We start from the raw sequence: 72,089 nt of genomic DNA on the forward strand, positions 1-72,089 counted from the left end.
ATTCCAACCTGCTGGCCACTTGCAAATAGAACTGTTTAAGAGCCAGTTGATCCCTTTCTGCTGCTCTCTGGGAGAGAGTGTTCCCAGAGGCTCAAGCTGCTGCCAAAAGAGGCCTTATGCCACTAATGCAAGGAACAAAACTAATTTTTTTTTAACTCCAGTATTACACTAAAAAATTAAATTTAATTAAAATTAAAAAGGGGGCTTTGTGTGGATAGAATAGAATATGAATAGGCAACAAAAAAATTTGCCATGTTGAGAAAACATTTCAAGAGATTTTATAAAAAACAAATAATTAGAAAGATGCTTCTATTCAGACTGGTCAGCACCCTTAACATTTTTTTGTTGTGTAATACCTTGCATATAAACTGCTTTAGAATTGCCCAATATTTATTATTTGTCTCATCCAGCTAAGCTTTCCAGATCCTCCAATGGGCTTGGGATCTGGCTACCACTGAGTAAATGCTGGTAGAAAAAAAAAATAATGATAAATAAATAAATAAATTGCTAATGGTAAGTTTATGATTGACTACAGCAGTTTTGCTATATCTTGCTTCTAATGCTCCATATTTTACACTGAAAATGTAGTTTATTTATTTGGGATTAGAGTATCCTTATGACTCTTTTGAATTCCCTTGGTTGCCTAGAGATTGGTTCCAGGAGCTCCCTGGAGGAAAACAAAAAAATCTGAAGATGCTTAAGTCCCTCACATAAAATGGCTAGGATGGTGGGTCCTCCATATCTGTGGGATCTACATTCACAGATACAGAGGATTGACTGTAATTTGTGTTTCCTCTTTCCTTAAAGTGCTTAATGAATTGTTTCAGGAGAGGGGATGATTTTGAATCTCTGAGTACTTTTGGCAGCCTATGGAAATTTATGCTTACCAAGACTTGGGAGTAGGGGAGAACAGTTACTGGAGTTTAATAGTTCAAATTTCCCCAGTGGCTCAGTGGTAACGAATCTTCCTGCCAATGAAGAAGACATGGGTTCGATCCCTGGGTCAGGAAGATTCCCTGGAGAAGGAAAATGCAATCCACTCCAATATACTTGCCTGGAGGATGCCATGCACAGAGAAGCCTGGCAGGTGACAGTTCATGGGGTCGCAAAAGAGTCAGACACAACTTAGTGATTAAATCAAAAAGACAATAATGGGTTAAACAGCTTCAGTTCAGTTCAGTCGCTCAGCCATGACCAACTCTTTGCGACTCCATGGACTGCAGCATGCCAGGCCTCCCTGTCCATCACCAACCCCCGGAGTTTGCTCAAACTCATGTCCTGTGAGTCAGTGATGCCATCCAACCATCTTTTCCTCTATCATCCCCTTCTCCTCCTGCCTTCAATCTTTCCCAGGATCAGGGTTTTTTCCAATGAGTCAGTTCCTTGCATCAGGTGGTGAAAGTATTGGCCATTAAACATCTTATCATACACAAAAGAAGAATTATCTGGCTCAAAACATTATAGTGTTGAGGTTGAAAAAACATGCTCAAAAAAAAAAAACAAAAAACAAACAAACCTGTTCTCCTCTAGAGGTTGGGCTGTCTTGGGGGTTTTTCCCCAAGCTGAAGCTGTGATGTCTACAGACTCTGAGCCACATGATGAACACTTTTCCTTCTCTTCCCTGTTACCCTCTGTGACTGTTAACACATCTTCAGGTACTTACCTGTAGCCAAAATCAATAAAGTTGCAACTTGGAGCAAATAAGTACATAGATCAAAGTTGTTCCCATTCATTTTCTAGACTTCATCCTAAGGAGAAATTGTGTCTTGAGGAAAGGACTGCTGAGGTCCCATCACTTTTTTCTCTTTACTTAGGGCAAAGCTTTCTCTTTTTATTATTTTAAAAATAACTTATTAAAATGCAAAGTTACCTCAATAGAGTCCTGGATCTCCACCTATAAATACATCTGTGAGCACATACACCCACCTACCCTATACACATCTAATCTTTTTTGTTCTTGCTCTGGAAAATCTAAAATCAAAATCTATAATGCACGATGCATGTGGGCATTTCCTTCTGGACATTTTTTGGACTTCAACTTCAGTGATAAATTAGAAACATAATGTGGGGAAAGTAAAAAATTAGCTAACTTCCTCTGCCTAATATTTTGCTGTAAGTGATCTAAGGTAGACAAAGTGAATTGGCTCTTGGAATCAGAATTGAGTATAGATTAGTACCTTTTTGTTCTATCGTATGTGTGATTATTAAAAACTAAAGAAAATTTAAAAATAAAATCATAAAAACACAGTAATAAGTAACTTTATGTTTCTTTGATACTTCTCCCTGAACAACACACTTGTAAATTAGAATAGCTTAGGTTCCAAGGCTATAGAGATGTGCTGAACTTTATTATTTTCTCTGTTTTACAATCTTTTCCTTGATGGCTTTGTCTTTGATTTCTGTAGGCTAGAAGCTAACCATAAGTCCATTCTAGTCCCTGATTTTATTCTTATCTTGAGAGCATGAGGCCAGTTGTTAAACGTTGACCTTTCTTCAGTTTGCTGTCATTTAACCCAAGCCTTATATCAGCACTTCCCACTATTAAAAAAAAAAAGCAAGAACCAGCCACCAGTCTAAGTTGGCTGCATTAACTGTTTCTCAAATATCTACCTTGCTTGAATTAATCACATGTCTCTTAGTCACATCTTTATGCTTTTAACCTCACCTTCACATTCTGAGTCTAGTAATAGAAGCAATAACTCATTTCTTAATTACAGTTAGTACCTCTGCTTAAAATTCTAAGTACATTCACAAAACATTTATTTGGTTGTGGGGGAGGGGTTTCTCTATGAACGAGTTTCCCTGGTGGCTCAGACTGTAAAGAATTCACCTGCAGTATAGAAAACCTGGGTTCAATCCTTGGGTCCGGAAGATCCCCTGAAGAAGGGACTAACTTCACTCTAGTATTCTTGCCTGGAGAATACCATGGACATAGTCTGGTGAGCTACAGTCCATGGGGTCTCATAGAGTTGGACACAACTGAATGACTAACACTTTCACTATCACTTTCTCTATGAATAAGTGTCTACCAAGTAAGTGACTGATAAACAAGGTTTTGATAAAATGAGGAGCAAGAACATTAATAGAACAAATTTTACTCCTAAATACATAAAACAAGACCATAATGGAGGAAGAGTCATAAAGTTGGATCAAGCCAAGTATACGGGCTCATGAAGCAGAAATTCCACATTTAACGTTTGAACTAAAGGACTTGATACTGTACATGGGGAACAGTAGATGGGAAAACATGGAAACAATGATCTTCCTGGGCTCCAAAATCACTGCAGATGGTGACTGCAGCCATGAAATTAAAAGATGTTCATTCCTTGGAAGAAAAGCTATACAAACCTAGACAGTATATTAAAAAGCAGAGACGTTATTTTGCCAACAAAGGTCCGTCTAGTCAAGGCTATGGTTTTTCCAGTGATCATGTGTGGATGTGAGAGTTGGACTATAAAGAAAGCTGAGAGCCGAAGAGTTGATACTTTTGAACTGTGGTGCTGGAGAAGACTCTTGAGAGTCCCTTAGACTGCAAGGAGATCCAACCAGTCCATCCTGAAGGAAATCACTCCTAAATATTCATTGGAAGGACTGATGCTGAAGCTCCAATACTTTGGCCAGTTGATGTGAAGAACTGACTCATTGGAAAAGAAACTGATGCTGGGAAAGATTGAAGGCAGGAGGAGAAGGGGATGACAGAGGATGGGATGGTTGGATGGCATCACTGACTTGATGCATGTAAGTTTGAGCAAGCTTCAGGAGTTGGTGATAGACAGGGAAGCCTGGTGTGCTGCAGTACATGGGGTTGCAAAGAGTCAGACATGACCGAGTGACTGAACTGAATTGAAAGGAGTTGATAAAAGCTCTAACAGTTTGGTTGTTTACCTGGAACACGAACCAAAAAGTGGCCTATAGCCAGCGAGCTGGAAATGACAGGACTGTTTTGGTTTAATATAATGTACAGGATTGAAAGGAATAAGGAGTTTGAAATGTCAGAGAGGATTTGTCATTTAAGACCTATCAACCTAACTGAAGGATTCCTAGATGGCTCAGTGGTATATTCAGCTGCCTATGCAGGATACGCAGGAGACAGGGGTTCAGTCCGTGGGGCGAAGATTCCCTGGAGGAGAAAATGGCAAACCACTTCAGTGTTCTCGCCTGGAAAATCCCATGGACAGAAGAGCATGTCTTTTTACCAGTGTATCTATACATTTGAAGAAAGGACATAATTGGAATTTCAGGGACTTATAGGACACTCACTCTGAACTGAGGAGACCCAAAATGACATTATGTTTCACCAGCCAAAGTAGGGGCTTATGCAGACCATGTAATCAACAGGATTTTAGTTCAGATTATCTCACAGTGGGGTCAGTGGTTCCATGAACCCACACTGTGGTTATTTATCCTGTCCTGAAAATAGAAACTTACTCGGTAGCTATAGCATTGGTTATATGACCTGTTAGAAAGAGGGCTATTATTGTAACAAAGGCCAAATGCCCAGGAAAATTGTAAACCAAATGCAATACCACTTCCCTGGAGTGATTGTAGCAATTATTGCCACTATGAAGGACTTGGAAGCTGCAGAAGAAGTGATTCCAATCTCATCCACATTCAACTCTCCTATTTGATCTGTGCAGAAGATACATAGGTCTTATAGAATGGCCATGGGTCATCATAAGCTTAACTGGGTGGTGGTTATGATTGCAGCTGCAGTACCAGATGTGATTTCATTGCTTAAGCACCACTGATCTGGCAAATTCCTTTTTCTCCTTCCCTGTCAATAAGGACTACCAAAAGCAGTTTGCCTGCATCTAGAAAGGCCAGTAATATGCTTTCACTGTCCTACTCAGGGGTATAAAGATTTCCAACCCTATTTCATAATTTAGTTCATAGGAATCTTGGTCACTTTTTAGACAAGAGACCATACTGGTCCATTACACTGGTAACATTTTATCGATTGGATTTAGTGAGCAAGAAGCAGCACCTACTACTCTAGACTTATTGATAAGACATTTGTGTGTCAGAGGGTAGGAAATATATTCTGACTAAAATTCAAAGACTTTCTACCTCAGTGACACATCAAGATATCCCTTCTAAAGTGAAGAATAAGTTATTGATTCTGGCCCCTCCTAAAACTAAAAAATATGCACAGCATCCAATGGGTCTCCTTGGATTCAGAAAACAGCATATTTCTCATCTGTGGTGTTACTTTAGCCTGTTTACCAAATATCCTGAAAAGCTGCCAGTTCTAAGAGGGTAGAGAATAAGACAAGGCTCTGGAATAGGTCCAACCTTCTGCGCTAGCTGCTCTGTCTCTTGGATCATATGATCCAGCAGATCCAATGGTGGTTGAAATGGCAGAGGCAGTCAGAGATGCTGTTTAGAGCCTTTGGTGGTGAACTGAAGTGTAGGTACTTAGGATTTAAGAGCAGCTGGCCCTTACATGCAGTCCTTTGGACTGCAAGGAGATCCAACCAGCTATCCTAAAGGAAATCAATCCTGAAGAGTCATCAGAAGGACTGATGCTGAAGCTGAAACTCCAATACTTTGGCCACCTGATGCAAAGAACTGACTCACTGGAAAAGACCCTGATGCTGGGAAAGATTGAAGGTAGGAGGAGAAGGGACGACAGAGGATGAGATGGTTCGATGGCATCACTGACGCAATGGACATGAATTTGAGTAAGCTCCAGGAGTTGGCGATGGACAGGGTAGCCTTGCATTCTGCAGTCCATGGGGTTGCAAAGAGTCAGACACAACTGAGCGACAGAACTGAACTGAAGCCCTTACATTCTCTTCAAATAACTACTCCCTTTTTGAGAAGTAGATCTTGGCCTGCTAGAAACTGAATATTTAATCATGGGTCACCAAGTTACCACGTGATCTGAGCTGCCCATCACGGCCTGGGTGTTATCTAACCCATCAAGTGATAATGTCAGGCATGCACAGCAGCACTTCAAAATCAAAGAGGTACAAAAGTGATCAGGCCCTGAAGGCACAGGTAAGTTACAGGAAAAGGTAGCTCAAATGTTCATGGTTTCCACTCCTGCTACAAGCCTTCTCTCTCTCAGAGTATACCTCTGGACACTTGTGGGAGATTCCTGTGATCACCGTATAGAGAAAGAAAAAACTTAGAACTCTTCATGGACAGTTCCTCCCTTTATGGTGGGACCACTTAAAAGTGGACAACTATAGCATATGGGGCTTCCCATGTGGCTTAGTCATAGAGCCCACCTTCCCATGCAGGAGGCACAAGAGATGGGGGTTCAATCCCTGGGTCAGGGAAATCCCCTTGATCTTCCTGGAGAAAATGCCAAACCCACTCCAGTATTCTTGACTGAAAAATCCCATGGGCCCAGAAACCTGGTGTGTCACAGTTGCAAAGAGTCAGACATGACTGAGCATGCACGCACAGCATACAGCCCCTTTCTGGGATGTTCCTGGAGGACAGTGGAGAAGAAAAGTCCTCCTTGTTGGCAGAATTTCAAGCAGTGCACCTGGTTGTTCACTTAATCTAGAAGAATTAATGACTGAATATGTGACTATTCAGTGACTCATGGACTGTGGGATGGTTTGATTGGATGGTCAGGAACTTTGAAGCAATAAGACTAGAAAATTAATGGCAAGGAAATTTGGGGAAAAGGTATATCGGTAGACTTCTGAATAGGGAAAAAAATGTAAAAAAATATTTGTGTCCTATTTGAATGACCACTAAATAATGACCTCAGCAGAGGAGGATTTTAATATTCAATGGATTGGATTAGATAACCCATTTTATGGATACCTGTCAGCCTTTTACATAGTCACTCCTACCATCCCCCAACACGTCCAACAATAAAGTGATCATGGTGGTCCACCATGGAGTTGTGCATGAGCTCATCACAGTCTTCCACTCACTGAGGCTGACTTGGTCATGTCCATTGCTAAGTGTCCAGTCTTCCAGTTGCAGAGGCCAACAATGAGTCCTCAATTTGATATCATTCTCTGGAGTTACCAATCCAGTTGGCAGGCAATAGACATCTTTTATCATGGAAGTGTCAGCATTTTGCATTTACTCTGGATAAGGGTTTACTTTCTCTACACACAATATTTCTATAAACAGATAGAACAATGGTAGGCTCTTTGGACTCCTAATGCCTCTGAATCAACAGGAAAAGAAATCTGTTACTGTGTTGGATGGGATGATTGATCCCCACTACCACGGGCAAATTGAACTGCTAGTCTGCAATTTTATTAATGTATCTGGAATACAGGAAGATTAGAGTGTCTCAATATTACCAAACCCTGTAATTAAAGTCAATGTAAAACTATAGCAACCCAATCAAGGCAGGAGTAGTACAAATGACCAGGATTGTCAGGAATTAGGATTTGAGTCATATAATCAGGTAAAGACCTGTGGTCAGCTGAAATATCTGCTGAAAGCAAAAGGCACTGGAGAAAGTAGTTATAAATACCAACTGTAATCATGACTAGTTACAAACAGGTGGATGGATTGTCATAGCTATGTCATACTTCCTCTGCATTATGTACGGGCATGTTTCTGTATGACTGTGTATGTATATGTAATTAATACTCCTCTTTCTCTCTTACTCCCTCATCAAATAAGATATGTTGACAACATCATAGAACTTAAGCTTCAGGATATCAAATAAAGAGTAAATATCAGTCAAGAACTTTACCTTGTCTTCTGAGGAAGGGTTTAGTGCATTTTCAGTTGCTTGCGGGAGAGCTCTTCCATGTTAGGTAGAATTGTGTGTGAGTGCTCAGTGTCCCAGTCCTGTCTGACTCTTTGTGATTCCATGGACTGTAGCCAGCCAGGCTTCTATGCCCTTGGGATTTCCCAGACAAGAATACTAAAGTGGATTGCCTCTTCCTCCTCCAGGGGATCTTCCTGACCCAGGACAGGTGGATCCTTTACCACTGGACCACCTGGTAGAATTAGGACCTTGTCATTCTCTTTATTTGGAGATTGATTATGATTTAAGGAGATGCTTAAGGCCAGAACACTGACAAGAGGTCTTTTTGCAATTGTTAATTTTCTGTGTTACCTGGGTAATGGAAGTGCCCAGATATTTGGTAAAACATTATTCTGGGTGTTCTGTGAGGGTGGTTTTGGAGGAGATTAATATCTGAACTGGTAGACTGAATAAAGAAGATTGCTTTCTATAATATGGTGGATCTTATTCAATAAATTGAAGACCCAAAGGGAACATAATGTCTGATCTTCCTGAGAGGAAGAAAGAACTCCTTTTCCTGACAGCTTGAACTGAGACTTTTTTTTTTCCTATTCTCATACTCAGACTAAAACATTGGCTCTCCTTGGGTCTAAGCCTGCTGGCTTACACTGGAAATAACCATCAGCTGTATGTGTCTCCATCTAGCCAAATGCAGATTTGGGGACTTAACTTCCTTTATCCTCCATCTTCCATGAGCTTGGAAGATACTGACAAAAAGAACATGATGCCCGTCCTCCTCGTACTGGAGGACTGAGGACTTCATAGTTGCCCAGTCCTGCATGTAACATAACTATTTCTGACACTAGTTTTAACATCCCCTTCTATGCTGATTTTAGAGCCTATTTTTCCATTCTTCATTTTGTGTTTACACTTTCTTTTTCTCCCCCTACTTTTCTGTTTATGTCTTCCTTTTTATCTGCTTCTGAATGTCCTTATTGAGACCCTATGACGGCAAACACATAGGGCCTAGGACCCTGCTGGTTACAAGATGAAGAAGGTTCCCTCAATGAATTCAAAACCTGCTGAGGGATGTGATGAGTGGCAATGAGTGTATGTGGAGAGAAGTCATTCTAGGAAAGGAGGATGCTTGAGGGACAGCTCAAGAAGAGAGATAGTTGAGATAATCCTTTCATAAGAAGCAAGGCAAATAGATTTAACACCCTACTGGACTGATGGCTGTGATTGAGCAAAAATTTCAGAATAACCTCCCCCAAATTAATGAAGATGAAATTGTGTGATTCCATGGTGGGTCTGTGGTAAAGGATCTGTCTACAATGCAGGAGATGCAGGAGACTTGGGTTCAATTCCTGGGTTGGGAAGATCCCCTGGAGGATGGAATGGCAACCCACTCCAGTATTCTCGACTGGAGAATCCCATGAACTAAAAAGCCTGGAGGGCTATAGACCATGGAGTCACAAAGAGTTGAATACAACTGAAGCGATTGAACATGCTGCATGTGATTAGGCTAGGATCACTACTTTGAAGAAAAGACAAAAATGCTTGTCCAGGAAGAGCCTGAAATAATGTCCTGAGAAAACTTAGAGATGGTATTTCTTATCTCTTTAAAATATACCATAAATAAATGTAGATATGTAAATACTGGAGCTATAAATTATTTATAGAAATACTATTGCAAAATGGAAAATCTAAACCAGTTTTCAGGTCCTGTTTATTCCCTGATGGATTTGGGTTTTTATTAACTATAGAAAGAAAGCATTGTCATACTGTGTTTATTATGGAAAATCTCTCTGTCCTGGTTAAATAATTTTGGTTTTCAACAACTTCAGATGACAGATTGTAGTTTTGCTTTTTCAAGCCAACTTTCATTGTCTTTACTTAAGGAAAATCACCTAGATTTGTCAAGCCTGATTCAAATTATTTCTCAATGTGCTTCTTACCTTAGTGTGAGATTCATAATTGATGATTTATTTACCTAGCATTTTCAATTAAAATGTTTTCAGGGTATATTGCAGAAGGTGGATCAATTAATCAGACTCCATGGGAAATTGCCATCTTTAGAAATGCTTTCCATAGATATTGATGAACTTTTTTTCCCTTCTTTGGAGGACAAGTATTGAAAGCTCCTTCCAATGATAGAAATGTTTTAGGGCATCTTAGATGATTGTGGAGGAGGTGAAGGGGACAAAAATGGATGGTTGGATGGCATCACCGACTCAATGGACATGAATTTGAGTAAACTCTGGGAGTTGGTGATGGACAGGGAAGCCTGGTGTGCTGCAGTCCATGCAGTCAGAAAGTCGGACACAGCCGAGTGACTGAACTGAACTGAACTGACTGAGATGATTGTGGAATTTGGAAAATTTACAATTTCTAATGAAAACTTTAGTACTCTGAATTACAACATAGAAGGTACCGTATTAGTGCTTTTTCATGACTTTGCAACTAAGCCAACTGTAAAAATTAGGTTACTTGACTAGACTACCTCTATATTCCCTTCCATTTCTAAGTTTCTATTATCTGGTGTTTCCAAAATGGTAAGTTCTTTATAAAAATTCTTGAAACCCATTAACATAAATGAGCATAGAAAACCATATATAGGTTTCTTCCCATATCTGTGATCTTACTTTTAGTCTTTGAAGTGAAAGTGTTAGTCATTCAGTCACACCTGCCTAACTTTTTGTGACCCCCATGGACTGTAAACCTGCCAGTCTCTTTTGTGATGGAGTTCCCCAAGCAAGCAGACCAGAGCTGGTTGCCATGCCTTCCTCCAGGGGATCTTCCTGACCCAGGAATCAAAACTGGGTCTCCTGTATTGTAGGCAGATTCTCTACCATCTGAGCCACCAGAGAAGCCCCTTTAGTTTTTACATTAGGTTTTAAAATAGATTTTTGTCCCACAGAATTCCAAGGACATATTTTATTAAAGATAATTTTCTCTGAAATTATTCAAAGCAAGTAAAAGTACTAAAAAGTAGTGGTTAAAAAAAAATGTGTCTTGGGGTCTGATATCCACTTTGTAGCTGTGCATGCAAGCTCAGTTGCTCAGTCATGTCTGACTCTTTGCAACCCACCAAGGTCCTCTGTCCATGGGATTTTTCAGACAAGAATACTGGAATGGGTTGCCATTTCCTCCAGGTTTGTAACAGTACTCACTTTTATTAACAAGATATGTAATCTTTGGTATGTTACATACCCTCTTCATTTGTCAGTTTTCTGAACTAGAAGATAGAGATAAAAATAGTGTCTTCCTTGCATTGTTTAATGAATTAAATATGATAACTAATTCAGAGCACTTAATAAAATGTGTGGCATACAGTCCATGACCTATAAATTTTAGCCATCATACTTAATAAAAATTAAACAAAAAACTAAAAACTTTGAGATAAATCTATGACATTTTTTGATATTTGCAAAACTAATACAATTATGTAAAGTTTAAAAATAAAATAAAATTAAAAAAATAAAATAAAATAAAATTTTAGATGAAAAAAAAATAAACCAAAGGATATTTTATTTGTCTGCAATGTGCTATTTCTACACATTTATTTTGTGCATGAAAAGGATTTCATGACTTCATATGTGTATCTGTAACAAGCTTTTTATTCTACTTTCAGTTTTGGAATTCAATTTATGATAAATTCTGCTTCCTTTACTCATTTAGTATTTGTCTATAAACGTGTTTCCACTATCATATCTCCCCATCTTTCTTAGGCTATTTTATGCCCACTTCAAAACATCACTGCAAATGATTTGATACTCCTTCCCTCTCTTAAACCTGAAGGCTTGTAACTACTTCAATCAAAAGATTGCAGAAGTGATGCTAAGTGATCTTTAAAACTCAACCAAAAGTATACAGAGCTCCTACCTTGTTCTCTAGAACAGTTTATCTTGACTTTGTGAATCTCCAGGTAAGAATCCCATGTAACCTGATGTCACCATGCTGGTGTTTGCTCAAGGATTTCAGGTGAGGGCCACTATGCCATGATCTTCATCCAGGTGACAGATATACAAATAAAGAGCGACCAAGTCCATTCACAAATAAGATAAAACCAAGTAACCACTGTCAGTTTTATAAGGAGTAGAAGAATTAGACAGCTGATTCCTAGGAAATTCCTGAACCACACAGTTATAATATTCAATAAATGGCATTGCTGAAGATTCTAATTTGGGATCGTTTGTAACGCATCTGCAATGGATGACTCGAATGAGTACTTTCTTGGAGTATGCTCTTTCACATTCACCATTTTGACACTCAGATCTTTTGCACTTGTCAAACGAATGCTGAAATTAGTAGACCTCATAATGAGGTACTTGCACATATAATTTTAATGTCCCATCATTTCAAGGAACAGACTGTTGGGTGGTATCACTGACTCGATGGGCATGAGATTGAGCAAGCTCCAGGAGTTGGTGATGGACAGGGAAGCCAGGAGTGCTGCAGTCCATGGAGTTGCAAAGAGTCAGACACACTGAGAGACTGAACTGAGCTGACTGAACATAGCTATTACTTAGAAAACCCACTACGGTTGCAATTACCTGCAGGCTATTTTCTGCACCTATGGATAATTGTAAGCAAAAGATTTGAATGGGAAATTGAATAGCTACTAGGGCCTCTTTAAAAAGGCATTTCTGGATTACTCTGTACATATTTCTGGTGACCTGTGACCACTGATATCATAAGACGTTACTCAGAGTGGAAATCTTGCTCCTGCTCTACTAAGTTAAAATTATGACAGTAAGTCATTTTTGCCTGAAATTCTTCACATTCTCATGTTTTATTTTTTTATCTTAGCTGTGAAAGTAAAAGTGAAAATCACTCAGCTGTGTCCGATTCTTTGCAACCCTATGCACTGTACAGTCCCTGGAATTCTCCAGGCCAGAATACTGGAGTGGGTAGTCTTTCCCTTCTCCAGGGAGTTTTCTCAACCCAGAGATTGAACCCAGGTCTCCCTCATTGCAGGTGGATTCTTTACCAGCTGACCCACAAGGGAAGCTGTGGTATGCTATTCACATGCTCTTTCAGCCTTTTGAAGGTGTCCAGTTATGACAACACCATTATATTGCTTAATGAAAAAACACTGACCTATTCATAGCATTGTAGAGGAAAGAAAGAATATTGTGAGCTACATTCTTTTTAATGTATGAAAAACTGAACCTGAAAAATCAAAGTGTTAGTTGCTCTGTCATGTCTGACTCTTTGTGACCCCGATGGACTATAATCTGCGAGGCTCCTCTATCCATGAGATTTTCCAGGCAAGAATACCGGAGTGGGTTTCCATACTTTTCTCCAGAGAATCTTCCCAATTCAGGGATCACACCTGAGTCCCTCACAATGCAGCCAGATTCTTTACCAACTGAGCCACCAGGAATTATTACATGTAACTTACTAACTAATACAGCCTGAAAAAATAATGATTTAAATTCCAATAACCCACAACCAAGACAAAATAAATATATATTTGTACAACTTATGAAAATATGTGTATGTGTAATATATTACATAATGATTCACTTCCATATGTTGTCTGTAAGTTTCTCTATTTACACAACAATATTTTATTGTCAGAAATGCAGACTAACCAAAGATGTTTGTTGACATTTTTAACCTTTGCTGCTACTGCTAAGTCACTTCAGTCGTGTCCGACTCTGTGCGACCCCATAGACAGCAGCCCACCAGGCTTCCCCATCCGTGGGATTCTCCAGGCAAGAACATTGGAGTGGGTTGCCATTTCCTTCTCCATTTTAACCTTTACATGTTATATTATTCCTTAACTTACTTGACTTATTATTATTATACATTTATACCATTGTCAGTTTTTCACTAAAAAAACATATTGAATAACATCATATATATCTTTGGGCATTATTCCAGTTTTTTTAAGGATATGTTTCTAGAAAGTGAGAGTCATAGGTCAAATTTTATCATGTATTTATTAAGAAATGACTCTTGCCACATGAATACTGAGGATAGTTCTTTACATGATCAATATGAAAAGTAAAAGAAAAATATCATGTGTGACTTAAGAGACAAAAATAATCAGTACACTTATTAAAAGGCAGTTTCCTCATTTAATGAAATTTTGTGTGAAGTTGTTGAATTGAACATTCTGGTTCATTATGCATAGTGGTCTAATTTGGAAATGAAAAAATAGCAGCACAGTCAGCAGTACTGAGAGGTCATGGAGTAAAAGGATGTTGGGACTGGCACCACTCATCTTTGGGTTTCTGGTGATAATTATTAGAATTTCACTGTGAGTAGATTTTGTAAATGATTGTTGAAGTCACATAAACAAATAATAATTTGCAGATTATTGGGCGTGTAAAAATGGTGAGCTAGACAATGCGGGGGCATTTACTGTGGGCGTAGGAGGGCCAGAGGAGCTATCCCACACTGATGGTCAGGAAGGGTGGCGGTGAGGAGATACCCCTCATCCAAGGTAAGGAGCAATGGCTGTGCTTTGCTAGAGCAGCCGTGAAGAGATACCCCATGCCCAAGGTAAGAGAAACCAAGTAAGACAGTAGGTGTTGCAAGAGGGCATCACAGGGCAAACACACTGAAACCATACTCACAGAAAACTAGTCCATCTAATCACACTAGGACCACAGCCTTGTCTAACTCAATGAAACTAAGCCATGCCCATGGGGCAACCCAAGACGGGTGGGTCATTGTGGAGAGATTTGACAAAATGTGGTCCACTGGAGAAGGGAATGGCAAACAACTTCAGTATTCTTGCCTTGAGAAACCCATGAACAGTATGAAAAGGCAAAATGATAGGATACTGAAAAAGAAACTCAGCAGGTCAGTAGGTAACCCAATATGCTACTGGAGATCAGTGGAGAAATAACTCCAGAAAGAATTAAGGGATGGAGCCAAAGCAAAAACAATACCCAGCTGTGGATGTGACTGGTGATAGAAGCAAGGTCCGATGCTGTAAAGAGCAATATTGCATAGGAACCTGGAATGTCAGGTCCATGAATCAAGACAATTGGAAGTGGTCAAACAAGAGATGGCAAGAGTGAATGTCGCCATTCTAGGAATCAGCGAACTGAAATGGACTGGGGGTGAATTTAACTCAGATGACCATTATATCTACTACTGCGGGCAGGAATCCCTCAGAAGACATGGAGTGGCCATCATGGTCAACAAAAGAGTCCAAAATGCAGTACTTGGATGCAATCTCAAAAATGACTGAATGATCTCTGTTCGTTTCCAAGGCAAACCATTCAATATCACAGTAATCCAAGTCTATGCCCCAATCAGTAATGCTGAAGAAGCTGAAGTTGAACAGTTCTATGAAGACCTACAAGACCTTTTAGAACTAACACCCAAAAAAGATCTCCTTTTCATTATAGGGGACTGGAATGCAAAAGTAGGAAGTCAAGAAACACCTGGAGTAACAGGCAAATTTGGCCTTGGAATACAGAATGAAGCAGGGCAAAGGCTAATAGAGTTTTGCCAAGAAAATGCACTGGTCATAGCGAACATGCTCTAGAAGACTCTATACATGGACATCACCAGATGGTCAACACCGAAATCAGATTGATTATATTCTTTGCAGCCAAAGATGGAGAAGCTCTATACAGTCAGCAAAAACAAGACCAGGAGCTGACTGTGGCTCAGACCATGAACTCCTTATTGCCAAATTCAGACTTAAATTGAAGAACGCAGGGAACACCATTAGACCATTTGGGTATGACCTAAATCAAATCCCTTACGATTATACAGTGGAAGTGAGAAATTGAGAAATAGATTTAAGGGCCTAGATCTGATAGATAGAGTGCCTGATAAACTATGGAATGAGGTTCATGACATTGTACAGGAGACAGGGATCAAGACCATTCCCATAGAAAAGAAATGCAAAAAAGCAAAATGGCTGTCTGGGGAGGCCTTACAAATAGCTGTGAAAAGAAGAGAAGGGAAAAGCAAAGGAGAAAAGGAAAGATATAAACATCTGAATTCAGAGTTCCAATGAATAGCAAAAAGAGATAAGAAAGCCTTCTTCAGTGATCAATGCAAACAAATAGGGGAAAACAACAGAATGGGAACGACTAGGGATCTCTTCAAGAAAATCAGAGATACCAAAGGAACATTTCATGCAAAGATGGGCTCGATAAAGGACAGAAATGGTATGGACCTAACAGAAGCAGAAAATATTAAGAAGAGATGGCAAGAATACACAGAACAACTGTACAAAAAAGATCTTCATGACCCAGATAATCATGATGGTGTGATCACTGACCAAGAGCCAGATATCCTGGAATGTGAAGTCAAGTGGGCCTTAGAAAGCATCACTATGAACAAAGCTAGTGGAGGTGATAGAATTCCAGTTGAGCTATTCCAAATTCTGAAAGATGATGCTGTGAAAGTGCTGCACTCAATATGCCAGCAAATTTGGAAAACTCAGCAGTGGCCACAAGACTGGAAAAGGTCCGTTTTCATTCCAATCCCAAAGAAAGGCAATGCCAAAGAATGCTCAAACTACTGCACAATTGCACTCATCTCACACACTAGTAAAGTAATGCTCAAAATTCTCCAAGCCAGGCTTCAGCAATATGTGAACCATGAACTTCCTGATGTTCAAGCTGGTTTTAGAAAAGGCAGAGGAACCAGAGATCAAATTGCCAACATCCGTTGGATCACAGAAAAAGCAAGAGAGTTCCAGAAAAACATCTCTTTCTGCTTTATTGACTATGCCAAAGCCTTTGACTGTGTGGATCACAATAAACTGTGGGAAATTCTGAAAGAGATGGGAATACCAGACCACCTGATCTGCCTCTTGAGAAATTTGTATGCAGGTCAGGAAGCAACAGTTAGAACTGGACATGGAACAACAGACTGGTTCCAAATAGGAAAAGTAGTACCTCGAGGCTGTATATTGTCACCCTGTTTATTTAACTTATATGCAGAGTACATCATGAGAAACGCTGGACTGGAAGAAACACAAACTGGAATCAAGATTGCCAGGAGAAATATCAATAACCTCAGATATGCAGATGACACCACCCTTATGGCAGAAAGTGAAGAGAAACTCAAAAGCCTCTTGATGAAAGTGAAAGTGGAGAGTGAAAAAGTTGGCTTAAAGCTCAACATTCAGAAAACGCGGATCATGGCATCTGGTCCCACCACTTCATGGGAAATAGATGGGGAAACAGTGGAAATAGTGTTAGACTTTATTTTTCTGGGCTCCAAAATCACTACATATGGTGACTGCAGCCATGAAATTAAAAAACGCTTACTCCTTGGAAGGAAAGCTATGACCAACCTAGATAGCATATTGAAAAGCAGAGACATTACTTTGCCAACAAGGGTTAGTCTAGTCAAGGCTATTGTTTTTCCTGTGGTCACGTATGGATGTGAGAGTTGGAGTGTCAAGAAGGTTGAGCACCAAAGAATTGATGCTTTTGAATTGTGGTGTTGGAGAAGACTCTTGAGGGTCCCTTGGACTGCAAGGAGATCCAACCAGTCCATTCTGAAGGAGATCAGCCCTGGGATTTCTTTGGAAGGAATGATGCTAAAGCTGAAACTCCAGTACTTTGGCCACCTCATGCGAAGAGTTGACTCATTGGAAAAGACTCTGATGCTGGGAGGGATTGGGGGCAAGAGGAGAAGGGGACGACAGAGGATGAGATGGCTGGATGGCATCATTGACTCGATGGACATGAGTCTGAGTGAACTCCGGGAGTTGGTGATGGACAGGGAGGCCTGGCATGCTGCAATTCATGGGGTCGCAAAGAGTTGGACACGAGTGAGTGACTGATCTGATCTGATCTGATCTGATCTGACTCACCACACAGAATCTCACCACTCAACCTTATACTTTGCTCACTGATTCCTTTGTACCTAATCATGTAGTCAAAACAAAGAAAATGTTCTACCACACTTAGTCTTTACCTGAGTTAAGTTTGCTGTCAATATAGAATAATTCTGAAGAGCTTGAGCACACATACCCACTCCCAGCACACACACACACAAATACACACACACATACTATCTGACATGAAAACTCTGCTAAAATCCATTTCAGTGTAGCCGCTCTTTATAGTTAGAAAATGGAAGATATTAGTTTGAAAATTTTCCAACAAAATTAGTGTCTAAAAAATTAAAAACATAAACACTTGCAAGATTATTCAGAAATTGGAATAGGTAAGATAAATATAAAATTATATTTTTATAATATTAGAAGTTTTAGATAGTTATTATGGCAAAGAAAGTAAAGAAACTAGTGTCTTCAACAAATGGCAGAAGAACAAATGAATGTTCACACTCCAAAAAATAAAGTTGGACCCCTACTTTTATTAGTACAAAAAATTAACTCAAAATGGACCAACAACTTAAACATAATAACTAAACCCATAAAATTCATAGAAAACAGTGTACATTTTCATGACCTTAGATTTGGCAATGGACTGTAATATGGCACCAAAAGTACAATCAATAAAAGAAAAACTACATTAGACTTTATCAAAAGTAAAAACTTCTGTGCATCAAAGGACATTATCAAGAAAGAAAAAATAACCTACAAAATTGGAGAGATTATGGCATATCATATATCTGATAAAAGTACTGTATTATTCACTGTTGTCCAGAGAAACAGAACCAATAAGGAATAGATAGAAATAGATATAATATGGATATAGATATATGAAAGAGAAAAGAGAAAGAGATTTGTTATGGAAATTGGTTCCCACTCTTATGAAGGTGGAAAATTTCCAAAGTCCGCTGTCTGCAAGCTGGAGAAAGAATCCTGGTGCAGCTTCAAACTGAGTCAAAAAACCAGATAACCAGGGGAGTTGACGGTGTAAGTTCCCATAAACCAGGGTTCTGATGTCTGAGGGCAGTAAAAGATAGACGTCCCAGTTCAAGAAAAGAAAGTTGTCCTTCCTTTCCTTTTTGTTCTGTTCAGGCCCCCAAAAGATTGAATGATGCCCACTCACACTGATAAAAGATCCCTTTACTCAGTCTACTGAATCAAATGTAGCTCCTTATAAAAACATCCTCACAGATACGCCCAGAAATATTTTACCAACTATATTAGCATCAAGGTGACACAAAAATCTAACCATAAAATGTTTCATTTGCAGAATATATTTTAAAAACAATTAAAACTCAACAACGAAAAGCAAACAACCAAAGTTAAAAATGGACAAAGGTCTTAGATAGACATTCCTCCAAAGGAAACATAGAAATGTCCAAAAAGCACATGAAAAAATGCAAGACAACTTTATTCATTAGGAAAAAGGCAAGTCAAAATCTTGAGATATCACTTCACACTTACTAGGATGGCTATCATAACATATTTTTAAAATGGAAATTAACAAGTGTTGAAAAGAATGTGGAGAAATTTGGAACTTCATACACTGCTGATAGGAATGTAAAATTGCACATCTATGGAAAACAGCTCAGTGATTCCTCAAAAAGTGAAACATAAAATTATTATATGGCCCAGCAATTACAGTCATGTGTACACACAAAAGAATTCAGATAAGGTACTCAAATGAATATATCCATGTTATTATATCATTATTCGCAATAGCAAAAATGTGGGGAAAATCCATTGTCTAAAACTAAACAGAAGGATAAACAAATTGCAGTACATACATACATATATACATACATAAAATGGAATATTTTTCACCTACAAAAAGGAATATCAAACTAGTATATTCTACAATATGGATGAACTTGAAAACATTTTTCATGAAGAAAGGAGTCAGGCTCAAAACTGTTCTTATAGAATTCCATTTATATGAAATAAACAGAATAGGGAAAATTGTAGGGACAGAAAGTGAATCCATGATTTCCAGGAGCTGGTAGAAAGAGAATGATGAGAGACTGCTTAATAGATATAGGGTTTTAGTTTGAGGTGATGAAAATATTTTGGAACTGGATAATGTGGTGGCTTCACAATACTGAGAATACACTCAAGGTCATTTAATTACTCACTTTAGAAATTTATCAGTGCTTAGAATTACCCCATCTGGTTTTAGAAAAGGCAGAGGAACCAGAGATCAAACTGCCAGCATCCACTGGATCATCAAAAAAGAAGAGAGTTCCAGAAAAAAACATCTATTTCTGCTTTATTGACTATGCCAAAGCCTTTGACTGTGTGGATCACAATTAACTGTGGAAAATTCTGAAAGAGATGGGAATACCAGACCACCTGACCTGACTCTTGAGAAACCTATATGCAGGTCAGGAAGAAACAGTTAGAACTGGACATGGAACAACAGACTGGTTCCAAATAGGAAAAGGAGTACGTCAAGGCTGTGTATTGTCACCCTGCTTATTTAGCTTCTATGCAGAGTACATCATGAGAAACGCTGGGCTGGAAGAAGCACAAGCTGGAATCAAGATTGCTGGGAGAAATATCAATAAGCTCAGATATGTAGACGACACCACCCTTATGGCAGAAGGTGAAGAGGAACTAAAAAGCCTCTTGATGAAAGTGAAAGAGGAGAGTGAAAAAGTTGGCTTAAAGCCCAACATTCAGAAAACGAAGATCATGGCATCTGGTCCCATCACTTAATGGGAAATAGATGTGGAAACAGAGGCAGGCTTTATTTTTTGGGGCTCCAAAATCACTGCAGATGGTGACTGCAGCCATGACATTACTTTGCCAACAAAGGTCTGTCTAGTCAAGGCTATGGTTTTTCTAGTGGTCATGTATCGATGTGAGAGTTGGACTGTGAAGAAAGCTGAGCACCGAAGATGCTTTGGACTGTGGTGTTGGAGAAGACTCTTGAGAGTCCCTTGGACTGCAAGGAGATCCAACCAGTCCATCCTAAAGGAGATCAGTCCTGGGTGTTCATTGGAAGGACTGATGTTGAAGCTGAAACTCCAACACTTTAGCCACCTCATACGAAGAGTTAACTCATTGGGAAAGACCCTGATTCTGGGAAGGATTGGGGCCAGGAGGAGAAGGGGACGACAGAGGATGAGATGGCTGGGTGGCATCACTGACTCAATGGACATGAGTTTGAGTAGGCTCCAGGAGTTGGTGATGGACAGGGAGGCGTGGCATGTTGCGATTCATGGGGTCACAAAGAGTCGGACACGACTGAGCAACTGAACTGAACTGAACTGAACGGAGAATTACCCAAATGAGTTGAAAATTCAATTTACACAAAAACCTGCACACAAAGGTTATAACAGCTTTGATCATAACTGCCAAATCAGTCGGTAAAGAATCCACCTGCAATGCAGGAGACTGCTTGCAATGTAGGAGACCTGAGTTTGATCCCTGGGTTGGGAAATCCTCTGGAGAAGGACATGACAACCCACTCAAGTATTCTTGCCTTGGAAATCCCATGGTCAGAGGAAACTGATCGAGTATAGTTCAAAGGGTCACAAGAGTGGGACACAAGTTAGCAAGTAAACCACCACCATAATTCCCCAAATGATTTGAAAATTCAGTCTACACAAAAACCTGCACACACGTGTTACAACAGCTTTAATCATAACTGCCAAAATACTTAAGCAGCCAAAATTTTCTTCAATAGTAATGGATAAACAAACTGATACATCCAGGCTGTTGTTGTTGTTTATTCGCTAAGTCCTGTCTAACTCTTTTGCAACCTCATGGAGTGTAGCCTGCCAGGCTCTTCTGTCCATGGGATTCCCCAGGCAAAAATATTGGAATGGGTTGTTATCTCCTTCTCTAGGAGATATTCCCAATCCAGGGATCAAACTTGTGTCTCCTATATTGCTGGCAGATTCTTTTCTGCTGAGCCACCTGGGAAGCCCAATATATCCATACAATGGAATATTATTTAGTTATAGAAATGAGTTATCAGGCTATGAAAAGGCAAAGAAGAATTTTAAATGCATATGGCTAAGTTAAAGAAACCAATCTAAAAAGATTATATACTGTGTTATTCCAACTATATGACATTCTGGAAAAGGCAAAATATGGAAACAGTAAAAAGATCTGTAGTTGTCAGGGGCTGGAGGGTGGGAAAAGTAATGAATAGGCACAACACAGTATTTTTAGGGCTTTCTAACTATTCTCTATGATATCATAATGATGGATACATGTCATACAGTTTTAAAACCTATAGTATGTACAATACTAAGAGTGAACTCTAATGTAAACTGTGGATTTTGTTAACAATCATGTGTCATTACTGACTCGTCAGTTATAACAAATGCACTTTACTAATGCTGCATGTTGATGAAAGAGGAAATTAACCATCACTCAATTACAAATATATTATACAAAATATAAAAAGAATGTTTTGTTTGTTTTCTTTTCCTGTGACCAGAGACTCAAGTATGAACAAAAAAATTTCAACTAGACTTCATGACAATTATTGTTAGTACATACTTGATCAAAACCATAAATGAGTGAAAAAGTTTTAGCAATTACTAGACATTAAATTAATCAAAAATATATGTTTGATGAGAAAAAATGATCCTTTTCTATTATTCTTTGTATCCATAGATTAAAATAATTTTGCTAAACAGTGCCATGTTTCTGGATAAATTCTGCATATATTTCTCATTAAACACTATCAGCAGAACCATAATATTCATATAAATAAGTAGATGAAATGGACACAAATTTTCTCCTATCACGTTCACACTTTGAATCTGTCTGAAGTACGTGCTGCAAACAAACTGTGACCTATAATTAAAAATTATTTTCATTGATTCATTAACTATAACTCAAGACTTCTCTCAAATTAATGAAAGCAGAGATTGTAAACCACTTCCCTTGAAACAAGTTTTATCATCAAAGACATGACACCATTTAATTTTTTCGGTTCTTAGAATTATGCCATTTTTAAATTAATGCTAAACAAATGACAATTAAAGTTTCACATAGAGGCCCAAGGTTCCATCCAATATTCTTGAAAGGACTGAAAAAATAAAGTTATTAAATTTTCAACATATATGTTTTTTTAAATTATCACATGCTTTAAGTATATAAGTGTAAATAATATGGTTTCTGCAAAGCAAGAAATGCCCTGTGGGAATCAAAATATGCATGGAGCATGAAACACATGTAGCAAAGTTTAACAAAGATGTTCAAAAGCAATGAAAGCATTATAAGAGGATGGTCAACCCAAACTTTATATTTCAAAGTTATTTTCAAATTTCATAAATGAAAGATTGAGGACCAATAGGTAATGAGTAATTCCTTCAAGAACGGAGTCAAGAATCAATATCAAGCCTTTCTGCCATTAAAAGTCATGATCTAGCCTTGATTTTTCTGTGTGTATCATTGGCATGTTCCCCTTCCCCTCATCCTCTGCCCAGTTATTAGACTATTATGAGATTTGTTACTGCTCCTCAGCATTACTGTCATTCTTGATTTTACAAAAGAAATTCAGATGTTGACACATGTCTATGAAAAATGAGAAAACTGGTCCATTTAAACTTCTTCCTCTATCTCCAGTGTCTCTTTATGTGTGCCTGACAGAAGTCTTTTGGGGAAACATGAAAAAAATAGAAATACATCAAATACAGTTTTAGATATGTCTGTATATCTAGCACAGATTTACTAACATACTTTTGGAAACCATTAATTGTTCATTCTGCCACTCTGCTTTCAGTGGCATTATAATTCATCCCCAGATTGCTAGAGAAATGATCTGTTAACTGCCATTTCTATTGCATGACTGCAAAACAAAACTGAGCAGTAATAAATAGCCACATACCAAGTAATAAATGGTTTGTTTTCAAAACAAGATTCTGATTACTTGGATTAAAAAAAAGTGAAATACAATATTAAAGCATAAAAATGCTGAAATCTATTGAGAGATGTGGTGGTGTCATGTGGTTTGGTGAAATTGAATGCAGGTTGAGTTTTCTTGTTTTCAATTAAAATGGCATCATTTCTAGAAACATTTATTTGGCTGTATTACACATTATAATTTTTCAATTCTTATTCATAATTCTCATTGGAATCAAAAACAAAAATCAATCTTAAAATGATTTAAACTATTTTTCTATCTGATACTCTAGGAAATGTATTACTTTGTAATTACTAATTAAACACACAAAATAAAGCATTTGTTTGTCACTTATTAGTAATTACTTATAGTTGATGAAACTGTCTTGAAATTTATAGTACTTCAAAACTGCTGTCACAGAGTAGAACAGGAAAATTAATTTTAGTTGCTAATGCAAACCTCCACAGAAGCTCAGACCTAGAGCTGTGGGACATATAAATAAGATAAATATACTCACAGTCTATTTCAAAGGCATCAAATAAAACCAATCATAGCTATGATCTTAGGAATTGCTTTGTTCTTTCAGTAACAACATTGTTGAATTTGAAAATATTCTGGTACTAAGATTGAGAGATAGCCTTAGGCCAGATCTAGCTTTGCAAAATAAATAAAATAGCTTTCTTCATGTCATTCCCAACATTTGCAAAAAGAGATTTTGAGGACAAAGTAAGCTCCAGAGTTCGGGTTTCTTCCATTCCTGTAAAATTTATTTTTTACTTTTATTTTTAATAAAAATATTTATTTTTAAATAATTTTATTTATAATATACTTCCTCTTCTCCATCTCCTTATCAATTGAGTGGCATTCTGTAAGTCACTAACATTGTAAAGTAAAAACAAAAAGATACATTTTAAACTTATGCTTCTTCCTTTGAAAATGTAAGGTGAGACTGATTGTCTTCAAATGTAAAATGCCATTCTAGATCTGAGTGACATTAATCTATAGGAATTCCTTTTTCAGTGTAAGCTACTGAACATTCCTTTGTTGATACAGGGAAAGCTACCAAACTGTCTCCTTTATCCAAGAGTGGTGATTGAAACCGGACCCTATGCTGCATCAAAGGCTGAAGGAACAACATCACTAAAGTAGGTAAAAATTTAGGATAAAAATATTCTTTTGTGGTTAATTCAGTTTAGTCACTCAGTCATGTCTGACTGTTTGTGACCCATGGACTGCAGCATGCCAGGCCTCCCTGTCCATCACCAACTTCCTGAGTTTGCTCAAACTCATGTCCATTGAGTCGGTGATGCCATCCAACCATTTCATCCTCTGTCATCCCCTTCTCCTCCCACCTTCAATCTTTCCCAGCATCAGGGGCTTTTCCAATGAGTCAGTTCTTTGCATCAGGTAGCCAAAGTATTGGAGTTACAGCCTCATCAGTTCTTTCAATGAATATTCAGAACTAATTTCCTTTAGGATAGACTGGTTGGATCTTCTTGCAGTCCAAAGGACTCTCAAGAGTCTTCTCCAATACCATAGTTCAAAAGTGTAAATTCTTCAGTGCTCAGCTTTCTTTATAGTCCAGCTCTCACATCCATACATAACTACTGGAATAACCATGGCCTTAATTACACAGACCTTTTTTGGCAAAGGAATGTCTCTGCTTTTTATATGCTGTCTAGATGGTCATAACTTTCCTTCCAAGGAGTAAGCATATTTTAATTTCATGGCTGCAGTCACCCTCAGCAGTGATTTTGGAGCCAAACAAATAAAGTCTGCCACTGTTTACATTGCTTCCCCATCAAATTGCCATGAAGTGATGGGACTGGAAGCCATGACTTTTGTTTTCTGAATGTTAAGTTTCCAGCCAACGTTTTCACTCTCCTCATTCACTTTCATCAAACGGCTCTTTAGTTCTTCTTCACTTTCTGCCATAAGGGCGGTGTCATCTGCATATTTGAGATTATTGATATTTTTCCCAGCAATCTTGATTCTAGCTTGTGCTTCATCCAGTCCAGCATTTCTCATGATGTACTCTGCATATAAGTTAAATAAGCAGGGTGACAATATACAGCCTTGACGTACTCCTTTCCCTATTTGGAACTAGTCTGTTGTTCCATGTCCAGTTTTAACTGTTGCTTCCTGACCTGCATACAGATTTCTCAAGAGGCAGGTCAGGTGCTCTGGTATTCTCATCTCTTTAAGAATTTTCCACAGTTTGTTGTGATCCACAAAGTCAAAGGCTTTGGCATATTCAGTAAAGCAGAAGTAGATGTTTTTATGGAACTCTCTTGCTTTTTTTGTTGATCCAACGAATGTTGGCAATTTGATCTCTGGTTTCTCTGCCTTTTCTAAATCCAGCTTGAACATCTAGAAGTTCACAGTTTATGTACTATTGAAGCTTGGCTTGGAGAATCTTGACCATTACTTTGCCAGCATGTGAGATGAGTGCAATTGTGTGGAAGATAGTCTGAGTATTCTTTGGCATTGCCTTTCTTTGGGATTTGAATAAAAAGTGACCTTTTCCAGTTCTGTCCACTGCTGAGTTTTTCAAATTTTCTGGAATATTGAGTGCAGCATTTTCATAGCATTGTCTTTTAGGATTTGAAATAGCTCAACTAGAATTCGATCACTCCACTAGCTTTGTTCATAGTGATGCTTCCTAAGGACCACTTGACTTTGCATTCCAGGGTGTCTGTCTCTAGGTGAGTGATCACACCATCTGATTATTTGGGTCATGAAAATATTTTCTGTATATTTCTTCTTGTATTCTTGCCACCTCTTATTAATATTTTCTGCTTCTGTTAGGTCCATACCATTTCTGTCCTTAATGAACCCATCTTTGCATGAAATGTTCTCTTGGTATCTCTAAGTTTCTTGAAGAGATCTCTAGTCTTTCCCATTCTATTGTTTTCTTCTATTTCTTTGCATTGATCACTGAGGAAGGCTTTCTTATCTCTCCTTGCTATTCTTTGGAACTCTGCATTCAAATGGGTATATCTTTCCGTTTCTCCTTTGTCTTTCACTTCTCTTCATTTCACAGCTATTTGTAAGGCAACCATTTTGCCTTTTTGCATATCTTTTTCATGGGGATGGTCTTGATCCCTGTCTCCTGTACAATGTCACGAAACTCATTCCATAGTTCATCAGGCACTCTATCAATCAGATCTAGGCCTTTAAATCTATTTCTCACTTCCACTGTATAATCATAAGGGATTTGATTTAGGTCATACCTGAATGTTCTAGTGGTTTTCCCTATGTTCTTCACTTTAAGTCTGAATTTGGCAATAAGGAGTTAATGATCTGAGCCACAGTCAGGTCCTGCTCTTGTTTTTGCTGACTGTATAGAGCTTCTCCATCTTTGGCTTCAAATAATATAATCAATCTGATTTCAGTATTGACCATGGTGATGCCTTTGAGTAGAGTTTTCTCTCGTGTTGTTGGAAGAGGGTGTTTGCTATGACCAGTGCATTGTCTTGGGAACACTCATTCGCCTTTGCCCTGCTTCATTCTGTACTGCAAGGACAAATTTGCATGTTACTCCTAGGTGTTTCTTGACTTCCTACTTTTGCATTCCAGCCTCCTATAATGAAAAGGACATCTTTTTGGGGTATTAGTTCTAGAAGGTCTTGTAGGTCTTCACAGAACTGTTCAGCTTCTTCAGCATTACTGGTTGGGGCATAGACTTGGACTACTGTGATATTGAATGGTTTGCCTTGGAAAAGAACAGAGGTCATTCTGTCGTTTTTGAGATTGCATCCAAGTACTGCATTTCAGACTCTTTTGTTGACCATCATGGCTACTCCATTTCTTCTAAGGGATTCTTGTTTTCAGTAGTAGATATAATGGTCATCTGAGTTAAATTCACCCATTCCAGTCCATTTTAGTTCACTGATTCCTAAAATGTCAATGTGCACTCTTGCCATCTCCTGTTTGACTACTTCCAATTTGCCTTGATTCATGGACCTAACATTCCAATACTGCTCTTTACAGCATCAGACTCTACGTCCATCAATATAGTCACATCAACCACTGGACGTTGCTGCTGCTTTTGCTCCGTCTCTTCATTCTTTCTGGAGTTATTTCTCTATTGATCTCCAGTAGCATATTGGGCATATACAGACCTGGAGTTCATCTTTAAGTGTCCTATCTTGTTGCCTTTTCATATTGTTTATGGGATTCTCAAGGCAAGAATACTGAAGTGGTTTGCCATTCCCTTTTGTTGTTACATCAGATCAGATCAGTCGCTCAGTCGTGTCCGACTCTTTGCGATCCCATGAATCACAGCACACCAGGCCTCCCTGTCCCTCACCAACTCCCGGAGTTCACTCAGACTCACGTCCATCGAGTCAGTGATGCCATCCAGCCATCTCATCCTCTGTCGTCCACTTCTCCTCCTTCCCCCAATCCCTCCCAGCCTCAGAGTCTTTTCCAATGAGTCAACTCTTCGCATGAGGTGGCCAAAGTACTGGAGTTTCAGCTTTAGCATCATTCTTTCCAAAGAAATCCCAGGGCTGATCTCCTTCAGAATGGACTGGTTGGATCTCCTTGCAGTCTAAGGGACTCTCAAGAGTCTCCTCCAACACCACAGTTCAAAAGCATCAATTCTTCAGCATTCAGCCTTCTTCACAGTCCAACTCTCACATCCATACATGACCACAGGAAAAACCATAGCCTTGACTAGACGGACCTTTGTTGGCAAAGTAATGTCTCTGCTTTTGAATATGCTATCTAGGTTGGCCATATCTTTCCTTCCAAAGGGGTAAGTGTCTTTTAATTTCATGGTTGCAGTCACCATCTGCATTTATTTGGGAGCCCCCAAAAATAAAGTCTGACACTGTTTCCACTGTTCCCCCATCTATTTCCCATGAAATGATGGGACCGGATGCCATGATCTTCGTTTTCTGAATGTTGAGCTTGAAGCCAAGTTTTTCACTCTCCACTTTCACTTTCATCAAGAGGCTTTTTAGTTCCTCTTCACTTTCTGCCATAAGGGTGGTGTCATCTGCATATCTGAGGTTATTGATATTTCTCCCAGCAATCTTGATTCCAGCTTGTGTTTCTTCCAGTCCAGCGTTTCTCATGATGTACTCTGCATATAAGTTAAATAAACAGGGTGACAATATACAGCCATGACCAACTCCTTTTCCTATTTGGAACCAGTCTGTTGTTCCATGCCCAATTCTAACTGTTGCTTCCTGACCTGCATACAGATTTCTCAAAAGGCAGAACAGGTGGTCTGGTATTCCCATCTCTTTCAGAATTTCCCACAGTTTATTGTGATCCACACAGTCAAAGACTTTGGCATACTCAATAAAGCAGAAATAGATGCTTTTCTGGAACTCTCTTGCTTTTTCCATGATCCAGCAGATGTTGGCAATTTGATCTCTGGTTCCTCTGCCTTTTCTAAAACCAGCTTGAACATCAGGAAGTTCACGGTTCACATATTGATGAAGCCTGGCTTGGAGAATTTTGAGCATGATTTTACTAGCGTGTGAGATGAGTGCAATTGTGCAGTAGTTTGAGCATTCTTTGGCATTGCCTTTCTTTGGGATTGGAATGAAAACGGACCTTTTCCAGTCCTGTGGCCACTGCTGAGTTTTCCAAATTTGCTGGCATATTGAGTGTAGCACTTTCACAGCATCATCTTTCAGGATTGGAATAGCTCAACTGGAATTCCATCACCTCCACTAGCTTTGTTCGTAGTGATGCTTTCTAAGGCCCACTTGACTTCACATTCCAGGATGTCTGGCTCTAGGTCAGTGATCACACCATCGTGATTATCTGGGTCATGAAGATCTTTTTTGTACAGTTGTTCTGTGTATTCTTGCCATCTCTTCTTAATATCTTCTGCTTCTGTTAGGTCCATACCATTTCTGTCCTTTATAGAGCCCATCTTTGCATGAAATGTTCCTTTTGTATCTCTGATTTTCTTGAAGAGATCCCTAGTCTTTCCCATTCTGTTGTTTTCCTCTATTTCTTTGCATTGATAACTGAAGAAGGCTTTCTTATCTCTTCTTGCTATTCTTTGGAACTCTGAATTCAGATGTTTATATCTTTCCTTTTCTCCTTTGCTTTTCCCTTCTCTTCTTTTCACAGCTATTTGTCAGGCCTCCCCAGACAGCCATTTTGCTTTTTTGCATTTCTTTTCTATGGGAATGGTCTTGATCCCTGTCTCCTGTACAATGTCATGAACCTCATTCCATAGTTTATCAGGCACTCTATCATTCAGATCTAGGCCTTAAATCTATTTCTCACTTCCACTGTATAATCATAAGGGAGTTGATTTAGGTCATACCTGAATGGTCTAGTGGTTTTCCCTACTTTCTTCAATTTAAGTTTGAATTTGGCAATAAAGAGTTCATGGTCTGAGCCACAGTCCACTCCTGGTCTTGTTTTTGCTGACTGTATAGAGTTTCTCCATCCTTGGCTGCAAAGAATATAATCAATCTGATTTCGGTGTTGACCATCTGGTGATGTCCATGTATAGAGTCTTGTCTTGTGTTGTTGGAAGAGCATGTTTGTTACAACCAGTGCATTTTCTTGGCAAAACTCTATTAGCCTTTGCCCTGCTTCATTCCATATTCCAAGGCCAAATTTGCCTGTTACTCCAGGTGTTTCTTGACTTCCTACTTTTGCATTCCAGTCCCCTATAATGAAAAGGACATCTTTTTTGGGTGTTAGTTCTAAAGGGTGTTGTAGGTCTTCATAGAACCGTTCAACTTCAGCTTCTTCAGTGTTACTGGTTTGGGCATAGACTTGGATTACTGTGATATTGAATGGTTTGCCTTGGAAACGAACAGAGATCATTCAGTCATTTTTGAGATTGCATCCAAGTACTGCATTTTGGACTCTTTTGTTAACCATGATGGCCACTCCATTTCTTCTGAGGGATTCCTGCCTGCAATACTAGATATAATGGTCATCTGAGTTAAATTCCCACATTCCAGTCCATTTCAGTTCGCTGATTCCTAGAATGGTGACATTCACTCTTGCCATCTCTTGTTTGAGCACTTCCAATTTGCCTTGATTCATGGACCTGATATTCCCGGTTCCTATGCAATATTGCTCTTTACAGCATCGGACCTTGCATCTATCACCAGTCACATCCACAGCTGGGTATTGTTTTTGCTTTGGCTCCATCCCTTCATTCTTTCTGGAGTTATTTCTCCACTGATCTCCACTAGCACATTAGGCACTTACTGACCTGGGGAGTTTCTCTTTCATTATCCTATCATTTTTGCCTTTTCATACTGTTCAGCTCCCCCCTAATCTAGCCAAACTCCATATGATAAAAGAAATTGAAGACAAGGAGGTCAAATCGAACTGTGAACCACTGACACTGATCTTGGTCACTTTCCCAGCCACCTTCTCAGTTGTTATTCAATTATATATCTTTGCCCAAGCTGGTTCTTAGGTGCAGCACTTGGAATATTTGATCTTTGTTGCAGCATGCAGGAATTTGTACTTTTGACATGTGGCATCCAGTTCCCTGACTTGGGATTAAACCCAAGCCCCCACAATGGGAGCATGGAGTCTTAGCCACTGAACCACCAGGGAAGTCTCTTCCCTTACACCTAAGTCTTGAGAGACATTCCTCAGAAGGGTCAGAGTTCTTGAAGGACTGATTTGCCCCTACCATTTTTTTTTTTTTTGGTTATGGTTTATGACAGGATATTGAATAGTCCCCTGTGTTGTACAGTAGAACCCTGTTTTTTATTCATTCTATATAAAAGTTTGCCTCTGCTAACTCCAAACCCCCAGTCCATCTCTCCACCATCCTCCCTTCCCTCTTTTTCTTTCTTTATGCTCCCTCCTAAGCTACGTCACTTACTTATCACCTGAAGAAAAGTCAGGAAAATGATTTCAGACTGGAGTTACAAAGAGCAGTTTCATTTAAGAAGGGAAAAACAGATTAACTTAGAAAAATATTAAAATTTTCAAGAAGAGATATACATAAAGTTCACATAATTAACAGAGCTATTTTAACATGAGGTCAGATGTTTGGTGCTTTGCAAATATACATTTTGTGAAGAAGCAAAAAGTATAGCTTAAATCCAACAAATTATTTTGATATAAGTGGCTCTTGCCATCCTTTAATTGCCTTTCTCATTGTTGATAGTAACTACCTTGCTTTATAAATGATTATTGCTTTCCTTGATAAAATATAATTTTAAAAGTATAATTATAATTTGAAATTTAAGCTCAAAGTATTCATAATAAAGTAAAAGTATTATATATTTCCAAGCATTAATAGCATGCTTCCCAATATAAAATGAACATTATGTCAAAGATTTAACTCTTCAATGAAGGAAACAATAAAGAATCAGAGACAGAACTGAAGACTGAAAATGGTGAAATAAGATTGCTAACTTAGATGTAAAATGGATTAAGGTCCTAAGGGGCAAGAAAATCATAGATTATTGAGAATAGTTCCTACCAAAAAAAAAGGAATCAGCATCTACAGTTTAACATAGGGTCTCCCATGGTCATTCAGTGGTAAAGAATCCACCTGCCAGATCAGGAGATGCGGGTTCAATCCCCAGGTTGGGAAGGTCCCCTGGAAAAGGAAATGGCAACCCACTCCAGTGTTTTTGTTGGAAGAATCCAATGGAAAGAGGTAACTGGCAGGCTACAGTCCATGAGGTCGAGAAAGAGTTGGACATGATTTAGTGACTAAATGACAACAGCTTGGCACATAACTTTGCAGAATTTGAGACTCTTCTCTTAATAAATTGGAAGTAGCAAGTCAAACAAACAGAAAAAATATATATCCTTTAGAAAATCACATTACTCTTTCTCAGGCCTGTTAGACAATGCTCCAAGATGAGGCCGAAAAACTTATAGGATTCCTTTGGCCTTATTTTCAAGTTCTGCATAATGTTTCTTAACACCATCACTACTGTTAAAATTTCCTCCTTATAAAAAAAGTAAACCAAACCAAAAAAAAAAAAAGAAGACGAAGAAGGAAAAGAATGCTTACTACATTGTCAGTTTGCATTGTTTTCTTCCAGAAAAGTGTCACTTGTCTCAGTTGATTTTTAGTTATACACTCAAATGTTCTGCAATACACAGCTGAAATAATGTTCCATAAATATCCTACTCAATTTATGGGCTTCTGTCTTGTTTTATGAATTTACCAACTATTGTTCTCACGAATAAGAATACTTGATAATTGGAAATGTCAGAAGGCCATAAAATAGTAAATTTTTTCATTCCAAAATATTTTGACGGAGCTGGGAAAAGCAGAAACAATCTCAAGATAAAATATGCTGCTGCAAAATGAAGGAAAATAATTACAAATATGTTAATAAGTAACTGATTATTAAGTTATATAAAGTATCCTGTTGAATGTTGAGTGAGAATTAATACAGAAAAATTCTTTGTTGGATGGATTGGATAATAATTTGCCTGGTAGTTTTTTATATGGCTGATTTCCATTATCATTCTGCAATGATTTCACTGATAACTAGAACAAGCCCAGCCTCCTTTGCAATTTATGATTGTGTATGCATGCTCATATATTACATTGTTAACCTGGTGACATTATCCTCACTCCCAGCAGTATTATGTCTCATTTGAAGATGGAAAAGATCAGTGAATTTTTAAAAGAGATTTATACACATTAATTATTTCTCTCTGATATTTACCAATTGTGTTTTCAAAAAGAAAACAATCGCAAGGCATTGTCAGAATAAAGACACAAACATATTTTGAAGTTATTGTCAAAATGCTTTCCAATTGTCATGTTTTGACTCCTTGAAAGGCTTTGGTTTCAGTAAAGAAATAAGAATTTCACAAGAGTCGCTGAAGTGCATCAGAGAAGGAAGCTATCCTGTAGCTATAAATCTAAGTATTTAGTTTCAGAGAAATTAGCAGGGTTTAAGTTGATTTGCTTCCTGCTGTGGATCTATGATATTTTTCTTTCTAAGTCTCAAGTGCATTCTCAGAATCACTTTGTTTATTCTGTATACAGGGTGGAAGTTGACTAGGTGAGTGAATGCAGCAAAGGACTTATAAAGGAAAATAAGCTTAACATTGAAACCAATGGGATAGACACACGTTGCTCAGTGTTTTTTAAGTAGCTGCTGCTGATAAGTCGCTTCAGTCATGTCGTACTCTGTGCGACCCTAGAGACGGCAGCCTGACAGGCTTCCCCGTCCCTGGGATTCTCCAGGCAAGAACACTGGAGTGGGTTGCCATTTCCTTCTCCAATGCATGCAAGTGAAAAGTGAAAGTGAAGTCGCTCAGTCGTGTCCGACTCTTAGTAACCCAAAGCCTTCTATCCTTTAATTCTCACTATATTTCTAGGAAGGAAACTCATCATTCCCATTTTATAGGCTTGAAAACTGAGATGTAGACATTAATTTAGTTTTCTCAGGGTCACACAGCTCATGAATTGTGAAGCTGGAAGTTGAACACATTTAAGTCAACTCGAGAAGTCACAAACAACTATTCTACACTGTCTTTACCATTAATAGGTTGAATAAGCCAGGTGTTAGCTCCCCTGTAATAATCAATGGCTCAGCTTTTTTTCTTCATATGAAAATACAGATTTTAAAATCAATAACACAGATGATAGTTTTTCTTTCTATGATTCACGGTCATATATTATGCTACTTTTCCAAAGAAAAAGACACACTTCCCAGCCTTTTTTAAAATTGAAAATGATATTGTTATGAAGATTTCATACATTCAGCATAACTATGTCTTTATAGCTTGAAAAATATGTGGACTTTCACTTGATAACTTTTCTTAGACTTCATTAATCAAAAGCACAATACTACAATCATTTAGAAATACTTACAAATGATTTGCATCTTGGAATCAAAATATCATTTACATACATTTGAAAATTTTAAATAAAGCTATGTACAGAGATTGTTTATTCAGTCTAGAGTTACTCTTTGTTATGTGAATAAATTCCCAAGTTCACTGTATTTAACTTTCAGTCACTTGGTGATGGCTTATATGGCTTCCCAGATGGCTCAGTGGTAAAGAATCCACCTGCCAATGCAAGAGCCACAGGATACACAGGTTCAATCCCTGGACCAGGAAGATCCCCCAGAGAAGGAAATGGTAGCCCACTCCAGTATTCTTGCCAAGATAACCCTATGGACAGAGGAGCCTGGCAGGCTTCAGTCCATAGGGTTACAGAAGAGTTGGACATTACTGAGTGATGGACCACACACTCAAGGCCTATAGGTTAGGAATCACTGATATAGAAATTTAAAAGAAATCCTAAAGCAGAAATATCATTTTTTTCTAAAATGCAAATAAATAAATAATTTTCCAGTATTTAATATTTAATGTCAGATGTATAAGTGTATTCTGAAGTACATTCATCAGATAATAACATACAGTTTGCTATTTATACTAAAGGCTCATTAGTAGTTTTACAGTTTGGAGACTAGTTTTCTAGAGCTGCTTTGCTGTAATTAAGTATTATAGACTAGGAAACTAATTAACAGAAATTTATTTTCTCACAATTCTGGAGGCTAGAACCCCAAGAGCAAAGCATCAGCAGAGCTGGATTCTTCTGAGTCCTCTCTTCTCAGTTTGAAGATGGCTGCCTTCTCACTGTGGGCTTACTTGATCATTTCTTTGTGTGTGTCCTAATCTCTTCTTATAAGTACATTAAGTCAGATTGTTTTTGAGGGTATGCTCAGTTGTATCTGACTCTGATACTCCATGGACTGTAGCCTGCCAGGGTTCTCTGTACATGGAATTTTCTAGGCAAGAATACTGGAGTGAGTTGCCATTTCCTTCTTCAGGGGAATATCCCAACCCAGGGATGGAACCTTCATCTCTTGGGTCTTGCTTAACCTTAACTGCTGCTTTAAAGATCCTAACTCCAAATCCAGTTCCATTCTGAGGTAGAAGGAGCTACAACTGCAACATATGAATTTTGAGGGGAGGGAAATTAACACACAATCTGGAAATTTGAAGGTGGAACCCTTATTCAATTATGTCTAGTTTATCCATTAAGACCACTTCATTTTTATTTATATAGTGCATTTGCATTAACAGACTATATTATTTTACCACATAAAGAGAAGTGTGTTAAAATAAATTATTGCAAAAAAAAAATAAAGAATAAAAATAAGAAAGTAATGCAAGCTTAAAAGATACAAGATAAAGTAAATTAGAAAGAGAAAAACCCATATTCCAAATTAATACATATATGGAATCTAAAAAAAAAAAAAAAAAAGGTATAGAAGATCTTATTTGTGAAGCAGAAATAGAGACACAGATGTAGAGAACAAATATATGGATACCAAGGGGGAAAAGGAATGTGGGAGGAATTGGAAGATTGGGATTAACACATATATTTGTTGATGCCATGTATAAAACAGATAACTAAAGAGAATATACTATTAGAACAGGGAACTTACTTAATGACTGTGGTGACCCGAATGGGAAGTAAGTCCAAAAGGGTGGTGATATATGTACATGTTGGAGAAAGGAACGGCAGTGCACTCCAGTATTCTTGCCTGGAGAATCCCAAGGACAGAGGAGCCTGGTGGGCTGCAGCCCATGGGGTCCCAAAGAGTCGGACATGACTAAGTGACAAACACACAGATGTGTATGCATGGCTGATTCACTTTGCTGTACAGTAGAAACTAATACAGCATCGTAAACTAGGTATATTACAGTAAAAATTAATTTTAAAAATGAAGATGCAAGAAAATATCATAGATGATCACTCCTGATACAAGTTTTTCTCAGTCACATAATAAGGTAAAAAGAATGAAAGACATTAAGAGAGATGCAAGGATGCTGCTGCTAAGTCGCTTCAGTCGTGTCTGACTCTGTGCAACCCCATAGACGGCAGCCCACCAGGCTCTGCCATCCCTGGGATTCTCCAGGCAAGAACACTGGAGTAGGTTGCCATTTCCTTCTCCAATGCATGAAAGCGAAAAGTGAAAGTGAAGTCTCTCAGTCGTGTCCAACTCTTCACGACCTCATGGACTTCAGCCTGCCAGGCTCCTCCGTCCATGGGGTTTTCCAGGCAAGAGTATTGGAGTGGGTTGCCATTGCCTTCTCCAATGCAAGGATAACTCATGAGTTTTCTTTCTGCTATTACTAAATTGATTTCTGCTATTACTAAAATTTTTGCTTTACTGTAACTATATTCCATTCAGCACTTTGTTGGAGAAATGAACAAGAGTAGCACCATCCGTGAGAGTGCCTGGGAAAACCTTTGTTGACAGCACTGGGAAAGAGTCTGTGGTCGGGATCCCTGAGACTGTCTCAAGTGTGAATATTCACTGGAATGACCCAGAGGACTTAAAGATTTTTATATTCATGTATATGCACGGTTAGTTGTTCAGTCCTGTCTGATTCTGTACAACTTTTTGGATTGTAGCCCATCAGGCTCCTCTGTCCAGGGGATTTTACAGGCAACAATACTGAGTGGGTTGCCATTTTTCCCCTCTGGGTGATCTTCCCAACTCAGGGATTGAACCTGCATCTCCTGCAAAAGGTTTCTTTACCTGCTGAAACATTGGGGAACACGGTCACAGTTTCTTACAGTGAAGGAATGCAGAGCAAATCAACAAAGGGAAAAGGCCCCCCAGCAAAGTCCAGAGGAAACCCGGTGCAAGATTTTAAGCACCCCTCCCAGTGGAGTAGCACAGTTCAGTTCAGTCTAATCGCTCAGTCATGTCCAACTCTTTGCAACCCCCTGGACTGTTTTACTAGTAGTAATGTATGGATGTGAGAGTTGGACTGTAAAGAAAGCTGAGCACTGAAGAATTTATGCTTTTGAACTGTGGTGTTGAAAGACTCTTGAGGGTCCCTTGGACTGCAAGGAGATGCAACCAGTCAATCCTAAAGGAAATCAGTCCTGAATATTCATTGGAAGGACTGATGCTAAACCTGAAACTCCAATATTTTGGCCACCTGATGTGAGAACTGACTCATTGGAAAAGACCCTGATGCTGGGAAAGATTGAAGGCAGGAGGAAAAGGGGACACAGAGGAGGAGATGGTTGGATGGCATCACTGACTTGATGGACATGAGTTTAACCAAGCTCTTGGAGTTGGTGAAGGTCAGGGAAGCCTGGCATTCTGCAGTCCATGGAGTAGCTTAATTCCTCCAAGCAACATTGTGTGGCAACAAGTACAAAGTTTTGCCAGCTAGGAAAATTTAGCTGAGCTTGGCTACCATGGATTTATTGGGGGACAGTCACAATCATCTCATCATACAGTGCCTGTGTGACTGACTTCAATTAATAAAGCCCCAGTCCCCAAGATTGAAAGCAAGTATTCACTATTAAATATTAACAACCTCAGATATGCAGATGATACCTCTCTAACAGTAGAAACTGAAGAGGAACTAAAAAGCTTCTTGATGAGGGGGAAAAAGACAGTGAAAAAGCTGGTTTAAAACTCAACATTCAAAAACTAAGATCATGGTATCTGATTCCATCATTTCATGCAAATAGAAGGAAAAAAGAGGAAGCAGTGATATATTTTATTTTCTTGGGCTCCAAAATCATTGGGAACAGTGACTTCAGCCATGAAATTAAGACACTTGCTTCTTGGAAGGAAAGTTATGACAAACCTAAACAGCATATTAAAAGCACAGACATCACTTAGCTGACAAAGGTCCATATAATCAATGCTATGGTTTTTCCAGTAACCATGTATAGATGTGATATTTGAACCATAGTAAAGGCTTGGGGGAGCCTGGTGGGCTGCTGTCTATGGGCTGACACAGAGTCGGACACGACTGAAGCGACTTAGCAGCAGCAGCAGCAAGGCTTAGCACCAAAAGATTGACGCTTTTGAATTGTGGTGCTGGAGAAGACTCTTGAGAGTCCCTTGGACTTCAAGGAGATCAAACCAGTCAAACCTAAAGGAAATCAACCCTGAATACTCATTGGAAGGACTGATGCTGAAGCTAAAGCTCCAATACTTTGGCCACCTGATGTGAAGAACTGACTCATTGGAAAAGACCCTGATGCTGGGAAAGATTAAAGGCAAAAAGAGAAGAGGGCAGCAGAGAATGAGGTGGTTAGATAGCATCACTGACTCAATGCATATGAACTTGAGCAAACTCTGGCAAATAGTGGAGGACAGAAGAACCTGGGAAACTGCAGTCCACTGAGTCACAAACAGTGGACATGACTTAGCAACTGAATTACAACAGCAACATTCACCATTAATCATATTATTAACATGAACAGTCCAGATAAACTGGTGCAGCATGTGACAAGAGTTCAGGAATACAGAAACAACCTTTGAGACAGAATGGTTAAAACAAGTCTTTCTGGGGAATGTGTAGGGTAAGGCCACACCATCCTGCTGTGTTAATTCTTTCCTCTGCAGTTGCCGAGCCTTTATTCCAAAAAATGAGTCCAAGTGGTAATTCTAGCCGTAATCCAGTGTTAATCAATGTTAATGAGGGGGTTTAACCATTCTAGAGGTTGAATCAAGCATATAAATAAAAATACATAAAAGTAAGAAACTGGACAAACTAGAAGTGGAGCAAAAATCCAGGGAAGATAGTCTTACGATGGGCTAGAAAAACGAAAATGTTCCAGAAACGCTTATTAACTGATTCCAGTTTTGTGACATTAAGAAAGTATGACATGACTTATAGGAATCACCTGAGAATGCAGATAATTTTCAAAAAAATATCTTTTGAAAAAGCACGTTGCTCGTGCTTACAGCAATAACTCTAAGCTAAAGTGCACAGGCTCAAACTTATTTTTCTGTGTGTGCCTAGAGAGATATTTGCATGCCTCATATTTAATATATATATGTACAGAGGGCCTCTGACTTACAAAATTTAAACTTACACTATTTCAAGTTTAAAACAGTTTGAAAGCAGTACACATTCAGTAGAAAATATATATCAAAGTTTATATTTTTATCTTTTCTCAGGCTATTCATTGGAAAGACTGATGCTGAAACTGAAGCTTCAATACTTTGACCACCTGATCCAAAGGGCCAACTCATTGGAAAAGACCCTGGTGCTGGGAAAGACTGAGGGCAAGAGAGGAAGAGTGCGATAGAAGATGAGAAGGTTAGATATTATCATTGACTCAATGGACATGAATCTGGGCAAATACCGGGATAGAGTGAAGGACAGGAGAGCCTGGCCTGCTCTAGTCCATGGGGTCACAAAGGGTCCAATACAACTTAGTGAGTGAACATAGCAACAAGCTAGTGATGTGGGGTATAATCCTTTATCATGACGTTGAATAGCTACAACAAGCCTCATTTCCTAGTCAGCCCCATGGTCATGAACAACTGATATACTCACAGTCATTCTGTATCCATAAAACCATTCTTTTTTTATCTCTCTTCTTATAGAGTAGTCTAAAAACTGTTTGAGATATTTAACACTTTACTGTAAAATAAACTTGTGTTAGATGACTTTTCTCAACTATAGGTTTATGTAAGTGTTCTGAGCATTTGTTGTGTTAGATTCAATTAATTTATTCTCATTGATATGTATCCCCCAAATTACAATATATTTATTCTACCAATAATGAACATTTGGTTGTTTCCTTTTGGGGGCTATTGCTAACAGAAGAGATATGAACATGCATCTACATGAAAATTGCACATATATATATCTATATCTAATTGTACATCATTGTTTAGTATATACTTAAACATGTAATTTCTGGGCATTCTAGTTGGAAGAACAACAGTAAACAACTAAAATAAATAATACATAATATATATTGTCAAATAAGGGAAAGTAAAGAAAAAAGTAAGGCACAGACAGAAGATGGGGAGATAGACCTAGTTGAGAAATACTGCTTTAGGTAATTTGCTCAAGAAAACATTTGAGAATGTTTTTTAGACCATGTACATATATATCATCTAAAGGGCAGTAGACCATATTTCAGACAAAATCTCACAAATAACCGCACATTATTATATAATAATGTTAGACTACTGACCACATTTTACATTAAAAAAAAATACCTTTATGGAAAAGTTGCTATTTACTAGACCCTGACAAATTTCAGACCATAATTGTTGACACTTAAAAGTCGACAAAGGGCAATGTAGCTATGACAGTTGACTCATATTTTCTCACATTATTATGAGATGTCAAAGAGATAAGACAAATAGTCATTAAGACTGTCAAAGAGAAAATGCCATATAACTTTGTGTTTTTATTCTTGCTAACTTATTTCCAGATCACAAATTTTTTACTTTAAGGACCAAATTATTCACAAAGTCAACTCCACCTGTCTCCAGAGAATTCAAACAGGAATGCTAGCACTAGCATAATGAGTAATTTTTGTTGTTGTTCAGTTGTTAAATCGTGTCTGACTCTGCAAACCCGTGGACTACATGCATCATGCCAGGCTTCCCTATCCTTCACTGTCTCCTGGGGCTTGCTCAGTCTTATGTCCATCGAGTTGATGATGGCATCCAACCATCTCATCCTCTGTCCTGTGGGACTTCCTTGGTGGTTCATGCAGTAAAGAATCTTCCTGCAATGCAGGAGATCCAGGTTTAATCCCTGGGTTGGGAAGATCCCCTAGAGAGGAACTAGCTATTCATTCAAGTATTATTGCGTAGAGAATTCCATGGACAGAGGAGCCTAGTGGTCTACAGTCCACAGGGATGGAAAAAGTCGGACTTGACTAAGCGACTGACATTTTCACCTTCTTCCCAATGACTGATTTACTAGATTATTTAAAACATTGCTGTTCCCACAAACAAGTGCATAATTTTCTCTGCCCTCAATATATGTGATGGATCCTTTTCTCTGATTGCTCAGATGATATGTCTTTCACATTATATTTATCCCTTATAATTTGTTAAAATTATTACTTTTTAAAAAATAATTGGCTTCATGGTTTTGATAGGAGTAACACAAAGAGAAGGGATGTGAGGCAGCAATCTAGTTCTAAATATTGCCTGTTATAAAGTGAAAGTTGTTCAATTGAGTCTGACTCTTTGCGACCCCATGGACTATACAGTCCATGGAATTCTCCAGGCCAGAATACTGGAGTGGGTAGCCTTTCCATTCTCCAAGGAATCTTCCAAACACAGGGATAAAACCTAGGTCTCCTGCATTGCAGGGAGATTCTTTACCATCTGAGCCACACGGGAAGCCCAAAAATCCTGGACTGGGGAGCCTATCCCTTCTCCAGTGGATCTTCCCAACCCAGTAACCCAACTGGGGTCTCCTGCATTGCAAGCAGATTCTTTACCAACTGAGCTATCAGGGAAACCTACTGTAAGATCTTGGCCAATTCATTTAATTCACTCAAGAAATACAGGGTTTCCTTGGCCGTCCAGTGGTTAAGAATTCTCCTGCCAATGCAGAGGACATGAATTCAATCCCTGGTGCAAGAAGATTCCACACATCACAGAGCAACTGAGCCATGCATCACGACTACTAAGCCTAGGCTCTATAGCTCAGGAGCTGGAACTACCGGGACCATGTGCCTCAACTACGGAAGCCCAAGCCCCTGGAGCCCATGGTCAGTAGCAAGAGAAGCCCGCTGTAATGTGAAGTCCACACACCGCAACTACAGAGTAGCCCCACTCGCTGCAACTAGAGAAAGCCTGTGTGCAGTAATGAAGACTCAGCGCCACCAAAGTAAATAAATAAATGAAGTGAAGTGAAGTTGCTCAGTTGTGTCTGACTCTTTGGGACCCCATGGACACCAGGCTCCTCCGTCCATAGGATTTTCTAGGCAAGAGTACTGGCGTGGGTTGTAATTTCCTAAAAAAGGAAATACTTACAAAATTTCTATTGCAGCCAAGCTCTCAAGATATTTCAGTTTAAAAAAAGAGAGAATACTATCCTATTGGAATTCTCTTTGAATAATTGTATTTTTAATTTAGTAAAGTTAAAACACCAGCTATCACATGGGTATTGAAGGAATTAAATGGAGTTATATAAACACTTTAGTGTTAATTAGACCTAGTTGTGCCACTTATTTGCCTGAATGATAAGCATTATTTTTTAAAAAATTAGTTTCTTCATGTGAAAAAATGCAGTTTGTATGATGTAAATAAGCCCACATATATGGGCCTCCCTGGTAGCTCAGCAGGTAAACAATCTGTCTGCAATGCAGGAGACCTGGGTTCGATTCCTGTGTCGGGAAGATTCCCCTGGAGAAGGGATGCCACCTGGGAAGCCCGTATATGCATATATACACATGGGCTTCCATGGTGGCTGAGTCGGTAAAGAATCTGCCTGGAGAAGGGAATAGCTACCAACTCCAGTATTCTGGCCTGGAGAATTTTGCACTACCCAAAGTATTTGTGCATTATCTTTCTGTTTAGCTCTCACCCCCAGCTCTATATAGTATATAGTACACAGTTGGCACTCAATAAATACTTGTTTTTAATTGTCTAATTATCAAATTTGCAAAATTGTGAACATTTCTGTACTTGTTCCAATACATCATCTCTATCATCAGATCACTCATGATATCTAGTTAGAAACTAAGACCCACATATTCCACTTACTCAAAACTTAAGTGTTATTTCCCTTATCCCTTCTTCTATAATGATCAGTTCTGTTTATGTCTTGATCACTTGTTGATTGAATTTTACATAAGGCCCTTACCTGGCTTCCTTTCCTCAAGGCTGGACCCACTGCAATTCATATCCATAGGAAGGCCAGAACAGTATGTCTGAAGCACGTGTTTAATTAGGTCTTTATCCTTCTGGAATCCCTTCAGTATACACCCACACCGAGTTGAGGATACTATTACTTCTAATTACCTCATATCTGGATTATGTTGTTTTCTATTATTTTTTTAACAAAACATGTTCTGATATCAACTATGTCATGCGACTTGTGTTTCTTAAACTTTCTAATACATTTTTCATAATCATACTCAGGCATATTTTTTCTCTTTTTCAGTAAAAAGAAATAATGAATATGTACATATATTTGTAAATGCACACATACACATCCCTGCTTTGATACTGTAAAGTATTTTTAGGTACCATGGAGCTATCTCCTACTTTTTATTGCCAAATAATATTAAGGTATATTGTTTATATTATTGTTTTTCCTTTCTCAACTTCCTATTGATTATGAAGCTGACTACAATTTTGATCAGGTGTCATCTATGCACTAAATTCCTCTTAGCAGCTAAGTCACTTCAGTTGTGTCCGACTCTGTGCAACCCCGTAGACGGCAGCCCACCAGGCTCCTGCGTCCATGGGATTCTCCAGGCAAGAGTACTGGAGTGGGTTGCCATTGTCTTCTCCAAAATTCCTCTTAGCATTGCCACTATTCACCTTCACAGTGGACAGTCCTCATCCTTACATTATTTTACTGTGGCCACATCTGACACTTTTGAAAACCTTGTTTTAAACTCTTTCTTTTACTTTCATGACACTATGCTACACACGCTCTCTTTATCACCTTATGCTTTCTCATTCTCTCTCACTGGTGATTAGATTATAATATTCTTTCTCACATTAGGGGCTTCCCTATAAGATCAATTGGTAAAGAATCCTCCTGCAATGCAGGAGACCCCGGTTCAATTCCTGGGTTAGGAAGATCTGCGGGAGAAGGGATAGACTACGCACTCCAGTATTCTTTGGCTTCCCTGTGGCTCAGCTGGTAAAGAATCCACCTGGGATTGCAATATGGGAGACCTGGGTTTGATCTCTGGGTTGGGAGGATCCCCTGGAGAAGGGGAAGTCTACCCACTCTAGTAATCTGGCCTGCAGAATTCCATGGACTGTATACTAGGTGGCGTTAGAGGTAAAGAAGCTGCCTGCCATTGTAGGAGACTTTGGGTTGGGAAGATCCCCTGGAGGAGGATATGGAACCCCCCACGCCCCCGAGCCCTGAGTATTCTTGCCTGGAGAATTCTATGGACAGAGGAACCTGGTGGCTACAGTCCATGGGGTTGCAAAGAGTTAGACTTAACTGAGCGACTACACTTTCTTTCATAGACTAGTGTCTTTAAAATCATTAGCTTGTTCAAAATTTTCTGTAAAATGTACAGCAGTATATGTTTGCATTTTGCTTATTTCAAATGTATAATTTATAGATATTTCAATCTTAACACCTATAATGCTGAACCAGTGTTCTATTAATCCCACTGAACCCACTTGCATTTTCAATATGTAATATAACCTTCCTCTCAGTTATCAAATTCAGAAATCTGACTTTAATCTTCACCTCCTTCTTCTTTATTATCAAGAGTGAATAACCATGTCTTGCCATGTCTACATTTAATTGTAAATCAAATCTCCCTCCTACCTTTCTATCCATTTTGCTTTCTCTCTTATTTCTTCATGCACTGCTGCAATAGCCTTCTAATTTGTCTTTCCGCCTTTATTCTGGCTCCCATTGAACTCATTCTTCACAATTTTAACAGAGAGGACTTTCTGACATGAATATGAATATGAACATCTTACTGCCTGTTTAACACCCTCCTATGATATAAGATAAAGCATTAATACATAAGACCTTTGAAGGTTGTGAACAATCTGGTCTCGAATTTGTCTCTGGCCCTGTCTTTCTAGTTTATTCTAAATGTTCACTGCATCAGTGAGGAAAATTTTAAAATTCTTAATTTCTGCACAATTTCACTTACTATTTTCTATCTCTGGGACAGATGTCCCTCCTTTATTTTCCTAGATTCATCCTACATGTTCTTTAACTTTAAGAGTAAGTCTTCTCACAATGGGAGACTTTGCTAACCTTATCACTGCCTTAAGAACCCCCATCCCAGCCCATGCTCCAGTGACATTTTTATCATGATAATCTTTACATTTCACTGTAGTTCCCCACATAATCCTCTGTGCTTTCTGCTTGCCTGTCAGCTTTGTAAACAACTCTCTAAGGTTCTCCAGCAGCATTATATTTATCGATAATATTTATGCTACATTATATTTATCGATAATATATTTATTTAATGAATCTGCAAATGAATAATGTCTTATGTATTTAATTCTTTGATTCAATGGGAGAAAGAATAAATGAATGTTGAGTTGTTATTATCTATTGTACTATCAAAGCACTTTTTTAATGTACCTGTTGCATGGGTCCCAGTAGATTTATAACTATTAAGTAGCTATCACAACTTCATTTTCCCCCTCTGAGAAACAATTGTTGTTTTTTCAATTGTTGATCAGTAAAACAATTATTTGAAACCTTTGTCAATAGACTTTTTCATTGTTCCTCCTAACTGAAGGACAGTTTTAGGTACACATCATAATATTTAACCTAGATTTAAAATAGATACCAATAAACTCATTTTTATTAAAATTTCTAATAGATGGAGATATCAAAGGATTTATTTTCTATGACTCTAATTTTACAGGTGTGATTGGTTGTATTTTTATGGTAAACACTATTCTAAAAAACTGATTATATATTTACAGTTGTAATTGAGAGAAATTTAAACTGAGATGGGAAAAGAAAATAGCTGAGTGAAGTGTGAACAGGGGGTAGATTAGTATGTTGTTGGATACCCTCCTGGGAGGACACTGAGGCCTCCTTGAGCTTTCCAACTAAGTTTTGAACCTGATAGAAATAAAGATGAGCATCTGTGCTATATTGCATTTCCTAACTTAAAAGATGGCATTGCTATCTCTCTAAGAGAGACATTGAGAAATCACTGGGGTGGTCATTTGCCTTCAGGGAGTTTAATAACTATATCTCATCAAGAAAGTGGTTAACTTTTGTTTTTATATAACTTTTAAAATAAAGATCAGTTCAGTTCAGTTCAGTTGCTCAGTCGTGTCCGACTCTTTGCGACCCCATAAACCACAGCATGCCAGGCCTCCCTGTCCATCACCAATTCCCGGAGTCCACCCAGTCGGTGATGCCATCCAACCTTAACTCTCAATAAAATTTTAATGAGATAAATCTCAGCAAACTTGTAAGCCGTATATTTACTTAGAGCAGGCAGAATATGGAGATTGACCAGAGATAATGGTTTCTGAGTACTAGTATTCTCTGGTTTAAAAATTATGGGTAAATCATAAATGTTTCATTTTACAAAGATGGAAATAAGGGTAAAGAGTAATTCTTTAAAAAAAAATCAAGGTGGCATTATGTTTTAATATAGAAAATAAGCTCTGTTGTGTTTTATCAATGCAAATGTATTATTACAAGATTATTTTGTCCTATTAAAGTCATAGAAATAACTTGATATTTAACTAGTGTACAGGCATTTTTCAAACCTGAGACAGATGAAATGGAGTACAGTTTAATTAGTTGACTCTCTTTTGTTAATTTTGTAAATAATATTTTTAAAATGTAGAAATGCTGAAAGCCTTGATGATTTTTCTTCTATTATGATTACAGTCCAGAATTTTTCACATAAATTGAAACTGGCTTACAACAGGTTATATTCTTTTACTGACTACCAAAGAATAATTCACTGTCCTGAAGTAAAGAATTCTTTTTCAGATAGTTGGGCTTACTTTTTCCTGAGTGGGAGCAGAATGTGATTCTATTACCCAGATTTTTCTCCAGATGCTCAGGTTGCTTTAGGTTATAGGACCATTTATAATTAATGAATGCAATCTTTTAAAAAGAGGAATACATTAACAGGGAATATTGGAATTAGTACTTCATATATGATTTTTTAATTTAAAAAATTGAATTTTATTTTAGAACACTTAACATGAGATTTAATTTCTTAACAAATTTTCATGTACAATACATTATTGTTGACTATAGGTGCAAGGTTATATATCAGATCTCTAGAATGTATTCATTTTCTTTAAATGAAACGTTATCATGCTCATTAATTAGTAATTTCCCATGTCCTCATCCCCTAGTCCCTGGTAACCATCATATTACAAGTTGATTCTATGAACTTGATTGTTTTAGATACTTCATATAAATGTAATCATGCAGTGTTTTTCTTTCTGTGAGTAGTTTATTTCACTTCACATAATATCCTCTAGGTTCATCAGTGTTACTGTATATCTCAGAAGTTCCTCTTTTTTCTGGCTATCAATAGATGCTGGAGAGGGTGTAAAGGGAACTTTCCTACACTTACGGTGGTGATGAGAGAACAGTATGGACGTTCCTTAAGATATTAAAATATAACTTTTAACTTTTTTATATTTTATATAAGATATGTATATATATATATATTATATTTTAATATAAGATATTAGAATATAACTATCATGTGATCCAGCAATTCTATTCCCAGGAATATATCCACAGAAAAACATAATTCAGAAATACACATGCATCCTAATATTCACTGTAAGGTTGTTTACAACAGTCAAAAAATGGACTTTCTGCCATTAAATTGGTATCATCTGTGTATCAGAGATTGTTGATGTATCTTCTGGTGATCTTGATTCCAGCTTGTGATTCATCCAGCCCAGCATTTTGAAGATGTACTCTTCATAGAAGTTAAATAAGCAGAGTGACAATATACAGACTTGTCATACTCCTTTCCCAATTCTGAGCCTGTCTGTTAGTTACATTGTTCCATTGCCTGGTTCCAACAATTGCTTCTTGATCTGCACGCAGTTTTCTCAGGAGACAGGTAAATGGTTTGGTATTCCCAACTCTTTAAGAATTTTCAGTTTGTAGTGATCCACACAATCAAAGGCTTTAGCATAATCAATGAAGCAGAAGTAAATGTTTTTGTGGAATTCCCTTTCTTTCTCTATGATCCAGTAGATTTTGGAAATTTGATCTCTGGTTCCTCTGCCTTTTCTAAATCCAGCTTATACATCTGGAAGTTCTTGGTTAATGTACTGTTAAAATCTAGCTTTCAGGATTTTGAGCGTTATCTTGCAAGCAAGTGAAATGAGCACAATTTACAATACTTTGAACATTCTTTGGCATTGCCCTTCTTTGGAATTGGAATGAAAACTAAAATTTTCCAGTCCTGCGGCCACTGCTGAGTTTTCCAAATTTGCTGGCATATTGAGTGTGGAACTTTCACAGCATAATCTTTTAGGATTTGAAATAGTTCAGTTGGAATTCCATCACCTCAACTGTTTGCAGTTATGCTTCCTAAGGCCCATTTGACTTCACATTCCAAGATGTCTGGCTCTAGGTGCATGACCACATCATTGTGGTTATCCAGGTCATTAAGATCTTTTTCAGTTCTTCTGTGTACTCTTGCCACCTCTTCTTAACCTATTTTGCTTTTGTTAAGTTCTTGCCCTTTCTGTCCTTTTTCTGACCCCATCTTTGCATGAAATGTTCCCTTGGTATTGCCAGTTTTCTTGAAGAGATCTCTAGTCTGTCCCATTCCATTGCTTTCCTCTATTTCTTTGCATTTTTAACTTAAGAAGGCTTGCATATCACTCCTTGCTATTCTCTAGAACTGCATTCAGTTGGGTGTATCTTTCCTTTTCTCCTTTGCCTTTCACTTCTCTCCTTTTTTGCTTTCCTAAGTCCTCCTCAGACAAACACTTTGTCTTCTTGCATTTCTTTTTCTTTGAGATGGTTTTGGTCACTGCCTCCTGTACAATGTTACAAGCCTCTGCCCATAGTTCTTCAGGTAATTTATCTATCAGATCTAATCTCTTGAATCTATTTGTCACCTCCACTGTATAATCATAATTGATTTGATTTAAGTCATACCTGAATGGTCTAGTGGTTTTCCCTACTTCAAGTTAAGGTTGAATTTTGCAGTAAGGAGCTAATGATCTAAGCCACAGTCGGCTCCAGTTCTTGATTTTGCTGAACTATATATACTGGAATGGACATCCCAGGTGGCACTAGTGGTAAAGAATGCACTAGTGCAGGAGATGCAAGAGACCTGGGTTCGATCCCTGAGTCTGGAAGATCCCCTAGGGGAGAACATGGAGATCTGCTCCATCATTATAGCCTGGAAAATTCCATGGATAGAGGGGCCTGGTGGGCTACAGTCAGTGGGGCTGCAGAGAGCCAGACAGGACTGAACAACTGAACACACACACGTACAATGGAGCACTACTTGTCCATTAAAAGGAATGAAGCAATGCTATTTGCAACAACATGGAGGGATTCAGAGCGGATCATACTAAGTGAAGTAAGTCAGAGAATCAAAAATGTTGTGTAACATCACTTCTATGTGGAATCTCAAAAGACAGGATATAAAATGGACTTATTTACCAAACAAAAACAGATTCACAGACTTAGAGAATGAACTTATGGTTTCCAGGGGTGGAGGGGAGGGGCAGGTGGGGAAAGGATAGCTACGGAGTTTGGGTTGGACATGTACACACTGCCATATTCAAACTGGATGGCCAACAAGGACCTACTGTATAGCACAGGAAACTGCTTGATGTTATGTAACAGCCTGGATGGGAGAGGAATCTGGGGGCAAATGAATACATGTAAATGTATGGTTAGTCCCTTTGCTGTCCCCCCGAAACTATCACAATGCTGTTAATTGGCTATACTCAATACAAAATAAAAAGCTTAGCTGAAAAAATATATTTTTTTCCCTATTTTATAACTGAGCCCTGACTGGTCTTACTACCCTCAGAAAGACTTTGGGTTGTTCCACTAGCTGTCAACCTAGCAAAATGTTAAAATTCAATATTCTTACTCAAACTTTTCAAAAGCCACAGTTATAAAGTCTTTCCTGGGTGTCACATTCCAGTTTCTTTCGTAAGTGTGCTTGAAAGAACAATAGAGACACTGAAAATCACAATATTTTGAAAAGGAAATGGGAAGAGTGTATTAAAAAGAAAGCATATTTGGGAGTCAGAGTATTAGCAATACAGAACAATTACCATGAAATGCGTTATTAATTTCAAAATAGTTTCTTAAGAGGAAGAAAACTCTTAGAGATATGGGAAGCTACTTTGAAAAGCATGGGTCTAAACAGAAAGAAAAATAAGTGAATATCAGGCCAAAAAAATCTTTAACACCATGTCACATAATGAGAGGAATTGACTGGGTAATATACAACCAATTAAAGAGACACAGAAATGAAAAATTCATTGACATATACTAGACAATGACCATAAAGTTATCCTGTCACAAATTTAGGGTGTTTATATGCAAGAATAATTGGTAATCTATAAGGCTGCTGTTGGGATTTATCATCTGTCAGTCAGAGTATTGACATGACTTTCTTAAGAAAACTTAGTAAAAACTTGAGGGGGCAAAGGCTTATTGAATTTTCTGACAAACAAGTGATGATTTACATTGTTTTAAGACTCTAATTCAGTATAAAATCATTGTGCTCAGAGAATCAAAGAAGGAAAATTTGAAGAATTCAAGTATTATTTGCTCTAAAGTAAACAAAATATTCTGTTTCTATGTGGTCTTATTATTGTTATTTTTAAAAGGAGAAACTTTTCCTCTTTCCTCTCTATCTACTTTTTGTAAAAGCAAATTCTCTACATCTTTAAACTCACATATTAGGGCCTCCCTTGTGGTATAGACAGTAAAGAATCTGCCTGCAATGCAGGAGAAGTGAAGTGAAGTCGCTGTGTTATCCAACTCTTTGTGACCCCATGGACTGTAGTCCACCAGCCTCCTCGGTCCATGAGATTTTCCAGGCATGAATACTGGGTGGGTTGCCATTTCCTTCTCCAGGGATACCTGGGTTCAATTCCTGGGTTGGGAAGATGCCCTGGAGAAAGAAATGGCAACCCTCTCCAGTATTCTTGCCTGGAGAATTCCATGGACAGAAGAGCCTGGTGGGCTACAGTCCCTGAGGTTGCAAAGAGTCGGAAATGACTGAGCGACTAAAACTTCCACTTTCACTTTCATTATGGCTTAGCTCTTTCCTTTATCTAGCCTTTAAAAGCATGTGTACTACCACTTATAAAATCAGTTTTGATGCCCAACCTAGAAGATTGTAATGGGGATTAAAAGCCCTAATGTGTTTTAAAAGACTTCTTAAATAGCACACTCATCCAGAACTTATTTTCCAACCTTTTCCTCTAAAACTCATAAAACTATGTGTGATATAATTTAGTCTCATACTATTCTATATGTGCAAGTTGCTTGATAAATCTTTTCTAGGGCTCGATTTTTGTCGTTTTCTAGGCTGTGACACACAGGAAGGCTCATTAGCTTGTTGTCATATTGATTTTGTGAAGGAATTCTGATTTTTTTTTTTTTTTTAAATTTAAAAAAAAAAAAATCACATGCTCCCCATCCTGAACCCTCCTCCCTCCCAACCTCCCCATACCATCCCCCTGGGCCTTCCCAGCGCACCAGCCCCAAGCATCCAGCATCGTGCACTGAACCTGGACTGGCATCTCGTTTCATACATGACATTTCACATGTTTCAATGACATTCTCCCAAATCTTCCCACCCTCTCCCACAGAGTCCATAAGACTGTTCTATACATCAGTGTCTCTTTTGCTGTCTCGTACACAGGGTTATCGTTACCATCTTTCTAAATTCCATATACATGCGTTAGTATACTGTATTTATGTTTTTCCTTCTGGCTTACTTCACTCTGTATAATAGTCTCCAGTTTCATCCACCTCATTAGAACTGATTCAAATGTATTCTTTTTAATGGCTGAGTAATACTCCATTGTGTATATGTACCACAGCTTTCTTATCCATTCATCTGCTGATGGACATCTAGGTTGCTTCCATGTCCTGGCTATTATAAACAGTGCTGCGATGAACACATTGGGGTACACATGTCTCTTTCCCTTCTGGTTTCCTCAGTGTGTATGCCCAGCAGTGGGATTGCTGGATCATAAGGCAGTTCTATTTCCAGTTTTTAAGGAATCTCCACACTGTTCTCCATAGTGGCTGTACTAATTTGCATTCCACCAACAGTGTAAGAGGGTTCCCTTTTCTCCACACCCTCTCCAGCATTTATTATTTGTAGACTTTTGGATCGCAGCCATTCTGACTGGTGTGAAATGGTACCTCATAGTGGTTTTGATTTGCATTTCTCTGATAAAGAGTGATGTTGAACATCTTTTCAAGTGTTTGTTAGCCATCTGTATGTCTTCTTTGGAGAAATGTCTATTTAGATCTTTGGCCCATTTTTTGATTGGGTCATTTATTTTTCTGGAGTTGAGCTGTAGGAGTTGCTTGTATATTTTTGAGATTAGTTGTTTGTCGTTTGCTTCATTTGCTATTATTTTCTCCCATTCTGAAGGCTGTCTTTTCACCTTGCTAATAGTTTCCTTTGATGTGCAGAAGCTTTTAAGTTTAATTAGGTCCCATTTGTTTATTTTTGCTTTTATTTCCAATATTCTGGGAGGTGGGTCATAGAGGATCCTGCTGTGATGTATGTCAGAGAGTGTTTTGCCTATGTTCTCCTCTAGGAGTTTTATAGTTTCTGGTCTTATGTTGAGATCTTTAATCCATTTTGAGTTTATTTTTGTATATGGTGTTAGAAAGTGTTCTAGTTTCATTCTTTTACAAGTGGTTGACCAGATTTCCCAGCACCACTTGTTAAAGAGATTGTCTTTAATCCACTGTATATTCTTGCCTCCTTTGTCAAAGATAAGGTGTCCATATGTGCGTGGATTTATCTCTGGGCTTTCTATTTTGTTCCATTGATCTATATTTCTGTCTTTGTGCCAGTACCATACTGTCTTGATAACTGTGGCTTTGTAGTAGAGCCTGAAGTCAGGCAGGTTGATTCCTCCAGTTCCATTTTTCCCTCTCAAGATCGCTTTGGCTATTCGAGGTTTTTTGTATTTCCATACAAATTGTGAAATTATTTGTTCTAGCTCTGTGAAGAATATTGTTGGTAGCTTGATAGGGATTGCATTGAATCTATAAATTGCTTTGGGTAGTATACTCATTTTCACTATATTGATTCTTCCAATCCATGAACATGGTATATTTCTCCATCTGTTAGTGTCCTCTTTGATTTCTTTCACCAGTGTTTTATAGTTTTTTATATATAGGTCTTTAGTTTCTTTAGGTAGATATATTCCTAAGTATTTTATTCTCTTTCGTTGCAATGGTGAATGGAATTGTTTCCTTAATTTCTCTTTCTGTTTTTTCTCATTATTAGTGTATAGGAATGCAAGGGATTTCTGTGTGTTGATTTTATATCCTGCAACTTTACTATAATCATTGATTAGTTCTAGTAATTTTCTGGTGGAGTCTTTAGGGTTTTCTATGTAGAGGATCATGTCATCTGCAAATAGTGAGAGTTTTACTTCTTCTTTTCCAATTTGGATTCCTTTTATTTCTTTTTCTGCTCTGATTGCTGTGGCCAAAACTTCCAAAACTATGTTGAATAGTAATGGTGAAAGTGGGCACCCTTGTCATGTTCCTGACTTTAGAGGAAATGCTTTCAATTTTTCACCATTGAGGATAATGTTTGCTGTGGGTTTGTCATATATAGCTTTTATTATGTTGAGGTGTGTTCCTTCTATTCCTGCTTTCTGGAGAGTTTTTATCTTAAATGGATGTTGAATTTTGTCAAAGGCTTTCTCTGTATCTATTGAGATAATCGTATGGTTTTTATTTTTCAATTTGTTAATGTGGAGTATTACATTGATTGATTTGTGGATATTGAAGAATCCTTGCATCCCTGGGATAAAGCCCACTTGGTCATGGTGTATGATCTTTTTAATGTGTTGTTGGATTCTGATTGCTAGAATTTTGTTAAGGATTTTTGCATCTATGTTCATCAATGATATTGGCCTGTAGTTCTCTTTTTTTGTGGGATCTTTGTCAGGTTTTGGTATTAGGGTGATGGTGGCCTCATAGAATGAGTTTGGAAGTTTACCTTCCTCTGCAATTTTCTGGAAGAGTTTGAGCAGGATAGGTGTTAGCTCTTCTCTAAATTTTTGGTAGAATTCAGCTGTGAAGCCGTCTGGACCTGGGCTTTTGTTTGCTGGAAGATTTTTGATTACAGTTTCAATTTCCATGCTTGTGATGGGTCTGTTAAGGTTTTCTATTTCTTCCTGGTCAAGTTTTGGAAAGTTGTACTTTTCTAAGAATTTGTCCATTTCTTCCTCGTTGTCCATTTTATTGGCATATAATTGTTGATAATAGTCTCTTATGATCCTTTGTATTTCTATATTTGTCTGTTGTGATCTCTCCACTGTCATTTCTAATTTTATTGATTTGATTTTTCTCCCTTTGTTTCTTGATGAGTCTGGCTAATGGTTTGTCAATTTTATTTATCCTTTCAAAGAACCAGCTTTTGGCTTTGTTGATTTTTGCTATGGTCTCTTCTGTTTCTTTTGCATTTATTTCTGCTCTAATTTTAAGATTTCTTTCCTTCTACTAACCCTGGGGTTCTTCATTTCTTCCTTTTCTAGTTGTTTGAGGTGTAGAGTTAGGTTATTTATTTGACTTTTTTTTCTTGTTTCTTGAGGTGTGCCTGTATTGCTATGAACTTTCCCCTTAGGACTGCTTTTACTGTGTCCCACAGGTTTTGGTTGTTGTGTTTTCATTTTCATTCGTTTCTATGCAAATTTTGATTTCTTTTTGATTTCTTCTGTGATTTGTTTGTTATTCAGCAGCGTGTTGTTCAGCCTCCATATGTTGGAATTTTTAATAGTTTTTCTCCTGTAATTGAGATCTAATCTTACTGCATTGTGGTCAGAAAAGATGCTTGGAATGATTTCTATTTTTTTGAATTTACCAAGGCTAGCTTTATGGCCCAGGATGTGATCTATCCTGGAGAAGGTTCCATGTGCGCTTGAGAAAAGGTGAAATTCATTGTTTTGGGATGAAATGTCCTATAGATATCAATTAGGTCTAACTGGTCTATTGTATCGTTTAAAGTTTGTGTTTCCTTATTAATTTTCTGTTTAGTTGATTTATCCATAGGTGTGAGTGGGGTATTAAAGTCTCCCACTATTATTGTGTTATTGTTAATTTCTCCTTTCATACTTGTTAGCATTTGTCTTACATACTGCGGTGCTCCGTGTTGGGTGCATATATATTTATAATTGTTATATCTTCTTCTTGGATTGATCCTTTGATCATTATGTAGTGACCTTCTTTGTCTCTTTTCACAGCCTTTGTTTTAAAGTCTATTTTATCTGATATGAGTATTGCTACTCCTGCTTTCTTTTGGTCCCTATTTGCATGGAAAATCTTTTTCCAGCCCTTCACTTTCAGTCTGTATGTGTCCCCTGTTTTGAGGTGGGTCTCCTGTAGACAACATATGTAGGGGTCTTGTTTTTGTATCCATTCAGCCAGTCTTTGTCTTTTGGTTGGGCATTCAACCCATTTACGTTTAAGGTAATTACTGATAAGTATGATCCCGTTGCCATTTACTTTATTGTTTGGGGTTCAATTTATACACCATTTTTGTGTTTCCTGTCTAGAGAATATCCTTTAGTATTTGTTGTAGAGCTGGTTTGGTGGTGCAGAATTCTCTCAGCTTTTGCTTATCTGAGAAGCTTTTGATTTCTCCTTCATACTTGAATGAAATCCTTGCTGGGTACAATAATCTGGGCTGTAGGTTATTTTCTTTCATCATTTAAGTATGTCTTGCCATTCCCTCCTGGCTTGAAGAGTTTCTATTGAAAGATCAGCTGTTATCCTTATGGGAATTCCCTTGTGTGTTGTTTGTTGTTTTTCCCTTGCTGCTTTTAATATTTGTTCTTTGTGTTTGATCTTTGTTAATTTGAGTAATATGTGTCTTGGGGTGTTTCGCCTTGGGTTTATCCTGTTTGGGATTCTCTGGGTTTCTTGGACTTGGGTAATTATTTCCTTCCCCAGTTTAGGGAAGTTTTCAACTATTATCTCCTCAAGTATTTTCTCATGGTCTTTCTTTTTGTCTTCTTCTTCTGGAACCCCTATGATTCAGAATGTTGTAGCGTTTAATATTGTCCTGGAGGTCTCTGAGATTGTCCTCATTTCTTTTAATTCGTTTTTCTTTTATTCTCTCTGATTCATTTATTTCTACCATTCTATCTTCTAATTCACTAATCCTATCTTCTGCCTCTGTTATTCTACTATTTATTTGCCTCCAGAGTGTTTTTAATTTCATTTATTGCATTATTCATTGTATATTAACTCTTTTTATTTCTTCTAGGCCCTTGTTAAACCTTTCTTGCATCTTCTCAATCCTTGTCTCCAAGCTATTTATCTGTGATTCCATTTTAATTTCTAGATTTTGGATCAATTTCACTATCATTATTCGGAATTCTTTATCAGGTAGATTCCCTATCTCTTCCTCTTTTGTTTGGTTTGGTGGGCATTTATCCTGTTCCTTTATCTGCTGGCTATTCCTCTGTCTCTTCATCTTGTTTAAATTGCTGAGTATGGGGTGTCCTTTCTGTATTCTGGCAGTTTGTGGAGTTCTCTTTATTGTGGCTATTCCTCACTGTGTGTGGGTTTGTACAGGTGGCTTGTCAAGGTTTCCTGGTTAGGGAAGCTTGTGTCAGTGTTCTGATGGGTGGAACTGTATTTCTTCTCTTTGTTCAGTCGCGCTGGGGGGGGTGGGAGGGATGCTGCAAGCAAATAACACTGGCGCGTGCGCTCGCAGTGCCTCAGCCACACTGGGTCTGCCCCCGCTCTGCGCGTGTAGCCTCCTGCCCACACTGCTCGGGCTCTAGGTTGTTCCGCCGGGAACAATCCAAGGCTGGCCCTGGGTTGCATGTACCTCCCAGGTCCAAGCCGCTCAGGTTCAGGCACTCGGATAGTCCTCAGGCGCAGACTCAGTTGGGCCTGAGTATTGTGCTCTTCCCAGGTCCGAGCAGCTCAAGTGATGAGGTGTTTGGCGGCGCCAATGCTGCGACTTATCGCCTCCCGCCACTCGGTTATCTGGGCGCAAAACCAGCGCACCTTCTTAGGCAGATGTTAACCGTCCAGACCCCAAGAAGTTTTAGTTAGCAAAAAGCCTGCTTACAGTTTTATAGATAATGTCTCTCTGGGGCTGCGATTGCCCCCTTCCGGCTCTGGCTGCCTATCACCGGAGGGGGGAAGGTCTGCAGCCGGCTATCTCTGTTCAATTCTTTGTTCCGTGCGGGCCTGGCGGTCTTAGGTTGGGGCTGGCTTTTCGCGTAGTAGATATCCCACAGTCTGGTTTGTTAGCCCAAATTATTTCGCTCAGATAGTGCTCAGGGTATTCAGGCCAGATTCTTACTCTAAGCGATGCAGCCCGCGCTGCGCCTCCCCTGCCCAGCCCCGCTTGTTAATGGCGCCTGCAGGCGTCTGCGCTGCTTCTCCACTGGGGAGTTACCGTAGGACTCGCAATCTTGAGTTTTAATTGTTTATTTATTTTTCTTCCTGTTACGTTGCCCTCTGTGCTTCCAAAGCTCGGCACAGATTCGGCAGTGAGAAGGTTTCCTGGTGTTTGGAAACTTCTCTCTTTTTAAGACTCCCTTCCCGGGACGGAGCTCCGTCCCTCCCTCTTTTGTCTCTTTTTTTGTCTTTTATATTTTTTCCTACCTCCTTTCGAAGAGTTGGATTGCTTTTCTGGGTGCCTGATGTCCTCTGCCGGCATTCAGAAGTTGTTTTGTGGAATTTACTCGACGTTTAAATGCTCTTTTGATGAATTTGTGGGGGAGAAAGTGTTCTCCCTGTCCTACTCCTCCGCCATCTTGCCATTGTTATTCTGATTTTTTTTTTAACTCATACTGTGCATTCAGCAAATAATTAAAAATTCTATTGAGTGCTGTTAGGAAAAACATTATAAAGAACTTGGAAGTAAGAATAAGAGTTAGATGGTGACTTAAAAGTGAAAAAAAAATGCATAAAACTTAAAGGTCTTGTTTTACTTTTACTTTCCTTAAATAAAAAGCAAATTCAAAACAGGTTGGAAAATCTCAATTTCATCACACACTTCTTTACTTTTATCTGCAGTTCTTGATAAGGGCACTCTGAGCTCCACAAATTAGAAGGCATGCACTTACTTGGAAAATTTGGTAGAAAGTAACTTTAGAAAAATCTCCTATGAGAAATTAAAAAAAAATGCTGTTTCATGCAAAGCTTGGGCATGGTAATCAGAGAAATGTAATGTGAATGAATAAACTAAAATATATGTCCAAGGACAATTAAAAACCATGGTGCCAGGGAAGAAAGAAATCCCTAGTTCCTCTTCTAGAAAAGTCGCATTCATCCCTAAATTAAAAAAAAAAATTATCATAGCATATTGAGAACTCACTGTGTATAAAAAGTGGACATACATGTTAGCATTTTGAACAAATTCATTTTTAATTTCACCATCCAACTCCCCCCAAATGCTGGAAATTAGCTTCATAAACAAAGCTACTGAAACAGATACATTATTTTATCAGTGAAAAGGAATAGATTAACCCAAGACTAGAGCCACTGGTCTTTCCAGTAGTCATGTATGGATGTGCTGCTGCTGCTGCTAAGTTGCTTCAGTAGTGTCCGACTCTGTGCGACCACATAGACGGCAGCCCACCAGGCTCCGCCTTCCCTGGGATTCTCCAGGCAAGAACACTGGAGTGGGTTGCCATTTCCTTCTCCAATGCATGAAAGTCAAAAGTGAAAGGGAAGTCAGTCAGTTGTGTCCGACTCTTCGCGAACCCATGGACTATGGCCCACCAGGCTCCTCCGTCCATGGGATTTTCCAGGCAAGAGTACTGGAGTGGGTTGCCATTGCAGAAGAGTTGGACTATAAGAAAAGCTGAGCACTGAAAAATTGATGGTTTTGAACTGTGGTGTTGGAGAAGACTCTTGAAGAGTCCTAGGACTGCAAAGAGATCGAACCAGTCAATCCTAAGGGAAAACTATCATGAATATTCATTGGAAGGACTGATGCTGAAGCTAGAACTCCAATACTTTGGCCACCTGATGCGAAGAACTGACTTATTGCAAAAGACCCTAATGCTGGGAAAGATTGAGGACAGAAGGAGAAGGGGATGACAGAGGATGAGATGGTTGGACGACATCACCAACTTGATGGACATGAGTTTGAGCAAGCTCCAGGAGTTGGTGATAGACAGGGAAGCCTGGTGTGCTACAGTCCATGGCGTTGCAAAGAGTCGGACACGACTGAGCGACTGAACTGAACTGAACTGAGAGACACTGATCAAAAGTTCCATTCTTATAAACACTCACCATAGAGGTGACATAGTAGAAAAACACTGAAGGAAATCTAGCCTACTAGCTACCTCAAGGTTTCCTTCATGTCCTCAAGATGAACTGCAATGAAGAAAGTAGCTGGGCTAGAAAAATTTGATGTACACATCTGATTGCTTGTATTCAACATCTGTGATATGCTTAATTCCAGCTTTTTAAAAACAGATTCTGAGCATTATTTTTTCGTATAAAATTCATAAAAGTGCAACACTGTCACTTTCTACCAGTGTTGTAACCATTATCTCTTTTGAATAGATTGAAAACAAATCTTAATTAGAAGAATTACCCTCAGAAATAAAAAAAGAAAGTTTAACATAAGTGTTTTCTTAACTCACTGGATTACAATAATAGGAGGAAAGAAAAATATATTATCATCTCAATAGTTTTAGAAAGAGTGATGCACAGTTTCAAACTTACAAACTGTTTATTTCTGGAATTTTCCACTTAATATTTTTGAACAGTTGTTGCCACATGTAACTGAAACTGCAAAACCTCAAATAAGTGGGGACTACTGCATTATAACCTTCTGCAAGATTTTTCTTTTCCTTCTGGTCCACACTCTGTCAGGAGTTATTAGCATTGCTTGTACCATGAACCTTTTTCAAAATATGGTGAAGAATATGCACCCCCTACCCAAAATAATGAGTCTGAATATGTAAAATATTATATACATTTTAAAGTATAAAATATTTTATCGTATAAATATTATTTTATATAAATTAAAAATTAATTTTATCAAAATTGAAGAAAGTTGCTTGTATTATGTGTGGTTGTGCTTGTGTTATGTGTTATAGGGTATTAAGAGAGAGAGAGGAAGTAGTTAAACTTTTTCTATTGCCTATCTAGTAGTAACTTCAGAGAAGGCAATGGCACCCCACTCCAGTACTCTTGCCTGGAAAATCCCATGGATGGAGGAGCCTGGTGGGCTGCAGTCCATAGGGTCTCTAAGAGTCAAACACAACTGAGTGACTTCACTTTCACTTTCCACTTTCATGCATTGGAGAAGGAAATGGCAACCCACTCCAGTGTTCTTGCCTGGAGAATCCCAGGGACAGGGGAGCCTGGTGGGCTGCCATCTATGGGGTCGCACAGAGTCAGACACGACTGAAACGACTTAGCAGCAGTAGCAGTAGTAACTTAAACACTTTATTTAAAATGTGCTTCTTTTTTAAATCATGGAAATCATATTTATCACTTTGTAGATGGTGAAGGCGGGTACAGGCTATATAAGTCATATATATCAGAACAGAAATATAATAATAATTATCAACTTACCCATCAAACCCAATAAACTCTGAACCTGTTGAGGAGACATAAGATTCTTTCATCTCTAAATCCCATACCACACAACTCTGAGTTCACAACTGATGCTACTGTTCACTGAAACTGTGAATCAATGAATTAACAAACAAATAAATTGCCTCATAAAATATCATTTTTGAAAATATCTTTTAAATATAACTATTCTGGGAAATCCCATAGATATATAGTTTTTATTTTATATTAAATATTTTGATTGTAAAACATATTAAATTCTAAATTTCCCATGTTGTACATTAGATCTCCAGAACTCAAAACATAGTTTGGGCATTTGATCATCATCTTTCCAATGATCAGAATTACTTAATAGAAGTAAGAAAGCATAATAAATAATTATAAGTGTATGCTTCTGTCCCAGTCTCATAATCACTGTAAAATAAATTATTATTTCATTTCTCACACACATAACCAGTTTAATATATATATATCAAGTGTGTCTTGCTGTGAATATTAGATTATAAAGAACAATTTCACAATTGATCCTATAGAATTACTGCACTCTATTCAGTCAATTTTACTACCATTTAAAAAGAATGAAATAAATAAATATATATATATATATATATATTTAATATCCTTCTGTAGATATCTCAAATTTCTCCACAATATGAATAAAATAGTCAAGACGTAATTGGAATTCCATTTCCTTGTTTAATCTTGTATTGTTTTTCTGAAGCTATTTAGACTACTAAAAACTTTCTTCAGTTAGTTTTACTTTAAAAGTATGATTTGCACAAGGAGTTCAAGCAAAGGTTGCAGACCCTTTTCAAGTCAGGTGTACATCTGAAAATGGAAATCAATAACAATTTTAAAAAGACTTTCAGCACTAATTATAACAATACCTGCTTCAGGCCAGTGGGTTGGTAACTATATTAAGACTCCCATTAATGATAAAATAAAGAAAACAATTTGCAAGAAAATGCTACAATTGGGTCACTAAAGCAGTCAAATATTCCTTTTCTTCCAATAAATCTATAAAAAGCAAATTAAATGGAGCCCAAACACAACTAAAACTTAAATACAATTTTTATTCACTGAAGACAAAGACAGTGCTTTTCAGAGTAATTTATTTGCTCAGCATCTAAGAATCTGTCTCACAGTCTATCAAACACCTTAACTTAGGCATTGGGAGTCAATAGTTTAAAACAATAAATGTGTATTCTGCTTTATTTTCCCTTATAATAGCATGGCATTTGTGGCAGTTTCTACACAAAGTATGAAGTGTTAGTCATTCGGTCATGTCCGACTCTGTGACCCTATGGACTGTAACCCTCGAGGCTCCTCTGTCCATGGGACTTTCCAGCCAAGAATTCTGAGTGGGTAACCATTCTCTTTTCCAGGGCATCTGTCCCACCCAGGGTTCAAACCCAGGTCTTCTGCATTACAGGTGGATTCTTTACTGTCTGAGCCACCAGGGAAGCGCTTCCACACAAAATTACCATTAAAAAAAAGGCAAAACTCAAACAAGCACACACATAAACAGAAAAGCATAGTTTTCATTATGTACTTTTCTCCTGCAGATAAACATAGGAGAGCAGAAAAATAAAACGTCATATAAAATTAGAAAATATCATCAAGTTGAAAACAGTTTGATGCAAACAACTGCAAGATACCAAATAGGAAAAAAATAAATGGCACATTTTTAAGAGATGAGATTCAAGTTAAAAAAAAAAATCAGAATTTTGGTGTAGCAGTTATTAGAGAATGGACTGGGAATGAGAAATCAAGAAAACATTAAAAAATAAGGCAAAAATGAAATCAAATAAAAACGTTACATGTGCAAAATGGAAAGTTGTTAGTCATGTGCCCTCTGGAGTCAGCTTGGCTGGTTTTAAATTTTGGCTGCATTTGTGTCCCGGTTTTCTCATATATAAAATAGGTACAATGGAGATAGGGTGAAGTGAAATGCAATAATTCTTCTGAAGTGCTTGCAACAGAACATAACTTAGAGTTACAACTAAATAAGCAATATTTATCTTAAGTAATATTATCTTTACAGAGTGCTCAAAGGGTTTTTTTTTTTTTAACTTTGGCACATTTAAACTTCAAAACAACTCTGAAATAGTAAGAACAGTATCAGTATCCTCATTTTACTCATGAAGAGAATGAAGACTGTCAAGAAGTTGCATATTCATGTGTGCTAATACTGTGAAAGGGAAAGTCGCTCAATCCTGTCCTACTCTGCAACCCTATGAACTATACAGTCCATGGGATTCTCCAGGCCAGAAAACTGGAGTGAATAACCTTTCCCTTCTCCAGGGGATCTTCCCAACCCAGGGATCGAACCCAGGTCTCCCGCATCACAGGTGGATTATTTACCAGCTGAAGGGAAGCTAATACTGTACAATAAATCATATATATGGAGAACCCAGCCTAATGCAGTTGACCTAAGGTAAGGAGATTAATCTGGGTGGGCCTGACTTCATCACATGTTCCCTTTAAAAGCAGCAAGATTTTTTCTTGGATGATGGCAGAAAGTGAAGTCTGGGAGATATCTGCTCTGGCTGGCCTGTGCTATGCTGTGCTCAGTCACTCAGTTGTGTCCGACTTTTTGTAAGGGCAAAAATAAAATTTAAAAAAGATCTGACTACTTAATGAATGGATAAATTATGGAGTAAAAGGGGGATTATACTTTTTATAAACAATAATAATATTAAGTAAATGAATAAAACAATAAAAGAAATTTAAAATATGTTCCTGTTTTATTCGCCTACTCTTCATGCATTGGTGAGACACTGGGCCCCCATACTAGGTTCTCCAGATGGCTAAACACCCAAAGCTGTCACTGGACAGATGAGACTGACAGTAGTTAATTGGTTGTGTAAACTCACAGCCTTGGGCAGAAGAGCATCGCACACTGTACAGGACCCGTGAGGCTGCACTTGGGAGCAGGGTGAATGTGCAGGGGGCTGGGACGCAAATGTTGCAGCAACAAGAGGCTGAGTGACTTCTGGTTCCCCAGAGAGGATGCGACTGGCTTGTTTGACTAGTTCTGCAGGCTGGCAGGGAAGCTGGATACAGGACAGGCTGCAGAAGTTGCTCCAGTTGACGGGGGAACAAGCTGAGTGGAGGGGCTATCGCCCTGGTGGGGGACATACGTGGTGAGCATTGAGAAACTCATGGTTTGGCCTTTGAGTCTTTGGCAGCTTCAAAGCTGTCAGAGAAGCACTCCATGTTGCATCTTAATTTTAGGCCATCCACCATCCTTCCCAAATTCCTTTCCTGAATGAAGTACCAGAGTCAAAACAGATAACCAAGAAGGACTTCCTGCATAGCACTGGGAACTCTGATCAGTACTCTATAACAACCTAAATGGGCAAATAATGTGAAAAAGAATAGATACATGTATACATATAACTGAGTCTCTTTGCTGTACACCTAAAACTAACACCATGTACCTGATCAACTCTACTCCAATGTAAAATAAATAAAAAAATTAAACAGTACTTTGTGCTTCTGAACTTCAAAGACAAGTATAATTTGTTATTTTGGTTGAAAATCATTTAAAGTTAATTTATATCAATATTTAGAACTTCTAACAAACAATGATTCAATGTACAGATATTTCACAAATTCAAGAATGTAAAATGTTTATCTTTTTTGTTATTCACATTTGTGTCAGTATTTCAAATTTGTTTCTTCTAAGTCATTTTACTTAGCATTAATAGAGGTGATGGTTCAGCCATGCTAACTTTTAAAAATAAATTATTTTGTCTTCCTTTTTTTTAGATGTAAAATTCAAATTACGATACAAGCATACCAATTTCCTCTGTATGTAATGAGCATCTACTTGCTACAAATCTAGTGAATTTTGCCATCTTCCAGACTATCATTGCCTCTGTGATAAAGTCTATATTTTTCTTTCTTCCTGAGAAAATCTGAATTATTCCTTCCTGAGAGAATCAATGAGACTTAGCTAACCTATCTCCTTTAATGATGCCATGAAACACTCCTAAAACATCAGAAAACATTTGTCCATCACATTCTGCTTACAAGACACTGATCTATGTGTCTTATAAGCAGATATTTTTTACTCACTTTTTATTTACAAAATTCCTATTATATAATGAGAAACTGAAGCACAATTAGTAAGTTCCCTAAAGTAGATGTAAACTATGACTCCAGGTAATGTGGGTGCAGATTCCAGGACCTCAGACGCTACAATAGGCTACTTCTAGAAATAAACCCTTCCTGCAAATATTACATAACCGGAAGCATAGACTATCCACATGAATAAAATTAGAAAAATCAATATATCAAATCATTCATTACATTAAATATATCTATTTATATTTATGTATTTTCCATTCACTAAACATTCTTTCATGGATTTCAAATTTTCAATATTTTCTTTAAGAACATTTTATTTACCAAGTATTTTCAAAGCAGAATGCTGAGTAATCCACCAAAAGTTGACTCAAAATAGTTCCTCTTATGGCTGTTATAGTCTAATAAGGAAAACAAAAGTCAAAACATGTTATTCAAATGTGTTTCCAAAGTGTGACATGCATACGTATGGATTAAGAAGAGGGTTCTATGGAATCCTATGGGAAGTCTCTCTTTGATCTTTGGTTGGTAAGTACACTCATCACTAAAGTCAAGGAGCACAGTTGTTCAGGTGTAATTTGAGTGCGGGAAAACCTGGCCCATAAATTAAGTCTCCGCATCTTAAATGCTGTAGGTTTTGCCAGCAATAAGTACTGCACTGGAATAAGGGGGAGGTAAGGGTGGGAGCTTGAATTTATGCTGGCAGATTCAACATCCTTTCTGTAAGACCTAAAGCTTTGAAATCGTATTAAAGGAAACATGGCAAAAAAATGGTTACTGTGTTCCTCTGTGGGCAAAATGGAAAGGAAGGTAAAAGGTGTCTTGAATAATTTAAAATAGAAAAGTACTTCTAAAGTTAGTTATTTGGGAGCCTGAGGTAGAATGGTGCTTTTTTTCCCCCCTTGGTAGTGAGAGTGGGAAGAAAAGAAAGGCAGTCTCAGAGCAGTTCTCCACATTTTCGGAGGATTTGGCAATATAAATCTCTTTCTTAAGGATGTATTGATACCTGTTCCTATCCACCATATGCTGCCTGAATACACAATCTCTTCCTACGCCCTTGCCCTAAATCTATTAAAAAAAAAAAAATTTTGCTTCCTGACCCTGAGAATTTCAATCATCCAACCACTGAATTACCTGGCACTCAGCATCTATTGTGAAAAGTTTCTTTTATTTCACGGACACATTCATTTGCTCAATGAAATTAGCTTTTTGTAGTAACAAGATGCACAGCATCATGCTCTGCATTATAAGATTTTACACATTTATTTATTTTGATAGTGCTTATTCAAATGTGTTTAGTAATCAGGGCCTGATTAATGAAATTATCTTCAGAAAACTCCAACATATACTCATAACTTTGAATAAAATATACAAAACTTAAGAAAATTATATGTCCCTTTCAAATTTTTGGAGAAATCTGAAACAACTTTCAGGGCAAAAGAAACATGATTTCTTTCTTTCTTTTTTTTTTTTTTTTTTTTTTTTTTAAATTTTATTTTATTTTTAAACTTTACATAATTGTATTAGTTTTGCCAAATATCAAAATGAATCCACCACAGGTATACATGTGTTCCCCATCCTGAACCCTCCTCCCTCCTCCCTCCCCATACCATCCCTCTGGGTCGTCCCAGTGCACTAGCCCCAAGCATCCAGTATCATACATCGAACCTGGACTGGCATCTCGTTTCATACATGATATTTCACATGTTTCAATGCCGTTCTCCCATATCTTCCCACCCTCTCCCTCTCCCACAGAGTCCATAAGACTATTCTATACATCAGTGTCTCTTTTGCTGTCTCGTACACAGGGTTATTGTTACCATCCTTATAAATTCCATATATATGTGTTAGTATACCGTATTGGTGTTTTTCCTAAAAAAAAAAAAAAGAAAGAAAGAAAGAAACATGATTTCAACCAACATTTTTGGAATAAAAATTCTACGTTCCAACTCTGTACTAAATGATAAATATATAGATAGATAGATATAGAAATAAAAATAAAAAATCTCTGTAGATGATATAAGACATAATTTAATGGGAATACATCTATCTGTCACTTACCATCATTTATCTATATCGTCTATCCATACAATATAGCTTATAAAAAAATATGGAATGCCTGTAATTTGTCCATCTGATATATTCTTTCACATAGATTTAGTCATAAGCTCTCACAAAAATCATACAAGTAATCATACAAGTTACAAAAACATGTTGGAATCACTGGCAATGCTACATGATCTTGTTCTATGTCTTAAGGCAAGTCACGCTCTGCTTCTCAGTGTTCACATGTGTCACACATAAGGATGCTAATCACATTTATGTCAAGGGGGGATAAATAAATATATTTAAAATTTATGAGTTTTGGACATACGGTTAGTCATCAAAAAGGATAGCTCTTATTAGGAATAGTTTTTAATAATTACTCATATCTTGGGAACACCTCCCATAAGAGCGTAATGTTCTATTTATTTTAAAAGAATAAGAATTTTCCACTGAATACTACATTTCAGATAGAGAAATAACATGTGAAAAGCATGATATTTAAGGCTATAAAAGGACTCACTGTGACTTAAAGATACAGTGCTTTGGAGGAAATGGTAAAATGTGAATCTGGACAGGTTTTCCTTGCATCTGCGTTTCCTTTGGCAAGTTAGTGACCCCAAAAGAGCTCAGTTTGTGTAAAGCTGGAATAATAATAGCCTAAATTAGAATGAGGATTATGAGATAGGTTCTTTGTCCGTTCAATGCTTTGCACAAGGTGAAGACTCATGGGGCTGTCGTCATTGTGGTATTGGTGGTGTAATTGTTATTACTTTACAATTCCATGTACTTTGACTTTCATCTTTGTGATTCTTTCACATATGTAAGGGTAATCTTTCTATTTTAAGATCACTATGACATAGGCAGTAGTTTGGAGATTGTAACGAAAACTATGACAGGAGACAAAAAGAAAATGGAATATCCCAAGTATAGGATGAAGCTATACTTAATTTTGATAATTTCAGGAAGAATAGAGAAGCATTAGAAAATTTAGGCACTATTTAGAAGGTTAAATAAGCCAAATTTTTGCCTAACTAGATAAATGTATGTGAAGGAATAAAAGCGGTCAGGAGAGAAGTTAAATTGCTATGAGCAGTCTGTAAAATCCCATGGACGGAGGAGCCTGGTGGGCTGCAGTCCATGGAGTCGCTAAGAGTCGGACACGACTGAGCGACTTCACTTTCACTTTTCACCTTCATGCATTGGAGAAGGAAATGACGACCCACTCCAGTGTTCTTGCCTGGAGAATCCTAGGGACGGGGAGCCTGGTAGGCTGCCGTCTATGGGGTTGCACAGAGTCGGACACGACTGAAGTGACTTAGCAGCAGCAGTCTGTATTGGAGAACCAAATGGACAGTGAAATAATGTGAAAATCATGCGGCACCACTGGGAAAGGATCCGCCTGCCAACGCAGGAGACACAACAGATGCTAGTTCCATCCCTCGCTTGGGAATATCCTCTGGAGTAGGAAACGGCAACACATTCCAATATTCTTTCCTGGGAAATTCCATGGACAGAGGAGCTTGGTGGGCTATGAGGAGTCCATGGGGTTTCGAGGAGTCAGACACAACTCAGTTCACATGCACATACACATGAAGAACATTCCAGAGGAATAGCAATGATGGAAGCTAAGCTATATCAAGTGTTTCATTGGGAATTGTCTTAAGTGTGAGTATCCTTGCTTCATTGACCTGGAAAAATTTCAAATCTGGAAATCTAAAATTTAAATATTCATAGGAATTGCAATAATAATATTTTGCTCTAATGCAAACTCAATTGTATAGTTCACTGTAGCATATGATTTCCATGATAATGCATGATATATCACTGTAAAATAATTATGCTGATTTTTACTACCAGTAAAATTATTTGTTTAACTTCTCACTATTTTAATTTCATTTTGCATTTTCATTTAGTACCACTTTTGAGCTAATGTGGTATACTACTGATACACCAGGAATGTACTTGATGCTAACTGTTTCTATAGATGTGATTACCATTGTGGTTAGGAACTAATAATAGAAGGGAAAAAAAGTGCTTTCCTTGGAGAAAATAGACTTTCTTTCAGCTTCAGCTTTCCTATTTCTATTTGGCATTGGGTTAATCACTTACACAATCTTTTAATATAAATTTATTTATTTTAATTGGAGGTTAATTACTTTACAATATTGTATTGGTTTTGCCATACATCAACATGAATCCTCCATGGGTATACACAATCTTAACCTCAATTTTATTATTTAAAAATGAGAATGGCAATGCCTATTTTGAATTGGCAGATGTCATTTTCTAAAAATGGCTGTGAAAACATTTTTCATCCTACATGTTCTTCCATAGCCTCGCCATTGTCTCAAGAGGTGAACTGTCCATCTTCTCTTTATGAGCCTCAGTAGGTTTTTGAGATTTGTTCTTGTCCAGTCTCTAAATTGTTGTCCAACTCTTTGTGACCCCATGGACTGCATCACTCCAGACTCCTTTGTCCTCCAATATCTCCCAGAGTTTGCTCAAATTCATATCCATTGAGCTGATGATGCTATCTAACCATCTCATCCTCTGCCCCCCTCTACCCTTTTGCCTTCAGTAATTCCCAGCATCAAGATCTTTTTCAATGAGTCAGCTCTTCACATCAGGTAGCCAATGTATTGGAGTTTCAGCTTTAGCAACAATCCTTACAATGAATATCTGGGGTTGATTTCCTTTAGGATTGACTGGTTTGATCTCCTTGCAGTCCAAGGGACTCTCAAGAGTTTCTTCTTGAGACTTCTCAAGTTTCAAGTCCCTTCTCCAGCTCTACAGTTCAAAAGCATCAATTCCTTGGCTGGTGCTCAGTCTTCTTTATGGTGCAACTCTCACATCTGTACATGACTACTAGAAAAACCATAAGCTTTGACTATACGGATCTTTGTCAGCAAAGTGATGTCTGCCTTTTAATATGCTCTCTAGGATTGCATAGCTTCTCAGGTTGCACAGTGATGAAGAATCTGCCTGCCAATGCAGGGAAAAGGTGGGTTTGACCCCTGTGTCAGGAAGATCCCTTGGAGAAGGAAATGGCAACCTACTCCAGTATTCTTGCCTCAGAAATCCCAAGAACAGAGGAGCCTATAGTCTTGGGGTGGACCTCATTCCAAAGAGTCAGACGCTACTTAGCAACTAAAGGAAGAAAAACAGAACAAAATGAGGTATGTCACAGCTTTCCTTCCAAGGAGCAAGCATCTTTTAATTTCATGAGTTCAGTCACCATCTGAATTTGGAACCCAAGAAAAGAAAATCCATCACTGTTTCCACTTTTTCCCCATCTATTTTCCATGAAGTGATGAGACTGAATGCTTTGACCTTAGTTTTTGAATGCTGAGTTTTAAGCCAGCTTTTTCACTCTCCTCTTTCACTTGCATCAAGAGGTTCTTTAGTTCCTCTTGACTTTCTGTAATTAGAGTGGTATCATCTGCATATCTGAGGTAGTTGATATTTCTCCTGGCAACCTTGATTCCATTCTGAGATCCATCCATCCAGGCATTTTGTATGATGTACTCTCCAATAAGGTAAATAAGCAGGGTGACAGTATACAGCCTCTTCATACTCCTTTCTTGATTTTGTACCAGTAAGTTGTTCCATGTCCAGTCCTATTTCCATTGAGCCTGATTCAAATTCTAGATTTGTGAATTCAATAAGTGATTGCTTTGTTTAAGCCACTTACTTTCTGAGAGGGTAATTACATAATAGATCATTGAAATACTCACTATATTTTTAGAAATGATCAAATGAAATGTTATATGAAAATGCTTTGAGAATTCTGAAGTCTTTACAAATGGAAAGGGTGAGTATATCGTTCATAAAAGTTTTCACTTTAAATACTCTGCCATTGTTTATTGACCACAATATCTTTTAAGATAATGAAATATAGGCTTTATTTCTAAGTCAAATCTATACATTAAATAATATTTCTAGCTTGAGAGCAATTGATGGATTCAATATGTCTCTAAACCCATTTTTGATCACTCTATAAAAACCAAGTGGCAAAAGATTGCTGATTACAGATATATTTGATAAAACAATATAGTAAAATACAACTAGAAGTCTATATACATTTTCCTTGATACGAGGATTTAGGAAATCTGTTTGATAAGATACTTGTATTTCCTCATTTGATTCTTTTTGTTTTTGTTTTTACTTGTCCTAAATCTAGCCTTAATCTACAGCTATAGTCTGTTTACATTCTCACCTTGAATGATACACCTCATCTTTCGAATGGTCATGTATTTCATGAATTACTGCATTATATTCTTTAAGTTAATGCTAAGAGATGCCACAGAGCCTCAAAATCTCAATGGCTTAGAACAATATTATTTTTTTCACTCATAAGTAATATTTATTTCAAGAAGTTACCAGAAAGTGAAAGTTCAAGTTGCTCAGTCATATCTGACTCTTTGCAACCCCATGGACTTTACAGTCCATGGCATTCTCCAGGCCAGAATACTGATTGGGGACGAAGGTTATTTTTGTCTCTCCCAACTGTATTCTATGACTTCCAAGTCACCACGGAAAGCGAAAGACCAATGAAGCATCCTGTGTGGAGAGCTGCTTTAAGGCTACGTCTTGGTAACACTGAACTTACCTTCAACCTACATACCATTGATTGGAACCTGGCCAATTGCCTTCATTGCATTTGGCTAATGTAGTCTACATCTATGTCCAGAAAGAAATTAGGTTTGATGATTATCTAGCATTTACTGCCACCTACCATTTCCTCGCAAAGAGTCAGACAGGACCGAACAACTGAACTGAACTGAATCATTTCCCCCTTGAGCACTTAAACTGTCTCTTCATTTTTGAATTCCTCAGCGTTCAATAAACAGTGGTTAAATTGACATCAGTTGCAGTTTAAACCATCCTGTAAAGAATCCTCTTCCTCATCATTTAACACAACTCTCACCAAATGAACTATGTTCTGTTAGTATCAAATTGATTATGCTTCTCCTAGCCATCCCATATTTTCTTGTCTCAGATTTCCGCTGACAATGTTTCTTCTGTCTTGAATGATCTTCCTGTGGATATTTTATCCATCATTAAAGGTCGGAAGAAAAGTTATTCTCCACAAATACTAAAAGCGTATCTCTTCATCTTTGAATTTCCAAGACGTCAACAAATGTTATTTAAGTGTATATTAGTTTCACATTACCTATATCTTAGAAATTTTTGTAAAATTGCAGTTCATTAAAAAACAAAAAAAGACGTTTTGCTCTGTTAGAAGGGTAGTATAGTACTCTTCAAATTCTTTTCTGGGGATTATTTGATCTGATTAGCTTAATGTTGTTATAGAGAAATGGGATACTAAGGAAATAAATCTAGGGAAGGAATTCAAACATATCACAACATAGAAAAGATTGGTGACAACTTAAAAGCACACAGAT

This window comes from Bos mutus, chromosome 10, assembly GCF_027580195.1.
Source record: "Bos mutus isolate GX-2022 chromosome 10, NWIPB_WYAK_1.1, whole genome shotgun sequence".
Taxonomy (NCBI): domain Eukaryota; kingdom Metazoa; phylum Chordata; class Mammalia; order Artiodactyla; family Bovidae; genus Bos; species Bos mutus.